The sequence below is a fragment of the Tetrao urogallus genome (assembly GCF_951394365.1).
Source record: "Tetrao urogallus genome assembly, chromosome: 3".
NCBI lineage: Eukaryota > Metazoa > Chordata > Aves > Galliformes > Phasianidae > Tetrao > Tetrao urogallus.
In genome coordinates, this window is record NC_136815.1 from 21,924,758 (window position 1) to 21,996,846 (window position 72,089).

The following is a 72,089-nucleotide window of genomic DNA, read 5'->3' on the forward strand; positions in this document are numbered from 1 at the left end:
AAGAAATGCGGATAACATTCTTGGATTTACTACAGAAACGCATTTTTTTAAGCAAGTCCCATGATAATTTTGTGGTTACAGCATGGGAACCAAGGATCTGGAATCTTACTCTAGTCTTTGTCTTCAGCTTCCTGAGGAAATGTAGACAAGGCACTTACCCTTTGTCCTCATTTCTAATCTCTAGCACAAACTTGCTGACCACCCCATCAACGTTGCCACGTTCTATGCACCGTTTGAAAGAAAATGCTTCGATTTTGAAGTGGTGCAAGAAGAAAAGCATGAACTATCATCACTGCCAATCATGCTATCATCACTGCAAAATGCAATGGGCCTGAATGAATGACAAGTGCTGCCTAAACCTGAAGCCAACAAGTGAAACACTTCAGTCTGAGAGATATTCTGGGCTGCTTAGAGAATGGCACCAGGAAACTGCAGTTCAGCTCTACGTAATGCATCTGGCTTCTCCTCCCTGTTCTCAGACCTGATATTTCAACTGCAGTCACAATGTGGGCAACACCTCAGTGCTGTTAGCAGTCAAGGTAACTGGTACAAGCCAGGTGCCCCCTGCTGAGGTTTGGGACTGAAAGGCTTTTCTAAACCTAAATAAATAAATAAATGTTGATTGACAATAGGCTTTTATAGGAAGAAGGAGAATTATTTGCATATGGTATCAAGTTCTGAACACCTACTGAGCCATTCTGAACTCTGAGCCACATAAAGAGACAAAGCACTTGTAATCTGCACCTAGTGGGTTCCCCTTCCCAAAGCGCACGGATGAGGGATAGGCTCATCTGATCAGGCAGATGAGCTCGTGGCTGCACTGCAATGGGCTAAAGTGCAGGCGAGTATGCAGCACTGGAGCCTGTGGGCCTGGAGCAGCACTGCTCCTGGGAGTAAGGACTAAACAGCGGTCACCCTGTCCTGATCCACAGCCCTGCACAAGAGGTAGAGGGCATAGGAAGAGAGCCAGAGGAACCCTGCCCAGAGCTTCAGCCCAGAGACCTTTCTGGAGGAGCAAGCACAGCCTTCAAACAGGAAAGGCACAAATTGGTAGCCTGTGCGTTTGGTAGCGACCGAAATAGAAGTCTTTCTCTTCCTTATTCTCTGAAGACTACAGCTATCATTTCATGTTTTAATTAAAAGCCTCTTCAAAACTACTCATTTGACTTGATTTTGCTTTGGTTGTCCAGCGGCAAGTTCGACAACATGGGCACTTTGCAGGCCCGTGTGTACGGCACACATAATTAAAGTTAACAGAAGTTACAAAGGCTTTAAAAGTGAGCCAGGCTGGCTAAAGTTAGTGGCCCCAAATTAGAAGCAACATCTGAAAACGCAGATGCATTTGTGCATTTGTGTTACAGCATCACCTAGAGGCTGCGATGCAGATTGACGCTCGTCGTACACACGGTTCAGATGGTCTCGTGTGTGCAGACACACAGTGAGAACCCACTGCCACAACGACCAGGCTCGGAGTATTTTGGTGGGATGTCTCTACCAAATGAACTCTACATATATTGCGTACTCACAAGCATATAATGCATTTGGTTTTTTTTAAGCAAGAACCGCCAATGAACTGAATAAGAGGGTACAATAACTGCAGAACATATTTTGGATCACATCCATTGGAATGCTACCGCTATAAATTTCCCTACGTGAAAAATAAATAAAAAATAAATTAAACTATCCAGTTATTCCATGATCATCTGCAAGCTGAGAGCCACAGAAACGATGAAAATTAAACCCATGTGTATGCTCAGTATAGTCTGGCACTTACATCGTTGCTGATTATAGGAATTCAATGTTTACGTTTTACATTCTTTCCCAGACTTTTTTTTTCTTCCCTGAATTGAAGTAAAAGCTCACTTGGCCTTACCATAAAACAAATCAGACCACTGAGAACAGCAGGACTGCATCTTTGTGAGAGAGGCAGAGTCCAAACATGAGACAGCAATTCCGGCCTGGCAGATGATAGAATCAAATGAAGATATAATCCAAATGAGATAAGTAGGAAGGAGCTGGAAATAAAATTTGATACCAAACATTTTGAAAGCCTTTCAAAATAACCATGCAATAAACCTGAAAGCTTATTATCTTCACACTTTCACTAGTAAGTCCTGTTGGACCCAGATGGGCTGAGAAGCATGAAAGGCATACCAGTAACTCCAAAAGGAACTGGGAGCAGGCAGACCTGGTGCCAAGTAAAACCTGACCTGGTTATTGTCCCACCCTGACTCTGCCTAGAGATTGTGCAGATGGTTCACAGCAGGTATACTGCACCTACTGCTGCTGTGCCAGGATAGTCATAGAATCACAGAATGGCCTGGGTTGAAAAGGACCACAATTATCATCCAGTTTCAACCCCCTGCTATGTTCAGAGTCACCAACCACCAGACCAGGCTGCCCAGAGCCACATCCAGCCTGGCCTTGAATGCCTCCAGGGATGGGGCATCCACAGCCTCCTTGGGCAACCTGTTTTGGTGTGTCACCATTCTCTGAGTGAAAAACTTCCTCCTAATATCTAACCTAAACCTCCCCATCTCAGTTTAAAACCATTCCCCCTTGTCCTATCACTATCCACCCCTGTAAACAGTTGTAACAGTCCTAGTCCTCAGTAGGTATTCCTACTCAGATCTTCCTCCACACAAACACAGCTTACACTTCAGAACATCAGCTGGTTTGAGAGACACAGAACTCCGGAACAGGCTGCCCACAGGGACTGTGGAGTCTCTCTGGAGACATTCAAAGCCTGGACACTTTCCTGTGCGATCCACTGTAGGGAACCTGCTTTAGAAGGGGAGACTGGCCTATGTGGCTCTACCAGTGATCCCTTCCAACTCCTATGATTCTGTGATTCTTGAGCCCATTTTGCAACCCAGTTCTCCCATCCAACAGTAAAACAAATTCCTAAAGAGTAACTAAATTTAAGACAAGACTCATCCTGTAAAATACAGAAGCTTCAGAAGACATTCAACCATTCACACTATCAGATCTGCCGTGTGGAAATAATAAATCACAGTAAAACCTTAGTGTCTGCAATAGGCTGCCGAGGAACTGCTTCAGCTGTCAGCAGGAAATTGCATACAATAGTGTAGTAACTTCTGAAGGCAGTATGTAATTTTTTCCTATGCTTTACAGGTACAGACAAGCACACACACAGGGTGACACGGGTTGATTTACTGAGTTATTGCAAAATACAATACTTTGCAATCAATACAGAGCAATTCTATTCAAAACTATTAAATACATGGTAACACTTGTGTCCTCTTGTGATAACATGGTAAAAAATATTAAAAGTTTTAACAGCTGGAACATCAAATTATCATCTTCACAGAAGAGTAACAGAAGCACTGGTCAAAATCACACTCCAAAAAGTTAATTAGGTGCTGTATATAATCTACACAGCAACTTTAGCACTTGAATCAAGTACTCCAGGCTAGCAATGGTTCATTTCATGCCTGCATCTTAAAACTCTTCATTTTCATTTAGTCCACCACATAAAGTTCATGCCACAACCCTCTGCTTATGCCGTGCTGCCCCAAATTAGCCTCCCTTCAATGGCTGACAGCATCAATGGACAGCCTCCAGAAGGCCAATTCAGATCTCTCATTAGCAGCAGGGGAGATCACCAGAGGACAGAGAAAGAAAAACATCAGAAGCGAGAAAGTAAGAATGAGAAAGTGAGACAGAACGAGTAGTTGAAAACAGAGCAGTGCATCTGTGACTATTTCAAAATACTGTTCAAGCAGCAGAATTCATACACGGATGCTTGTTGCTAAACAGTTCAGTGACTTGCCATTGTAGGTATCACACACCCCAAATTCAGCAATAGCATACTAAATGATACAATCACTTTAAGTTTACAACGGTGACCAAAAGCACCTTTCCAACATGAGCTAGCACAAAGCTCATGCCCAAAGATGATGGGGCTGAAAATACAGTTGTCAGTCAGCAGAGGACTTGTGAGAACACGTGTGAATTCCAGCCAGAACTGTTGACAGAGGACAGGAAATGTCATTTTTCAAGCAGTGTTTGAAGAGCTGACTTCAGTTTATGCTCACCGTAGCCTTCCCTCTTTTGAGGAGCAAAGAAAACTCAGCCAACCAAACAGAAAAATCACAGGAAATATTTATAAGGTGTTGTTACACAACATTTCTTCTATGCCAGTGCTGTTGTAACAGCATACAGAATCAGCTTCCACCAGGACAACACTATTTGCCTTTTCAATATTTTTTAGGGTGCAGTTCAGCAATGCAAGCACCAGGTCTGCATTTACAAAATGTGTGCTCATCCCCACAGGCAACTAGATAGTGTACGTAAGCATCTGTGTGCACGTGCAAGGCCTTGTACACACAGTTGCAAGTATAAAACAGGCTCTCACCTTTCAAAACCACACTACTTATCGCATCCAAGCCATCAGACTTCCAACCTCTTGCTTTGGTATTGAATTGACAGAAAATTTACAATGCCACTCTTCAGCCTTACACAGACTGACTTATTAATCAAAACAATAAAAAAGAAACAAGAAGATCCAAAGAAATCTACAAATACATTCATCAATATGCAGCACACCACAATAAAGACAATACATGGAAGTGAATGACAACCAAGTACTTTCAGGAAAGCTTTAAAGTCTTCCTATCATTTTTCTCATGTAACATTTAATGTTACCGTGTCAATGATTAAATAGCAGCTTCTAAGTTACCTCTGAAGTTGTACGCTTGCTTTGATTGAAAAAGGGAGGGGAACAAAGGGCCTCTGAGGAATTCAGCAGCAACACAGTTAAGTGCATTGAAAACGTCGATTTGTGGCACATAGGAATTCATGGCTTACACAGGATGCTTTTTTCCTATTTACAGTATCATACACTTGTATAAAGCCTTTGCTGCGTTTTCTTCAGTATTTATTCTGTGGCAAATCACAGTAACTTAATCATGCAACAAGAAAACCTCAGTCTCTTTTGCAGATTAATGACTAATGGGTATTAGCTTACTTAAGCTACATACTTCTATGAAGTCCGTGAGTCCCAAAATCTAATTGGCACAAAACCATTTTGATAATTTAATACAGGAACAGATTGTTCTTGATTGTTTACCTCTTGACTTAATGTCTGTTCACACATGATGCATTATCCACTTTGCCAGACATCAGAATTAATGTTTCAAAACAACAACAAAAAACCCAGCACCTGCACGAAAGAGTCCTTTGCTGTTGGGTATCTGACTGCAAGACAGAAAACACCAAATCAACTGTGGTATATCACAGTAACATCATGCTACCTCTCAGATGTCAAAGACTACAGAGTCTTTGCAAATAACTGTTTATGGTAGTAGTAAGCAACTTAACTTCAGCAGAAAAACTGCCTTATCATCAGGCCTGGTACATCAGAGCCTTCAAAGCAGTTTCTGCTTTCAGTCTGAAGAAGCTGGGATTTCTTGGTTCCAGCTGAGGCAGAGGCAAATTAAAGGAGATTGGAAAGAAACACAACACAAGATGACACAGCTAAAAGAATGACTTGAAAATGCAAAAATAAGTACTGCAGTAAAAACAACTAAATGACATAACTGAGTGTAAGAGGCATGGCCCTCCCTCTCTACTTTGCAATAGGTTTTATCTAAGTATTTAACAGAGCTTGAAGAAATAAGAGTATGTAACAGTCAAGCAAATGGACAACACAGAACTAAAAAGTCATATTTAAAGGGCAATTTCACATCCTTTACAAGAAATCTGGACCCATTTCTTAGTTGGTAAAGCACTGTCCCCAAGTGTGGAGAGCCTTTAAATAAAAGCAAGCAGCTGGATATGAGTACAGAACTGTAAAATATTTAAGGAATCCCTTCTAGAAAAGTTCTGAGACTGAGAAAGACTGGCAGTTGCTTTTAGTCAAAAGGATTGCATATTCTTTTAGATAACAACAAAAACACAGTGAAATAAAACAATCCCATCGACCATGCAAACTGATTATCAGCTTACTATCCTTTGTGTTTATGTCCTCAACTAAGATATTAAAAACTTGCAACACCTCAACACAAAACAGGGCGTACCTGCTATGACAAGATTATGTTCTTTCCAGCATACTCGCCATTAGCTTTTGTTGCCACATGCTGAAGAAACTAGATTTATATCAGTGAATGGCAAGTATCAACAGGCAATGATTTGCACAACACTGGTGGCTCCGTCATGACCATCCTTAACAACAACTTTTTTTAAATTTAAAATCAATCTTCCATTTGGAAACTCAGAGCTAAATCTGAATTTCTTTGTCATCTCGTGGTAGAGTATCTTCAGACATCATTCTTACTTCTTGCCAATTCCATTTGTTACTTTTGATCTGGAGTGTCGATTCCTCCTTCGAGACGAATGGCTTTCACTATTGACTGGATGTTTTGGTGGGCTGTTGTCAGCACCTGCTGAGAAATACACACTTTTTGACTATCTGACATCAGTAAGTTCTTGTCCAAAAGACAATAAAGTTTTCTAGAGCTGGTGAGGAATAATAAGGAATAACTCAAGCTAATACAAAGTGGCTGGTACTTGTACTCCATCTAGTGGCCTACTAAAAAAACTTAAAGATTTCTGTAAAATTCCTCATCCTACAAGAAATTTTAGAACTTTTCTATAACAAAATATAGCAGGCCAACATCATCTATTTTAAATGACATCAAAGTACAGATCTCCACACTGTTATTGCTGGCAGGCATTGCTATTAGAAATTATGAGCTACAAAGTCACAGATCCTTTGAGAGAACATTTCCTGTTTCCAGTCTTTCATATGACAGCCCATATGTGACTCTGAAAAAGCAAAGGGAAACAGGGACTGGAACATGAAAGAGGCTGAAGCTTGCAGTTAATGAAGAAACAAAGTTAGAAAATATATGTAATTGCTTGGCTAGATTTGTTCAGCAATGTGAGAGAGACTTTTTGACTGCAAATAATTTAACTCCATATAAAAATCCATAAATTCACAAAGCTGTGAATAAGTTAATATTAGCATCTAGAAAAGTTGCATAATAGCACATATAAAAAGAAGCTCTGATGTGGGTGCTTTTCAATTTATGATACACATGATGCATAGGTATTTTAATGTCACAAGTACAACTGGAACATAAGCTTTGATAAGTAATTTTCAGATATGAAGTTTGATTTTTTTTTTTTTTTTTCCCAATATGCAAGCCCACAGTAACAAGTAAAACAAGGAGTTAAGTAACTTAACTGGGCTGTAGGGTAGGGAAAAGATGTCAGACAAATGGGTTGTCTTTGCTTAGTACAGAGGAAGCTATTTATGACAAGATCATAAGCTCCAGGCCAAGTTCTTGACTGATTTAAAAAGCAAAAATAACAGCATAATCCACATTCACATGTTTAAAATCAAACATGCAATGTTCAAGTAGAAAACTCATTCCGAACAGTTCTTAAATACATAATGTTCTAAAACTACAAGAACGATGTATAATAGCAGCACAAAAATGTAACTACTTCATGAAAAAATAAATACAATTGCAAGAGTTGGAAGAAAAAAGGCCGTAAAGCCAAATAGCTTTGCAGAAGATTTATCTGTATAGCTCCTGCAGGCTCGTTAAGGAAGTCCAGTTGTCTCCAAGTTTCTCAAGTTTCACTTCCTAATGCTAAGCATTAATGCTACCACTTTGAGAATATACATGCAAGAGTGCCAATACCTTTACTGAATTTAGAATGAAGCCAGGAAGCATCTGGACTGTACGGGCTGTCTTCACTTTCTGATAAGGTCTGTGAAAAACAAGAGGGAGATGTGTCATTAGGATGCTGGTTCTGGAAATCACTGCTTCTCCACTTCACAGTCAGACTCACAAATTTACACCATGCAGATGTCCTGACAAATCCTGATACAGCCTGTACTTAGGACCTTTCCCTTCCTAGTTAGGAGACACAACATAGATGATACAATAACAATTCACTACTTGCCACGTAATCTGTTGTGAAATCAAGTGTTCTTGCTATTCTCCTTGCATACCACCTGTACAGTGGGAATGTTAATGAACTACTCATCTCTGAATTCTATGACAAAATCACAGCTTAAATTTGAGAGCCTAAGAGCATTCTTTAGAAACCACAGTATAATCTGGCATCTGTTCAAGGCTCACTGAATTCAGAGCTCTTTCTATTGACTTCAGTTAGACTCTGGACTGTCCTCCTCTCTCCCATATATGCCAGCTCTGGTAAAGAATTCTAACATCTAATTAGGTATAAAACAAAAACAGGCTTTCCAGTAAAATACCTTTTCTCGGTGGCCATAGTATTCTGCGTACCAAACCATGCCATATAAACACAGGAAAGTTGTAAAGGCCTAAAAAAACAAGGAAGGAGAAAAAAAAAAAGTTTTTTTTTTTTTTGCCCAAACTCTTTGCTAGTTCAAGATCTTAAAGTGTGTTTAAAAACTGTTTTGGACATTGTGCTCAGGACATGATTTAGCAGAGGGTTGTTAGAGTTAGGGTAGTATGGTTAGGTTGTGGTTGGACTCCATGATTTAGGTCTTTTCCAGCCTGAGCGATTCTATAATGTTTGAGCTCCTGGACATTCCACAGCTGGAGACTTTCATGACCATGAGACCATAAGAATACATACATAGAGATAACTTGCATACATGACCTGGTACAAACACCATAATCAGGCAGTTGACAGACAGTCGTAGGTATGGACCAGAGCAATCAGTCTAGGAGAAAAGAATTCCCCTTTTCCTTGCTCCGTACTTCATGCTGCCTTTCACATTTGGTTTTGTGGTGTTGATATGGGCAGCAATTTAGTACTTCTCCTCTGAAGTCTTTGGAACAAAATCATCATGCTAAATAATAGAAAATAAATTCCAGTTCACTACCACCTGTTTAAAGCTGCATTCCCATTTAGAAGGAAGAAGTGTTTATTGGTTTTTCAGTGACAATAATATGTTTGACATAGGATTTACAAGACCGGCATGGCCAGCACACATTACAAAATGGGCATTTCGTGCTGCATTTGCACTAATCACAATGAAATACAGAAGGCAGAGTTTGCCTGATAAGGCAGGGTTTATGCAGTTGTAAGACTTCAGTGTGAGACACGCGTTACTCATCAGTGTTAGTCATTAACTCCCGCTCCTCTCCAAAGGGCACCACTGGAAGCATCTCCAAAATTATCTCCAATTGAACTGCCATTTTCTCTCATGAAGACAAGCTCTCAAACTAGAGTTGGTCTCATTGTTAAGTACCAGTACGGTGGCTACATTATGTTCTGTTGAGAACTGTGAGAAAAAGGTTATTCTAGCCCCTCCATAATGTGTTCTAAAGGACTTTGAATTTGCTTTTCCTAGGATGTGCACCATAGCATTTCCCCACAGTGACCCCCTGCTGCCAAGTTAGGTACTTTTGATGCTTTCACCATGCCTTACATTTCACAAAAGAATTCTCACTTACCACACAGAGAAGCCAAAACACGACATACAGTATTTGTGTTTTGGAGAAAAGATCCTGTCCAAATTTTATGCACACAATAGCTTCAAGGAAAGCAATAACCCTGTGGGTAAAGGAAAGAGAGAGGGGGGGGATTATAAAAAAAATAATTAATAATAATAATAAAAATATTTCACTCGTTCACAACCCAGACTCAGGACTGACAGCTCTAAACAACAGCTACATTCTGGTTAGCACACAGCTCCCCTATGACAACATGAAATGGAAGACTCAGAAATCTATTTTTTATTCTTTACTTTTCTTCGGCATAAACAGCCTACAAAAAGTGACCATCTAGCAGTACAGAATTCCATAACTCTCTGCTTGCACAAGGAGCAAGCAGGAGTGCATGCCAAGAGCAGAGAATTTCTGTTTATACCAACCACTGCGCCTCATCCCTTACCAGATAAAAAAGTCTTTCCCATGCTGAACAACCAATAGGTTCCCTGTTTGTGAAGTAAAACTGTTTCAGATATTTCTTGACAGGACACAAATTTGCTACAGTTCTAATTAGACTCCTTTGCTCACTTCAGATGGATTTTAATGAGAAAAATAACATGGGCGAGTATTAGATGTTCTCTGAGAACCTGCATATTTATTCTGGTTTCTGTGTAAAGCCAGGTCCACACTAAGTACCAGAGGATTTATGAAGAAAACTGCAATACTTACTTCCCTATCTGGCATTATAAGAATCAAAACAAGTGTCTCCAGGTCTCTCTCATCACTAGAAATTTACATTTTTGAGGCTCAGAGCTATGGAGTCCTGTATACCATGTGGTATGGAATGAGGGGGCTATGGATGCAGGCCAAGCAGATGCCAAGAACAGCCAGTAGACCCCAGATCTTCCATGAAAGAGGAGGAAAATTACACCAGCTGCACAAAAGCTACAAGTTGCCGAGGTGCATATTGGTAAAAACCAGAGAATTGTATTACTTTGTTTAGTCACCAGCTTTTTTTCTTTCTTAGTTTTATACTGCTCTTACTGACACAGCCACAGTAGTGGGAAAAGAAAGAGCACCACCAGGACACAGACACAGAAGGGTATGACATACTTGAAGGCATAAACAAATTGGAGGCTATGTTCAAGGACTCAAAAAATGATACAGCTGTTTCTGTTGTATTTATATATTATTTCCTTGATTCTTACTAAGAACACTTGGCCTAAATGCATTATACAACTGGTCAATTATGTACAATATCAATACAAGAAATAGGAGATTAGAACACAGAAGAATGCTAACAGAGGAAGGTGTAGCACTCCTCTGAAGGCTGATGACAATACTCACATCACTGATTCCTGGGCTGAAGAACTGAATATCTAAGTTTGTATTCAATAGAAACAATCTTTCAACATCCAAAAATATACTGTATTTTTAAAGGATTTACCTTAATGAAAATGATGCCATTTCCAGTAGACACACTGCACTGGAATTGTTCGTGCCTTGCATTACTTACTGTCCATCTGCCAGCAAGTGATGCTGTATAGTATTGTTAAGCTACGGAGCACTTTTTAACATGAATGCAAAGCACTGCTCTTCATTAATTAGGCATGTGAAAATTCAATCTGTGACTTTGGAACCATCTCTTGACTATCACAGGTACAAAATATTCTATGCGTGTACTGTTAATCATTTCAAAAATGATACTCAGCGTAGTTAAACTACTAGATGAGTGCTGTTTTCCCTGCAAGCATCTTGATGTCGCTCTTTTTGCTAACAGACTACAGCAACAAGCAGTATGAAGAGTACTTGCTTCGTGCACACTTTGCACAATTAGATCAGACTGTCAACAAATATTTAATAACAGTTCCTACGATGCAATATTTGACTCTGTTTGCTGACAAATTACACTAATTTGCTCAGGGAGAGCTTTAAGCCAAGGCTTATACTCCTTAATGATTTTCCAGAGAGAAAGTAAACATTCAGAATCTTGTTTCCCTTTATCTTACAAAGGATTAACTTCACATCTATTCATATTTTTCTTAATAGCACAGAACTTTTAAACTCTTCTTTCCAAATTAATAAATAGTTTAAACCTGTAGTTTACCACCTGTAGTTGAGAACTGACATGTTTATACGTACTGAAATGATTTGTTCCATATTTCAGAAAAATGTCTGTGTTCAAATTCAAATATCTGAAATGCTAGTTCAGCTGCTCTTTAACTACTAAGATGCTTATGCACAAACAGAGCAAGTTTATTTGGTTCTAATTGTAAAATTAAGTAGTCATATTAACCGTATGATTGATGAGTTATCTTCAGTGCTAAAGCACCATACATACAAGAACCAGGACAGGTTACACTGCAATGATCAGCACAAAAAATGCTACTGGGGATTATGTATGTTACAATCCCTCTTTATCAATCATAACGCATGTTCCAAGGAGGATCCTCTGCAGGTAAGTAGAGGCATACAGAAAATATTACAAACTCCTATAGAGCAATAAAGCTAAACAAGACCAGAACATGACTACCTTGTGGAAATACAGTGGAAGTTATGACCATGAGCTGAACACAGTAATGGATCCATCGAGGAAGATGGTAATTCAGTGAAAGAAATCAGAATTTAGGTTCATCCAAACTCAAGGAGACACGTGTCACATTCTCCATTGTACATTTAAAACAAGATTAGAAATCCCTTTATCTGAACTTCAGCACGTTCTGCTCTCATCTCAATTAACTGTTGCAAAAGGGGTACTGCTTATGATGGTGCATCTGAAAACCAACCTGCTGACTCAACACTTTCTGAAACACTGAGACTAACAGCAAAGGTGAGAAAGTTTGCCAAAGCACTGTCTCTACATAAGATCTGAACATTTTATGGATCACTGAAGTGCTATTCTAATTTAAAACAGCTACAGCTTCTATAAAGCACAAAAATGACAACTGAAGACACAGTAATCTTGATGATAAAACAGCTGTTTTAATTTACAATCACTGCATTCAGAAAAGAGTTTCTTGACTAGTTTTTTTTAAAATATATATTTCTTTTACAAGACTTGATTTAAGATTCCTTATGCTTGCCAATTTGTAGGTTTACAAATCAGAGACCAAACCAGACACTACTATGTTGCTTATTTACTAGAAGCAACCAGAAGTTACGGTGCAACAACAGCATACACTTCTGGTTTCAAGAAGGGTCTGCTCTTGTCAAGCCATCTAGAGAAGGAAATTCTCACCAAAAGCAATCTTGCCAACTCTTCATTTAAAGATCTCCAAGAGATGGCAAAAGAAATCACAGACAGGGTAACCAATGTCCAGATTATCCTTCTTTCCCCTCTTTGAGAACAGCACAGGCATTTTTGACAACTGTGGCTTTTTTGACCATCTTTTATTGCAATTACTTGAACAATGTATTGAAGCAATGTCCACCTTGGCAGCCAAGAAAGTGTTACTCTAATGACAGGAAGGCAGTAGGTGCAAAAGCTTTATCCTTCTCATCTATCTAAGAATATGGACAGCAAGGCCAATGCTACTCTGAAAGAGGTTTGCCTTATCCAGCAGTTTCCAGTTTTTCCTTCTGTTTTTCTCCTTACTCTTTCCATCCCTTCCCATTTCAGTATCTCTAAATCGAGAATTTTCTTTTCCTCTGAACTAGCATGAAGAAAATCTCTCTGTATTCTTTTTAAACTACAAAGAATAGACATTGGCTTTACCAAAAACCTGTTTCTGTGCTGGAATCATGCTTAACACCTGTCCAAATTTAAAGTTAGATTGCAGCAAGAACACTTACCCAAACACCCAGCATTGAGTTCCCACCCTCTTGCACTGTGTATCTGTGAGGTAGGCATAGTATTGCCTGGGAAGGAAAACATAAGAAAATTCTTCAGTAATGTTAAAAGTTCCCAGAACATTTACATTTAGAAAAGTAGTTTATATTACAAGTCAATTTGTACTGAAAATGAAGTGCTGATACTTGAATTCACATGCAATCAATCTGGATATCTACCAGATGGCTTCAATTCCAGCAGCAGAGATTATCATACAGATCAAATAGCTTGAAACAACACAGAGAACAATTCTGAGAGCAAGGACTGGGAAATTACCTGAACTAGGTGAGTAAAGCTACAAATCTGTCTCCTGCCTCTCCATTGAATCTCCAGTTCCTTTGGGCAACATACAATAAATAGTCTCAGAAGAATTAGCAAATCCCTTACTTTTTTCACAGTTTCTTTTTAATTGCATTTTCTTGACAGTTGTGTGTTTGAATCTTGTAAGTAACTGAACGTGGCTATGCCACATCCTGGGCAAGTGCTCTAAGCATGTTTCCCTCTCAAGAACAGATTAGAATTTCTCACTATTTTTGAAAACAGCCTGCAGACCATTCTGCTCTGCTTCCTTTAAGCTCCTAAATTTTAAGAAGAATTCAGCGGCGAATGCCCCCCAAAATAAGAACCAGGTTCCTTTTCTCAGTCTCTGTTTTCCACTGACAGGTAGGGAAGCCAAGCATTATTAACCCAACAATTTTAGGATTGTTTAAGAAAAAAAGACTTCTACAGACTGTGAAGTACATTAAAATACCTCAAAAAATCAATATGCAGGAGCTTATAGGACATCTGACATGATTTAATTAGCAGTGCAAAATCCCTGCATACAACTTCTGAGATTACCAGCTATAAAAACCACTGCATTTTATGAATAAAGCAATGCATGTCTGCTATGTAATTGTCAAAAGGTAACAACACTTTACTCATGAATATAAAATTGTTTGACCCTATCTTCAAAACTGGGTGAATTTTATCTTCAGCTATGTCATAGGAAAAAAATTATGAAGACAAAATGAATGCATGACTAAAAGGAGGTTCATGTTTCTACACTTGTTAACAGTGCATATATGCTGTTATGTCATTCAGAGTAAGGTAACGTTCTACCTCTTCCTCTCACATGCTAACACTTCCCGTAGACAAGCAAAACAAGGAGCTCAGTTAGAAAAATCAACAGCTCTATTTTCCCTCATCTGCAGTTTTGTGAGCATTTGACTCAACAACTCAGCTACTTTTGCACAGGGTCCTTAAGGATAACATATGCAGATTCTATACAAATGAAAGATGGAACAGAGAGATTCTGCATCCTCATGGAAACACACGTGTACCTCAATAGCTTACTGGGCAGAAAAGACACTTCAATGAGAAGTGATGGCTACTTTGCTTTTCACGGTAGCGAAAGCATGTACTTTTTTGAAATGTAATGTTGTTATTCACAAATTACACATAGTTCTTAGGGCCTATAGGTTAAGCTACTCTTAAGGTAAGAAGAAATACCATGGGCAACAAAATTACCTTACAGTGGGTGCTGTAATGATTCCTATGAAGAGAATTCTCCCCCAGCTTAAAGGGTGACTTGCTTGGAACACAAAGATATGTTTCAAAAAGAACGTGTTCAACTCAGTCAGCTAAAACAAAAACAAAAAGTCAGACAACAGTTTTCAACCTGCTTAACTTCTAATGATTTACCACCAAAAAAACTGCATAGATTAATATGTTAACTAAAATAGGGAAGAAAAACTGTTTATGCTTCACTGTAAGCATGCTTGTTAGGCTGAGAATTTACAGAGCCTAGGACAAATAAGGAATGTGCAAATAAAACACAGAATTCTCCTCTAGACACCTCTAAGAAAGTATTTGGTCTCTTTCCTGAAACCTGTTAAGGGATCAGACACTAAAGTGCACTGCAGGTGTCTTCTGGAACCTTTCATATTCTAAATCAGATAAGAATGATTAAGACTAATTTGTAAGAGAGACAGAACAGATCATAAATATATATATATATATATATATATATATATACATATATATTTAAAATACACTAAACCCTTCTTACCCCATTTCAAAAACTAAACGTGACAAATTAAAAAAGTGGTTTTAGTGAGATCTGTTAGCATTTGCATGACTACATGCTCAAGCACCTGGGTCATATTATAGAGTCTTGCTGGATCACAGCCAGAGTTTTGGGTACCACGGAGCCATCTAATAGTCAACGTGGAAGAAAAAAAAAATGAAAAAACCCACAAAAATGGCAGTTTTAAAAACTGTATCAGTTGCAAAGAGAAATCTGATACCCAGTACAACAATCTATAACTTTTTTTTCCTGGAGATTCTGTAATTACACTCCTGAACTATCATGTAACTCTCGTGAACAATGCCCTGACCCGTTCTGTATGATCAATTCATTTAATTGTGTGTTTCAATGATGGACATACACTGCTTTAGAATATCTTCTAGCCAAACTCAGCCAATAAGTAACTGAGCTGATGGCAGCTTTGATTTCACAGAACTCATTTCTTACCTGCCAAATGATCATGAAAAGATAGATTCCAGCCACTCTTTGAAATGAAGACTTCGGGTCAAACCAGCGGACATAGGTCCAGCTGGCTGGGGTGAACTGTAATACAGCCCTTTTGATTTTCCCTGTGGTCGTGTGAATATCCCTAGAAAAAGAGAATGGCTGGAGTTAAAACAAGGAAGATGCAAGGAAGAGAAATAAAAAAAAAAGCAATAGCCATTCTACTATGAAAGGCTGCCCTTCTCAAACTTGAGTCTAAAAGTAAAATTCATCCATCATTCTCTCTGCGAGGGAAAGAGAAACAATCATGATGGTTCTAAAAATGCCCTGGAAAATCTAGAGTATATTTATCCTTATAGTGTACTCCTCCACCCAATGCTTCTTTTTTTCCCACAGCTCACAGGTATCTGTCCTTCAAAGAGATCAGATTTGTTATTTGTTATGCATATAAGAGGCTGGCTCCACAGGTTTGGACATAGTGCACTTACAGCACACACAGCCCTTCCCTTCCTGGTCTCATATTTGAAGCATGAGAATCTTTTGGAAAGAAGTGCAATAGCACTGTTACAAGCTAGCAGATGTTTAGATTCCTTTTTGAAAGGGGATGTAAATGGAGGTTCATCTGACAGATGTTATGGTTTTTGCTTTTGATAACATCAATTCACTTAAGTAACAGCACCAAAAGAACAGGAAATTTTAAGAAAAAAATAGTTCTGCCAAAGATATTCTACTGTTTTAATTCTCAGTGAACTCTAAACTCATTATTCTTTCCAAATGTGGGAAAACTGAATTGAGACTAAAGACTGGATGGCTCTCAGAACAATGTACATATTTGTGAGGGAAGAAAGCAGGACAGAAGTCCTTACAGGGAAAGAAATTGGAAGTCAGGGCTCGAGCTCCTTTTCCTTCTTCAATATCAACTCAAGACACTGACCTTTGGCAAACTATTTCATTTAAACTAGTTTCATCTGTGCTATTGGTAACGTACAGATAACCGTGCTTGACACTTACTGGCAGGGAAGGGGAAGGAAGGGCAAAAACTATGGAAGAAAGCAAACCTGGGAGAGATAAGAATTGAAACTTACTGGGCCAGGAGCTGCCACATGCAAAATATCTTAATTTTGCAATCTGATTTATTTTAGAAGGTTAATAGCAGGGTAAGGCAATTCACAGCATATGTACAATCAGCCTGATCTCTCTTCTGCATGGATAACTAATGCTGCCAGACCAATGTCTCATCAAGATGAGCACCAGTGTAGTGTTCATTATAAACACTGTATAAGGAGAAAACAATTTCAACCACCTTTGTTCACTGTCTTCTTCAAAGTTTTATTGGTATAAACAATAAACTGAATATGTAAATAACTTTTTTAAACTCAGGATTAATGTCAGTAACTTAGACTGCAAAGGAAAATTATATATATATAATCATATTTAAAGAATATATGCTTTATAGCAACATTAATTAGATAGATTTTTAACGCTTAAATTTACAGCACTGTTAGCACAAGCAGATTGCGTGTTATTTCTATACTACATGCATACATAAAGACAGTTTGCTTTCCAAAGAACTGAATTTAATATTAAACTAACAGTGTTTAATCAAGCTTTAATTTAGACCTACTTGAAGCTGGCCCAGTGATAGGTCCTCATCTCCAAGAAACGACAAACTACCATTCCCAACCAGATGCCACCCCCGTTACAAAGCAGGATGTCCAAAATGACTTGATCCCACCAGCATTCAGCAAAGTTAGGCAGAAGATGCATGAAGAAGAGCTACAGAATACAGCAAAAAGATTTTGGGTGAGGAACAGCATAGAAGTCATATAAATTCATTCTGAAGAACACATTAAAAACGATCAGCTTTTTCATATTTGTCATACCTCAAGGACACAAGCCACAACCACTGCAAATTGATGAGAACCCTTCCATTGATTCTAAAAGGCCTTGAGTAAGTCCACATAAGACCACAGAGTTCCTTCTCCCCATTCCCTGTTGGGGCTATGCTGTATACAAGACTGTGTCAGATATAAGGATAGTGTTCAGCTTTCAGCCTCAATGAGGATACACAGAATATTCACAGAAATGAAATGAAGCAAGCAAAATTACTATTTGGTGTTGTTTTCCAGAATAAAGCGGCTGTTTCCTGCTTTAAAAAACAACATTTTTCTTTCCTGCTATTTGAAGTAGTATATTTCTAAACAAGCAGTAAGTTGCAGTAAGTAGAATGGCCCTGTTTTTAAATAACTGTCAACAATAGGGCATTTTGGAATTTAAGACTTAAAACTTGTTCTAACTTCAAAATTCTTTCTTTCACTTATTATTTTTAGGAAATTTAATGACCATAAGAAGATTTAGAGTTTGCCAATAACTCAGACACTACAAGATTTGCTGTAATACTTGATCCAGAACAGCTCAAGCCAATTGAGAGGATATTTAACTTCCTCTTCCTAGTTAGTCTCTGATATGCACCAACTGTGAAGATAACTATTAAGATACAGGAAAGTAGGGCAGAAACAAGCCAACATCACACTAAAAAGCTGCTGGGATATATCAAAACATACTTAGGCTTCCCCTACAAAGCATATGAATGATTTACTGCTTTAGCAATTGACTTCCCTCTGAATTTAATCTACGGCTTAACTGAAGACCACACTGAGGCACCAGTAAGGCAATTAAAAGTATTTGCAGATACATTTGGTAACTTTAAGCTTTTGGTAGTGTGAAGGAGAACTGGCTAGACAGCCAGTTAAGGCAAGACGTAAGCACAATGTACTGCGAGCTAGCAATGGATTCACCTCTACCCATTCTCATTCGAAAGAAAGTAATTGAATTATTTAGTCCACAAGGAAAAAAAAAAAAAAAAAATCACAGCAAACCAAAAATTAGAGACTGAAAATATTAGTTGAGGACTGAAAACCAAGACATCCATATGTCAAGCAGTTCCCCTTGGTATACACACAGAAATGCTTAACAAAGCACATAAACTAAATAACTCGTTAACTGACAAAACTTGTGCCATGTTTATGGGAGAGTTAACAAATACACACGATCCATGCATCTGTGGAAGATTATTGGTATGATTTTGTAATAGAGTATCTTTGGTTGATAAGTGTAGAAATAAGATATCCCCTCCAAGAAATCAGATGTGTGAAAAAGAACATGAAGAATGTTCTCCGTACACAGCAAGAATGAATAGAGGTCAATTTATAAAAATTACAGTGACCAGTGTTGAGTTACCCTTCCTTTGAAAACCCTTGTGAAGTGTATCAAAGTAGCTTGGTCTTCTTTGTCAAAGCTACATGAATTTCAACCTGTAGAAAAGAAATTTGTAGCTTTCCTGTAGGAACCAAGCTATACAAGATTGCTTGTTATCTTGCTACAAACAGCTTCCCTTTCATGTTTCAAGCAGATTTAACACCAAAGGGGCACTAGCCTATGAATCTCCATGTGCAATAAACAAGCCAAAGACACCAGAAGTTACAGATAGTGAGGCAGTGAAAAACAGACCACAGGTGTTAGCCAGCCAGTTTCTGAAGTGCTTACTGTTTTCCCAGCACAAGAGATCAAGGACTGCCTGAATCCCAACTTTAATCTGATAGACAGTAGCATGAGCCAAGTGTATCATTTCAGGATGGGGAGCCAGCTGAAAACCATTAAAGCTAATAGGAGATGCATGGCTAAATCCCCATGTAACTGCCCTGATAACTTCTGCAGGTTTCTAGTGACTCTTTTGAATTAACTAATTCATTAAAAATCCATTTGGGTGGCGATAACCCTTCCATATGTTGAACCTTATCCAGCATATTGTCTGATCCAATGATCTGCTTTTCAACAACAAGGAATACTAGACAACCCATGTGGTGTCAAATTGAAGACAACGGTTGTGTGCCTGAACAATAAGAGTGTGTGAAACAACCCCAAATTTAAACTTATTTTCCAGAGGAAAAAATAAGTAAAATAACTAGCTAAACTATTCCTTGTGGCTGGGTACTTGTGAAATTCTGATCTTAAACAGCTTCAAAATGACTTGAAAAACATCATCAAATGCCATGGAACAAAAACATTTCCAAACCTGAAGTTTAATCTTAGACAACCAGATCCTTATCTGCATCTCTGAATTATAAATGACCTCTATAGAAAAAAAGATTTTAAAGATTAAATTTAGGTGTTTACATCTGTATTTAGCGCTTTAAGTGTGACATTTTAAACTACATTGTCTCCAAATCTGATTAAAACTAGGCTTTCCTATTTTTGCTCTGAATTGTCTAGTCAAAGAACATAACGAAACAAAACTCACTTTCTATAGGAACACATCCCTACATTTTAGATGATGCATTCCACCAATCAACCTCTAGGTTACATGCAAATTAGATAATACTTGAAGAAACAAGAAACAATCAATTTGAATTCTCAAAACAAATTCAACAATAAGGACCAGCAATCCAAGCAACAGTCTAGTGATTGACTCAAGTATCAGAATGCTTTTACACCAAAATAGGATTTAAAAGTGTCAAAAGCCAACCACCTTAACTATATACTTGGGAGAACTGCTGTAAAGCTGGATAACAAACAAACAAAATAGTATGTGGTACCCCAAACTATGGCACATGGTTCTATAATAGGTGCAAACTAGTTTAGATCCTGGTTAGAATAACTACATTTTTATGCAAGTGAATATGAATAATCAAGGCTTTGGAGTGTGATGAAAGAAAACAAGTGTGGCTCATGTGCGTGGCTCTCAGGCCACACAATAGAAAATATCTCACTGCATTATGTCCTGCCATTCTGTACAGACTTCTCCTCATGGGTCTCTCACTTTCCTTGCAACTCCTTTTTGCTGTACAGTACTACAACCTTACAAAATGTTCAAATATTGTTATATTTGGAGCAAGGGGATCAAGACAGTAGATACTGCAAGGTGAAAAGGGTAATACATGATCAAAATCAGAGCATACAAACCAGCACCTGAATTCACAAGGGCGTTGGCTCCTACAGCAGCAGAAAAAGAAAGAGTAGATGGCACCAATATACTGGCTGAGATTTCCCCCCTTTCAGATAAGAGTAAGCCTCCTTTTAGGTAACAGAAAGCCATCACTTACCTAAAGCCCAGATGCAACTGCACTAATTGCTTGGCATCTAGTTGATAAGGCTTAAAATATAAATTTATACTGAAATTAGTATGCCAGCATTCTAGTAACAGTCACGTTTTCCCCCAGAACAACTGAAGAAACACACATTTCCTTATACTTGAGATAAATGAGTGACCTACCTCAGTGAGCTCCCAGGTGATGCTAATAGTCCAACACAGGCCATAGCTGCGGATCAGTAAAGCCTTCATTGCCCAGCCCCAGAAGTGCCCAAAAGCAAATATATCAAAGTGGCTGAGGATTCTCTCCCAGGTGATAACATGGCAGTTCACAGCATACTCCTGTTAAAGACAGAATATAAAAACAAAAAAAAAACCTTCAGTGAATAGACAAATGCAGAAATGCTAGAATGAAGTAACTACTTTCTATCCAGTGCAACAAGCCTGACATTGTAAAAATATTATTCCCCTTTTTTCTCCTAAACTCTGTGGGAAAGCTTGCAGTGTTAAGACTCAGTGTTACCACACAGTTCCAATTTGAAGAGAGAGAACAGACCATGCTTGGAGGAGCATATATTTCTTATGTAACAAAGGAACAGCAGGAACAATAAAATCAATAATAATAAATAATGAAGCAGGAATAATGAAATCAATAATAAAAGCAGCAGTACTTGAAAAAACAGATTCTTTGCTTTTCTTTGGGAGTTCTGATTTGCAATAACCACCTTTCCCTGTTGTCACGCTGTCTGGTAGTCAGAAATCGGTGGCTAATTCTCACCAGTTTGAGACGCTAAGATATTAATCTCAATATTCACTTGGCTATCTTTTTGTCTTACTTTCCTTACTCAATTTGCAAGAACATATTCATACTGCGAAGGTTCAGTCATAGGACTGAAGGGAAAAAAAACAACAATCAAAGTGAACTTACAACTGTCCTGTCACAGATGAGCTCACACAAAAGAAACCTCTTCTTTCCAACCCTCCTAAAATACACATTGCCATCTGCAGGTGACAAAACAGCACTGCTCAGTGCTGCTGAATTAAAGGATTCAGCTTCAGGCCCAAACCATGATCAAGTTGAAAAAGAACTGATAGATACATAATTAAATCCTGGTCTCCGTGAGGACAAGAACACAATTTCACACAAATACATTGCCCATCTCTTACGCTCCCTGTCAAGAGGCAGCTAGGTCCACTATGAAACCATAAATGCTCCTTGCTGGTGGTGCTCCCTGATGTTAGGGAATGACACTGGTTCTTGCAGATGCCAGTGCTGTTCATCATTCAGAGAAAGGTGTGCCACCTGTCCTAAAGATGGCAAAGCTGTAGCTTTATCACAGATACTCAGAGATTTGAAACTTATTTGCTGCATTCCGAGTACAACTGGGAACACCCTGGCATAGAGCTGGACAAATCCACACGTAGATAGCAGCTCTGGTACATTTCTTTTTCTTTATACTCATACACATACAGAGAAAAATATCCAGGTTCAAATCCCAGGAAACTCTGAGTTGACATGTGCGTATCTTGGTCTACGTATACACACAGCACTTACGGCCATAAAAGTAATTTCAGAAAAAAACCTTATTCTTCATGCCCTGGTATACAGATTACACAAGAAAACTTTTCTGCTTTTATTTTTACGCTGTCCCATATCTTTTCAACTGCACCTCTGCTAGTCATACAGTGAAATGTGTTTAACTTCCTTTTATTCTCAAGTACAGCATGTGTTCTTCCTTTTATTCTGCCAGTACAGCAGAAGAGACCAAACTGCAGCCTTTGTTATTGTTGCAAATTTACTCCAACTTTCTTTAAGTGATCATATCAGGATCAATAGCAGAGTCAAGTTTTTGCCACTACAGTCAGGACACCTGCTGTACGGTAATTTGGCAACAGCACTACTACTAGTCCTCCTCTGACCTGAATTATTTCTAGCTCAAGTGACAGGAGTGCCGGGTGAGCCTGGCTTATGAACAGGCTCTACATATCAGCTCCCTTTTGTTGCTCAGCAACGTCACAAACCCCCATGCACATGCTGCATTTAGGAATGTGCCCTCCCAGCACCCTAGCAGCAAGCTGTCCATGCCTCACCACCACCACATATCCTGCAAACCAAAATCACAGTCAGTCTCTGGATCTTACAGCTGCACAGTATACTGCAGTAATACTGCAGATTAACTGAGGTGCAACATCTGAAGCATTCAGTTTTCCACAGAAGGAGCTCATATGCAGCTCTCACTATCAATCAACTAACATAAGGTAAGTGCACTGTAAGGATTTCCATTTTTTCTTACATGCTACAGGGCAGAGTTTTGCAGCTGCTACTAACCAGGTACCGTGTGGTAATTGTCATTGGCAAACAGAAACTTACTACATAAGACAATCAGTTTACTTGCTTACTCTTGGGGCAAGAACAGATGACAGCAGATGACCATGGTGCAGAAAAACACAAAACACAGAGCAAAGAGATGCTACTCAGTTGAAGTAACTCGATGTGACAGTAAAGGGTAAACCAACAACTCTTACTTCTACCTAAAATAACTCTCTTCTTGTACTCAATCATTCACACCCTCTTTTGCAATGCAGGTTTGTGCCTGTCACGTCAGCGAATTAAGATGCATTCCTTCCCACTCAGGTAAAACACACTTAAGTAGCCAAAGTGTCCAATAAAATGCCAAGGATACATACCATAATGTCTGCTTCCCTTGTGGCATACCGAAGATTAGGATCCAGCCAGTACATGACTGCTTTTACCTGCTCAAAGTTAAGGAAGAGCACGAACACCAGGAACAGAAAATACAGCACACTGAGACCTGCAAAAAGACTTTGCTTTAGAATCACACACATAAAACTCCTTGTGCCACAGAGTCCAAAAAACTGCCTTACAACTGATACTCAATGCGTGCCTGGTTTGCACAAATGAGTTTTCTACATACAGCAGTTACACACCCAAAAACCCACTGGACAAGTCAGGTGGTAATCTTTGAGCATTCAGCCTTTCTTCCATATCACCTCCTGTTTCACATTCTATAATATACACTCAACTGTATAAACCCTGACAAAAAAAAAAATCAGACTAGATAGCTTCACACAAGTAGCACAAGCCTGTGATCAGATAGCTCGGCAGTAAATGGTAGATTAGGATCACAGGATTGTTTTTTTTTCCAACACAAAGACCAATTTATTAATTCCACCTGGCAATTCTGAGCTGTGCTTACAACGCAGAGTAGCTACAAACATAAACCAGCATACTGGCATGATCAGTTAGTTCTGCCAGTTGGAAAATTTACTGTTTCAATCTTCTCAATATAAAGATAATGATACGTTTTTACACCATTATACACTATGAAACGCTACCGCATTTGGGATCACCTCCTCTTTCTTCCCAATGCCAAAATACAGCCTTATTAAAAGAAGGAAAACTTGTAAGAACTTAAACAGAGTCCTGCATAGACCTGTGGGTAGACAAAGCTGCTCATGGCAATACATCTTTACATTGTTCACAAGTTCACAGACCTCTAAGACTACATGAACACTAACACTAGTTCTATAGTCTAATACTCAAACTTACTTGTGTCCTGCAATGTCATGGAAGGCAGAAAAATTAACATGAGTAAACTTAATATCTTCCATCTAAAATAAATTATAGCAATTCCTCAGCAAAAAAAAAAAAAAAAGTAACTAGAGATTAACTGCCAGAGTACGGAAGAGAAGTTCCATTCAAACGCACATGCACGTACAGGAAGCACATACTGCTCTCTGCAGCACGTCCTGAAAACACAACAGGTACACAGATGCCCAACTACTGGAATGAGCACAGCCTGCAGGTGGGATGAATCCCAAAACACTAAGGTGCTACTCCTGCCTTTCACATACTGCACAGGTGTAAGACCTCAGGCCAGAAGAAGCAAAATTACAGAGGGGAAAATGTTGCTCCTGAATGTTTGCAGTTTTTCCACCAGAAGTACAGAGGCTCTGAGAATGTTCTTTATGTTTGCTCAGAAGGGAGCAGTAGGACCTGTGTTTCCCCCACCACCATCAGGATTCATTAAGTCCTATCTAATCAGCAGTACCCCCTCAATGTCAGCAGATGAGTAATCAACTAATTTTGGAAGCTACTTATTTTTAGCTACATAAGGTGGCCTGAGAGAGAAGTATTCATAATCCCTTAAAAAAAAAAAAAAAAAAAAAAAAAAAAAAAGAGGGGTCAGCTTTTATACCAAATGTGCCTAATTCTCTGTAAGCAAGCTTAACAGCTAGCCTATGCTCTGTGAACACTGAATTATGTACAAATACAATTTCTTATGCTTTTGCCATGTAATTCACGTGTTTAAGGATCAGGATTTCACTATGATTCCTGTAATTAATGGAAATATTTTTCCCCAACTATAAATGCAATTAATATTTACACTAATTTTAAGAAAGGAAAAGCTAAAAAGTAAAAAACAAAACAAAACAAAAAACCCAAAAAACAAACAAAAATCCAAACGCATCAGGAATACAAATGCATGTTGAGCTGCACAACTCTGCCTTGTAAGAAATGAAGGAATAGCACATTTTGTAGATAATGAAAAGAAATGCCCTGTTGAACTGGATTTAGTCAGAAGTCAACTAGCTCATACAATAGTTACAAAAACTTTTTAGAGTGGGAAGAAATGGTGTTAGAGAGGGAACAGAATTCTTTGTTGTAATCCTATTGCGTCCTGATTAGAAGGAATGCTCCTTTTCTGACAATTTAATTTACACCATCTTGACACAGAAACTCCACTGACATTTCCCAACATAATTAAGAACAGATTATCAGTAATTGCTCAGAAGTGGGAAGGAAGAGTTATTCACAGAAGTATAATGCACAATTATATTTCATGACAAACCTATTCATCTCATCTGGGGGGAAGCGTGGGGACTATCAGTCCCACAGAAGCACCACATGAATTAGGAAGACAAACTTACCAAAAACCATTCGCCATATTGCAGGGTGGGGGCGTGTAAAAGGCCCTGTGGATAGTAAACAAAAAGCCTATTACAAGACAGTCCATCATAAGTGCCACACAATCTGTTTCTGAGTTCTCATACGAATATTTGGCACAAACATTGAGAAATTCTCCATCAAGGTGTGTAACATACCATGAAGTTTGGGGATCCTTGCTGTATATTAAAAAAAAAAAAAATGGCAGCAGCAGAACTGAGAGGGACAAGACACTGCCTATTAATAGGACAGACAAAGTGTTCAATTATTTTAATGGGAGCTGCTTCCAAAACAGTAATATACTATTTGCTTAGCAGATACTTTATTGCAGCTAAAAATCCCCCAATCTGGATTCCAGACCACAGCTAACACGTGGCTTGAAACCATCAAATACAATTTCTTGTGCATTAGCAAAGAAAAATGGTGCTCAGCTTCTAATGACTACAAAATGTTAACAGGCATATAAAAAGAACTTGCAGACTAAATACTAGACATCTAATAGGATTTAAAGCACCTGTGTTCTTTACCAGGATCACTATTATATACTTTAGAACCAATGATTACACTGTCTTTATTAGATCAAAAACCTCTGAGCCCAAAAAGCAGAAGAGGTAAGTCTGGTTTAGACATTTCCACTTTGACACAAATTACACATCTAGGTCACAAGAAGTGGCTGAATTTTCAGTGCACGCTGAGGATCACTCTTTCACAGTTATAAGCGTGAAATTCATTTTTCTCTGACATTCAGTTTTTCAGGGATTACTTTTTGAAAGCCATCAATTAATGAGGTTCAAACAAGAAAAATACATTCCAACCCTGAACTACAAAGCAGTCATGCACACAATCACTGTTCACTTGTTTCAGGATGTTGCCACTCCTGAGATTCTTTGGAGTTGACACAACAATTATTCTCTTGCAGACAGCAACAAGCAAAAATTAGAAATAAATCAGGAAAGATGCCATTTCTTCCACTGGATTGTCACCCAAATGATTTACCCCTTTTGCACTTTCTGCTGCCCACACAATTACCAGAACTTTCATCTGCCTTTAATTTCTACCAAACAACTGTGGTTTTACATTGTAATATGATTTACGTGGCTTTTAACTATCACTAGGTGATTTATGTACTGTGCTACATCTTTAAGAATTTGTAGAATGACACTGCTAAAAGAAAAGGTAAATTCATTTAATGTATTTCTTAAGGAGCTGGCAGCATTATTAGCAACTGTGAGCTGCGACTGTGCACCTGCAAATATGGACCCTGATTTTGAAAACCTGACTTCCTTGTTAGATAAAGACAAGCTATAAATAACTTATCTCCCCTCAGAGTGACTGCAACCCATTTTTAGACTGTTCTGTAATACAAAGGAATTCAGAAGTTAAAAAAAATACATTTCAAAGAGGTACTTCAATCAAAATAAATATAGAGGTAATAAAGAGAAATTTATGTGTTGCAAAAAGTGATGTATGAACCTTACTCACCATTGGGAAAAGCTAGAACACTGATGATTAGAAAGAAGAAAATCACAGAGAGGATACCCCTCCAAATATTTTCCTCTGGGACAGAATCATCCCTGAAGAGACAGAGAGCATCAAAGTGTTAAAGTGTCATTTTAAGGTTGAAATTGAAAGACACTGAGTATATAATTATTTAAATGAAGATTACATAGAAAAAAGTACAAGAAATAATCATGCTGGTTAAGTACCAAGTCAAGATAAGAATTGCACTGAGTGACTTTCACTGCACTTCTGGCTATCCCTGTTTTCGTGGTCTCTGCAATCCCCTTTGTTCCCATGGCCTGTTCCCAATGACAAATACCCGGTGCAAGTGCCAGGACAGGGCAATTAATTATTATAATCAGCATTTAATATTCTAATGCCCCAGGTTCCTGTACCCTAGTCACAGCCCAGACAGTCCTTCTGCTGGGGCTGGGGGAAGCCCACAGAATAGTTTCTAGGCTGTGTGAGGCAAGGTACTGCATTTAACAGTGACACAATTGAACTTAAAAGAACCAGAGGAAAATATTAACCTGCTTTGTGATCTATTAAGCCATAAATCTGAATGAAATACAAGGTAACATTTGTGCTATTGTCATATTACAGCCAGAAGAGAGATCTAAGAATTCAGTTTGGAATAACAAGGCACACTTGACTGAGCTCCTCTTTCTTCTCAAGCTGTTAGAAAATAAAAAGATACAGAGCAGCGAGATGACCTAAAAAACATATCCAAGTCTCATCAGCAGTCAGCTTCTAGCAGACTTCAGTAATAGGCATGGAAAAACTTCCAACTATAATTATAAGCACATTATTAGTAATATATAAAGTAATATTTAACAATGCATCAGCTAGTACTACTCTGAGTTTTACTATCGTGGTACTTTCATGTACTTGTGGTCAGTTTATCTATTTAAATAATTCCTTTATTTATTCCCAGTACATGATATAAATAAAGAAAAATCCCAATCAATGTTAGAGGGACTACAGTCATAAAATATTTCTCACTTTGCCAAATTATTTTCCTTTCCCTCAAAATTGCACCTCAACAGTTCCATAGCAGACCCTCATCATCATGAGGCGCTTAAGCACTGCATTAGTTCATCTGTATGGCAGGAAAAAGCACATTAAATGTGAATGGTTCCTCTGCAGGCCTTTGGGATTCCGTACAGCATTTCTCTCAAACCAGCTGACTCCAGATAGATACACAAGCAGATACACCACCAGTCATTCTCCTGCAGTCATGCTGCACAGGCTGAATGCTGAGCTCCTGGCCCTAACTCTGGCTTCCTTGGCAACCCCAAAAGCCTGGTGTTATCCACAGCACTTCCAAACAGAGCCCCAGATTCCAACAGCTCAGACGAAGCCATATTCCTGCTTTAACATACACAAATAACACACACTCACACGCTGTCACTGGTGTCATCGAGTACGGGGATTCCTTATTATTTTCTGAAGAGATAAGAAGTTCCTGAAGTCGTATCAGCACACAGTTCAGTGCAGCCAGATAAGAACTGAAGGGCACTGTGATCACATCAATTGATTCTCACTCCAAGGCCCTCACCTTTGCTTATCAGCATTGAGGGTATCACTCAGTCTCAGGAAAGCTGTTCTAATCTTATTGGTTTAGGGGAAAAAGAGTGCCAGAGAGATACTGCATGAAGCGTTAAACCGCTTCTCGTTCCAAGCGAGTGGTAGAAGCATTTCATTTTGGTCGGAGTTACCTTTGAGAAGGCATAGGTACTCCATCTCCTTGCCAGAAGCAGGTAAAGGCAGGCAGCAGCAGGAGATAGTTAGGATAAGAATTACAGCGCTTTCCTGAAGAGTTATTTTGGGGAACACCAAAAGAAACAGAGAAGCAAAATAACTGTCAGAGGAAAGAGGCAATCACGACAAGCTGCAATCAGGAAAATGTGCTAAATCATCTCTTCACTTCGCCTTAGGAACTTTGATGCTGACTTTGAAATATAAGCACTCACGCAGCACAAATGAGGCTTGTGTGGGAGGACAGAAGAAAATTCTTACAGCTTAAACCCACTTCACAAATGTATTTTTCAAGTCTGGGGCTTTCTGCAGAAATAATAAAAAACACAAAGTGTATCCTATCTGCACGATCTTTTCCTCTCTCTTGATCTTCTCCCCATTCCAGAGCACTGTAATAAACTAACACATTACAAAAACATAAAATGTTATCACATAAGAAAAAAAAAAAAATTAGGACACTGAACTGGAATAAAAATAGTTAGAGCACTAAATTTAGAGCATGTGGGAGGAAAAAGAGAGTCTTCCAAAAATGCACCTGAATCCATAATAATCCACTTTGAACAAAGGGATGTAAAAAACTATAGATCAACACCCTCACAGGTCTTGTTCCTGCTCCTATAAAACCATGCACATCACACTAGAAGCTGCCAGTCTGCCACCTCCCTCAGTCCTTCCTCCAGCAGCCCTCCTGCAGGGCCACCATTTCCTTTCTCAAGGGAGGGAAAGAACAAGGAGAGCTAGAGCCACTCCACTCCTCTGCTCTGGGGTGCAGCCTGGAAGCAGAGGAGCCGCTGTCTGGCTCATTCAACAGGAAACAAGCAAGGCAGCTGCAGCCATTGTCAGAGGCACTAGAAGGATGTGCTTTAAAAACAGATAACCCACTACTCCACACTTTAAAATGGAGAAGCTAAAAACACTCTTCTTTCTCTGGATTATGATTAATACGAGAACGTTACTGCTATCTGAAGCAGAGTTTCATCATCAACTGTCAGCTCAAAGTCAGTATCATCTTACTCTCATTGATCCCAAGGGAGCCTCCACATTATGGCTTGCTGCATCCAAGGGAAAAGTATTTTCTAATTTGATCTGAACCCTCTTGTATTCCTGACACTGAACAATTACAGAAGAGGCAAGAGAGACTTCAAAGGAAGCAGAATTTCCTCTGCCTGCACTGCAGTTCCTGAAAACAAAAATAATTTACTGAAGATGAATGTATTGTGGAAAATCCCTTGCTTAATATAATTGATCAGGGGCGCTATGGAACAACTGACAGCAGAAAGGAAGCAAAGAAGAAGAATCTGTCACATCTTAACTGTGCACAGTCCTTAGAGCCCTTGAGATAGAAATCCAAATGCAGCCACTGCAGATTCACACAGTAAGCTGGTGGGAGTAGGAAGATGAGAGCTGGGAACACACACTGATAGCATGTTGGGTACTATTCCCTCTCCATCTCAGCTTCTCAAAGAGAACATATGGTTTGGGTAGTGTTCCAAATAAGGCAACAGAGGCAGCATATTGGTATCATCCCCATTTAAAAAACTCCTGGGACAGCTGGAGATAGCAGAAAAGGAGGAAAAAAATTAACACAAAAGAAAGCAAACAAAGAAAAAAGTAACTCTCACAACCCGTGAAGAGAATAAGAGAAGAGTTAAAGAGAAGCTGATAGTACTTAAGCACAGGAAGTGAGGCAGAGAAGAAAGGCAGACAGGGAGAAGAAAATGAAACGGAAGTCAGTTAGAAAGCTACCAAGACAAATGGAAATAAAAGCTAGCAATCCTCTTGGGGACCAAGTAACCACCACGATATTAAAGAAATATTCCAAGGGCCATGAAGACTCTGTAGTTCTGAGCTTGCTGGATGACTCATCCTCTACTTGGAAGAATTAAAGGTAAAAGTCCTTTCTTCTCCCAAAGGTGAGTGATCAATTCCATTAATCCTTCAGAATGATATTTGGATGAGAATTCCCTAATAACTCATAAATTTGACTTAAATTAGATCAATTTGACCTAAATCAGCCCTACAACAGGATGAGTTACCAGATGGAGAAATAGGGCCCTCGTAGGAAAGATTCCTAATTCAACATCATACCAAAGCATAGAAACATACCTCTAATTTAAGAATTAAAGAGAGATCTCTCAGACAGTCACCCTCAGCTAAAATCTTGCCACCTGAGTAGAACAAGTGTTTATCAAGAACACCTTCACTGGGGCCATATATAGAAAATACAAAAAGAAAACACACACTCAGGGCCATGTGCTGCTACACTCTTTTACACTTCCTCTTGCTATTTTCTCAGCCCAGCCCAGGCACGATCGTTACTTCTGAGGCTGATAGAACCTACCCATTTGAATCTTTAATACAGATGACACACCAAATTGTATCACAACCCTAGGGATAAATAATGATGTTCCACTGTCAAAGGCAGAGTATAATCAACGAGGCTACTGCAATCTGAGATTAAATACATACTACAGCACTAAAGCATCAATGAGTCCAAAACTCAATGCATTAGTTTAGTTAGAACCTCACAGGAATCACTTTTAATCTTTCCCAGCCTCAACGATTCTGTGATATTGAGCAACGTGGTTTTAGTGGGTATGGTGGAAGTGGGTTGATGGTTAGACTGGTTGGAGATGATCTTAGTGGCCTTTCCAAACCTTAATGATTCCATAATTCTATCAGAGGCTGCATGACATCGCTTTGGGGAGGATTGTAATGCCATCACATCCCCAGACCCACTCAATAGGAGGAACAAAATGTATGGGCAACCTGGAAAAGCAGTGCAACATACCCCAGGGAGGGCACTGCTACACACTTCGTTTACAAACGGGGCTCCTGGAGTTACCTGTGCCCACTCTCAGCTTTATCACCATAAATGAGTGCAGCAGTGAAACCCACAGAGCTTTTCCTGTGGTGGGGAAAGGACGTGGCCGGGCTTACCAGAACAGGGGCCTAAGTCCACGTGTGATTACCCTCAGAAGTTACATGAAAATGACAGCACAAAGCAGCCACTTCTGCCCACTGCACACTTGGTAATTTATTACTTGGGTGATGTCATCGCTGAGCTCCTCGATAGCCCAAGGAGAGCCATTTTTGGCTACTGCTCAAAGCACACGCTCGTTTTTTTTTTTTTCCGTAAAGGAAGCCACAAAACGGCGGACAAGCCCGAGGAGGGGCAGCGGCAGAGGACGGCCCCTCAGAGGAGGCTCTCCCCGCAGGGCTCCCTCAGAGCACGGCGCACACGGCCCGCTACTGCATGCACAGCTCCCGCTCTCGCCCCGCGCGCCCCCCTTCTCCTTCCCCCTCACCCAGGGACGCGGCGCGGGGACGGAGCGGGGAGGGGCACCCACACCTGGTGAAGGCGAAGGCCATGAGGCTGAGGATAGTGAAGCTGAGGAGGGTTATGGTGTGCGGCCGGTAGAAAAACTCCAGCGTGATGTCCTCCACCTGCTGCTCGTTGATCATGCGGAAGTGCAGGCGGTAGTTCACGTCGTCCTTGCTCAGGGTCCGGCTCCCCACGCACGCCGCCATCTCGACCCCTTCCCCTCGGCTCGGCCCGGCCCGGCCCGCCCCACCCGAGCCCGGCGACACCGCCGCCGAGGGGAAAGCCGCCGCGCCCGCCGCGCCGAGGGGCGGACCCAGCTCTGCCGTTCACCCACGCGACGGGAGAAGGCGGGGGGTGGGCGGAGCGAAGCCGAGCCACCTCCTGGTGGAAGCGGTGGGACGACCCTTTCTCCTCTGCCGCCCCTCTCCCCGCTCCCGAGTGGTCTCGCCCGAGCGCCAATTCTCCTCCTTCCCCCCGCCCCGCGCAGGGGTTGCTGGGCTGGGAGGCCGATGGGGGTTGTGAATGGGGCTGTGAGGTTGCCCCGTTGGTGAGGTGAGCGTGCTTCGCTCCCTTCCTCCGCCTCTTGTGCACCGCGGAGCACCGCGTGGAGGCGGTGGATGGCCGTGTGGGCTCGGCTCGCCGCCCGCTGCGGCTGGCTGAGGGCCGCCGGCTTGCTGGGCCTGAGGAGCCACGGCGGCGCCGCGCGGGCGTGCTGTGGGGCGGCCCCGCTGCCTGCGCTGCTCTCTGGGCGCAGGCTTCCTCCGTGGAGGCTGCATGTATCTGTAGGAGACTATGCCCGGCCCTCCCGTGCCAAGGGCGAGGCCTGTGCTCCCAGAAGCAGCCTGCCTGTAGCAGTAAAGCAGGAGCAGGCGGCACCAGAGACGGTCTCTGACCTGAGCGCAGCCAAACTGTATGAAGGTAAGAGACCTCAGGGAGTCCTGCGTTCAGTATTGCTGTTGGCGCTCTTTTTTATTCTGTTCTTTCTTTTCTGACCTGTTTAACTGAAGTACACAAGTTGTTTTGAAAGTAACGCCTCCTATTTATTTCCATGCAAACTACAATAGGTACGAAGAGTGCAATAACTATTTGATAGGGCAAATTCTCAGCTACAAAACACTGTTTTCCAACATAGTCACCACTGTTAGCTATGCATTTTTGGCAGTGATGAAGAAGAGCCTACATGTAGATGTAAACATCTACACCAGTGGAGTTGATCTGCTGTTGCCACCACTGAAATGCAGCACCCTCTGCCTCACTGTGCTCCTGTCCACTATCTGTTCAGCATCAGCATTCAGTAAGCATCAATGAACATCAATGGATGCCATTTTTTCTCACGTGGAGGAATTCAATGACGGGCCTTTGCTTTCTCACTTCTGCTGATGCTATTCTATCAGACTGCCTCTCTGCTGCCATCTGTCACACAGCAACAAAATGTACCAAAATATCGGTGGGAAGGTGCAACATCTCCTGCCATATCACCAATATCCACCTCTGACACTGCAAGCCAACAAAATAAAATAGGAGGCATTACTTTCAGAGCAGCTCTTACATTTATCTGCTTTCCTGACTTTCATTTGGTTTTACTCCCATAGTTAACGTAGAATTCCTGCTGCAGCTCCATAGCATATAAATCCAAAATCCAAAAATTGAGCTAATCCAAAATAAAGTTGTAATGTGGTGGGTTGGAGCAGATCCTTGAAGGCATTTTGTTTTCATAACTATCTGCAGCAGCTGAGCAGGGGTGGGGGAAAGCAGTCCAAAGCAATTCACGCAACACTTGAGAGTTGGTCCAGAGTAGGCAACAGGAGGCAACACAGTGTGAAGCACTGCCATAATGAGAAGTGCTTGTCAAATTCTTTCCTGAGGGAGATAGATCTTCGTGTTGTCTGCCTCACTTTTCTCTACTAAATATTTTCAGAGTGGCCTTTTTTTATATTCATGTCTGAGAAGAGTAAAAATGTAAAAATACTGTAAATAATGTAAAAACAAACAATACTGTTATCTGGAAATAATGTCAGTATGCTGAGGAAATGTGATCTGGAGTAATAAGGCAGTCTTATATATTCAGATTCAGCTTTGAGCCCAGACAGCTTGGATCTTACAGAGCTTATTTTTGGGGTGGCTCAGAGCTGCAACTGAGACCTGTGTATTTGTGCAGCTGGTTCTGGAAACAGTGCAGCACCAGATCTGACAGGTCAGCCAGCTTATATGTCTCTGCACCTGCAGCACAGTTTGTTTACATGCCAGATTTGATCTGCAGGCACATTTACTGTTGTGCAAGTATGTGGAGCAGTTTGCCCAGTTGGCAGTATGTAATAGGAGAGACATAGCTTATTTTTTTTTTATTTATGATTTATTAATTTGAGATCTATTTTATGATAGGAAGTTTAAAGAACTTTGAGTGGGGGGAAAAAAAGTGCATCTGTGATATGAGAATGAATTGTAGTCTATATTGATTTGTTCCTCAATGGAAATGCATCATATCCATATAGACTCCTGGAGTGCTCTTATTACTGTTTAAGATGTAAGTGTTGCTAAAAATGTTTTATTGGGCTTTTTTTGCCGAGGCTTTGAAGTGGCAAGAGCTGCAACAATTGAATTAGTCTATGCAACACTTCCTAGAACAATAGCATCTTCCTGCTTATTTTGAAACCTGTCTTTGTAGTTCAGGTTTGTGTTTTTTGCCACTTAAGAGTCTCACCCAAGTGTGTAGGAAGTCATTGTGCTAACTAAGGTACAGGACTCAAAAAACCCCATCCAGGGGAGTTTATAATTAGTGCTGCTGATCAGTAGTCAGTTGAACAATTGAGGTGAATGCTGATGGGCAGCCTTCAAAATAACAATTCTGATTTGCCAGTTGCAAGGTTCCTGTCACTTGAGAAATAGATGAGTTGAGAGGAAATATTTTCAAAAAAGACAGCAAATTCTGTGACTGAACAGGTGAGTGGGAGCAAACACAATCGTGCTTATTTGGGAATGTTAATAAGTAGGAATGGAGCTCGAATTTTTTAGCTGTCAGAGGTGGTGGCAGTCAGCCATTCTCTAGTGGTTGAGATATGATAGCTGAATTGAAGGTGTCTGTGAAATACCTTGACAGTTAAAAACAACTGCAGTTCAAGCACTGTATTTAAAAGAGGTGCAAGACAGTGGACCTACCAGGTAATTAAAAATAATTTTTCCAGTAGCTTTTGGTCTGGATTTGATCAGGCAAAAATGTATTTGGGAAGACAGGAAAGAAGTATTTTTCAATAAAGTGATGTGATCTGTTGTCTGCAGTGATGAAGCTGGAGGCTGAAGGCAGGGTTGTTGGGCATTTGGCTCAGATTTAGCATTATGAGCAAGAGTTGATGGACAGTGAGAAGGAAATGTCACAGAGGCAAAAACTGGGAGCAGAATCTTTTTGCATGTCCTTTCAAATAACAATAGATTTGCTATTCATTTCTTGCAAAAAATGTTCTTGCTTTTTGAGATGGATTTGAGGAGATCTCCATAGCCTTTGAGGGGAGCAGCTTTGTCATTCACAAAATGCACCTTAATCTTCTGTATTTATTTCTTAGACTGGGATGATGTTCCACCTTCATCTGCTTTGGAGGAGATTTCCGAGGAAGAAGCTGTGAAGATCATTGCAGATCCACTTCTTCCTCCTCAGTCTTCCACACTTCGAGATTATGTTGATCACTCAGAAACCCTGACCAAGCTTGTCCACCTAGGTGTGTGTGATTTTGTTTACGTGTTTTCTGTGTGTCTGAAGCTTTGAAAGTTCTGCAGTTTGTGTTTTGATCTTATTGGTGGTTTTGTAAACTTGAAAATTTCAGGCTGTGGAAACGATGACCAGTAAGAAGGGCAGCAGAATATTATGCAGGGTGAACGGAAAAAGCTGTGCATGAGTCACACACCAAGGATACTTCACTGAAATTGTCCCCTTCCCTTATGTAATGGAGTTAGGAGTTCCTTGTACATATTTCTGTGCAACAAGACAGGTCTCTGCATGCGGTACATACTAGCGTGCTCAATTTCTCACATTCAGGATTCACTGAAGATATCTCTCTTCAGAAAACAAATTTAGCAACAGAGTCTGAAAACAGTCTGTTTGTTTTATCTGGAACATTTCCATAATATACAACCTTCGTGTGTTCAGCAAGGTATGTTAAATAAGAGGAAAATTTTATATATATATATGTGTGTGTGTGTATATATATGTAAAAATATATACGCACATACTACTCCTTAGAAACTTCAGCATGACTTTCTGAAACATTTATAGGAAATCAGGTCTGTGTTTAATTAAAACAGTCTCTCATTTTATTTGTTTCTAGGAGTTGATTTATCTCAAGTGGAGAAACGTCAAAAGGCAGGTCAACTCTTACTGACCTTGGACTTTGAAAAAGATGTAACTAAAATACTTCTGTTTCTGAAGGATGTGGGTATAGAAGACAGTCAACTGGGACCGTTCCTAACCAAAAATCCATACATCCTTGGTGAAGATCTGGAAGCTCTAGAAACCAGGTATGCCCATAAAATATCAACATGGTGCTAAGGCCTTAGGGTTGAAGTTTCCCAATTGGCTTAAGCTTGTCTGAACGTGTGTTGCTGCCACATATATTCAGCTCCTGGCTCCACGTTCCTTTTCCCATCAGTCGCCATTAACACGTGGTGGTGTCATAAGTCAAATCAGTGCTCCGATGCATTTGAAAACTAACCATCATATCAAAATTTACTGCTCAAGTTTTCAGTCTGACTTAACAAGATGCAAAGCCGTACCTCCATAAAAAGATGAGACACATACTTCAGAAAGGAGAATAAACAGAAAAGAGTGTCTCTTTTAGTAGCAACTTGGAACTGACTTAACAAGGAGACTGCCCCTTGATTACATATGCTTCAGAAGACACTTTGTTCTGAATATATTAGCTACTTGTCTGAAAGTAAGCACTGAAGAAATAAGAAAAATGTATGTATATACACCTGTTTCTCCAGCAGCATGACTTGTAAAATGATGGAATTTGTGTTGGAAGTTGTCAGTGTGTCTACCAGTTTTGTTGGTTTTAGGTTTTTGGGTTGGTTAGTTGTCTGAATCAAGCTGTTTAATAGTATTACCTGTTCTCTGCCAACAGTGGAACATCTTCTTTAACAGTAATTATTTCATTAACAATTCTTTGTCTGGTCATTTCTAGAGATATAATGACATAATGGTGGTAACTGTGAATATACCTTCACAGAAGTCTGTCCTGAGTATTTTTAGATTGTTAACTTTGGAGTATTATTTCTAGAACTTTAAAGATGAAATTTGTATCTGTGACAGGAAACCCTTCACTTTTAAACAAAATCCTTCCTAAAGTTAAATATCCCAAATTAAAAATACTAAAGATATTAATATGTATTATCTTAAATATATTTTTTTTCCTCAAAAAAAGAGCTTTTAGTTCTTCATTTAGCCAAAGTAATTGAATGTAGGTTTGGAGCATGTATTTTTGTGTGAATGTTCCTTGCCACAGTGCTGATGTGATGACTTGTAACTGTGTTCCAGTCTTTCTCCTTGTTGGTTTATGGATAGAAACAGTTTCTCCTTATTCTCATGTTTTACTGCTTCCTTCCAAATGTTTACAGGTGGGACACCATTAAGTTATGAAATACTCAAGGTACCAGCACCAAACTGTACTGATTTATCTTGTAGCCATAGAGATTCTAGGTTTCTTTATTCATCTGTATTTGCCTGTTGCCTATCTTTAGTAAGGGTTAGATTCTGAAATGGAGTGATTGAATTCTTCTGATGTATATTTTCATTAGATGTGTTGATTATAGACCAGAAAAATTGCAGGAGATGGACACAATGTCAAAAGTACGTCAAGGAGGCTTGCATTAATCGAACACTTTTTTTTGTTTTCAGAACAACTCATGTACATACACACATGCTTTGCAAAGAACTCAAAATATCCTACTATTTAGAAATTGGAAGAAAAAACCCCTCTGTCTGGTTGGGTTATGTGTGTAATAACTTTCCAAGACTGAGCTGTGAAAGTACATCTTTATGGAAGCGGGTATGTTAACATACTCACGTCAAACACAGACTTGACTTTTTTTCCTCATTTTTCTTCTGCTCTTCCATCTGCTTATTCACTAAGTGGCCTTTTAGAAACGGTAGGCAAAACTAACCTAGCTGATTTTTCAGCAGTAGTGTTTGAGTTGAGATTGTGTGAGTTACTTAAGTTTTCCAGAAGAGAGTAGGTTTTGCTACAATAAGTTTTGTAACTCACCTGTGAAGTTAGATCCGTTCTTCAGCGACTGTTCTGTGGCAGTCTGTGAGACTGGGGCTGAATGAGGCAATCCAGTTTCTTATTCGTATTCCACAGCCTGATTTTTTTTTTTCAGTAAGTTTATCCCAGATTGGCATTGATGAATGCCTTTCCACTAACTTTAAGGTAAGCGTTCCTCAGAGGCTAAACATGTCTCAAATAGCTGTCTTTTGAAAGCTGAGTATCACCTTTATATAAACACTCCATCACAGATGGACATGGTATCGGTTACATCACGCTGGAATGTTTTATTGCTATGGATTCCACATTGCCAGGAAACAAAACACAAATTTTCATAGATTTGGCATTTGACTTCGGATAAACACTGTAAAAGTCAAAACATTCCATAATTCATAATAATTTGACAGTTGCAAATCAGTGTCTGTACTGCAGCTGCACCAGATGCTTTGTTTTTACGGAGTTATTAATGATGACTTAAAACTCTTAACATGCTACATAGAACTGCTGACCCCTGCAGTAAGAATGAGAGCTAACCTTAGTGCCAATACTCACAAAGTTATCTCTAGCCTTGGTCAGATTGAATGACTGTTCTCTAATGTACTATCTTCTAGAGTCAGCTGATTACAATCTTGCTATCCCCCTTTTAAAAGCCTTTCCAGATTGCCCAGAAGTGCTTCAAGGGTGAATCTTAATGACTTGTTAATAGAAAACAAAAGGAAAAGAGTCAAAACAACTGAAAGTTTTTGGTTTTTTGACTGCTCATTTAGCTGTGTTTTTAAGATGCTTGACAGGTAAAGCCTTGAAAAACAGAAGAAATACAGCACAGCCAACCTGCAGCATTCAAAAAAATGAGATAAACTATGAAGGAATAATTATTTTTGAGTCCTGTATTTTTCTCCCTTGTCATCTCTCTGTCTCTGAAGCTACTGTAGCCAGTGTTAGTATTGCCTGGAGACTAGGCTGCTACTCTTTGAGTTGAGATGCCTTCTTAGTTAAGAATTGGTCCTCTGGAGCTTATTCTTGAGTCTGTTCTGTAGAGTTTTTTGGCACATGGTGATCTAATTTCTGAGACTTTGTAGAAAAGGATATAGTGACTGGAAGGTATTTTTACTTCTTCACTCAAAAAGGTATAATTTAATACAGCCTCTTTTTTTCCTACTCTAGGAGTAAGCATCATTTGCAGAATATCTGCTTCTGCAGAACATTCTGCAGTCTAGACGGTATCTCAATTGCTGTCAAATCAGTTCTTATTCTTTCATCTAACAACAATTGCTTGTGTTTCTGAATGTCTGTATTCAAAGCAAACCTTTTCAAATGGTAGGACAGTTCTTAGTAAATGGTGATGTAAGGACAGGCAATAGCAGATATAGCTGCTTTAAACCGGTTTTGGATCACCCAAGAAAGGTCACAGTCTAGTAATAAAGAAGAAATCTTGTATCGCTCTCAAAGGATTAGGGCTCACACAACACTCCAAAGGTGACAGTCTCCAAGTAGGGATGTTTCCTTCGCAGTTGCCAGCCCTTAAATGTGATTATGGAGGGATAGGCACAGGGTCCCCCCTTCTGGGCAAACAGGTGAATTGCTTCCACCTGTGCTCCTAGGGCTGGCTATGTCCCTTCACCAGGTGCTCAATCACTGGTTCAGGCTGTAACCTAACATTTCCCATACAGGTGGCACATAGGTTAATCATGTCTCTTTCGTACCCTGTACTTTCCCATCTCAGCATTTTTTGAACACCTTCAGGGATGGTGACTCCACCATCTCCCTGGGCATCGCAGTCCAGTGGCTGACTGTTGTTTCAGAGAAGGAACTTTTCCTAACATCCAACTTAAATCTCCTCTGGCACAACTTGAGGCCGTGCCCTCTAGTTTTATTGCTAGTTATGCAGGAGAGGAGGTTGACCCCCACCTCACCATAACCTCCTTTCAGGCAGTTGTAGAGAGAAATAAGGTCTCCCCTGAGCCTTCTTTTCTCCAGACTGAACAATCCCAGTTTCTTCAGCTGCTCTTCATAAAACTTTTGCTCTAGGCCCCTCAGTAATATTGCAGTAGTGCTTGAAACAGGATTTCATTTTCACTGAATTCACAGGATCACAGAATTTCAGGGGTTGGGAGGGATCTTTAAAGATCATTGAGTTTAACCCCCCCTGCTAAAGCAGGTGCCTTATAGTAGGTTACACAGGTGGTCTTGAATATCTCTGTAGAAGGAGACTCCACACCCTGTCTGGGCAATGTGTTCCAGTACTCTGTCACCCTTACCATAAAGTTCTTCCACATGTTTTTATGGAAATTCTGTTTTCAAGTTTTAGACCATTACTCCTTGTCCTATTGCTACACACGTCCAAGAAGAGCCTGGCCTCATCTATTTGCCTCCCCACCCTCCTTTAGATATTTATAAACATTAATAAGATCCCTTCTCAGTCTTCTTTTCCCTAGACTGAACAAACCCAGGTTACTCAGCCTTTCTTCTTACAGGAGATGCTCCGGGCCCTTTATCATCTTTGTGTCCCTCTGCTGAACTCCTTGGAGATCCCTGTATTTTTTTTAACTGAGGAGCCAGGAACTGGACACAGTATTCTAAATGTGACCTCATCAGGGCAGAACAGAGGGGGAGGATCACCTCCCTTGATCTCTGGCCACGCTCTTTTTAATGCATTCCAGGATACCATTGCCCTTGGGCACAAGGGTGCACTGCTGGCTCCTGGCCAACCTGTTGTTCACCAGAACATCCAGGTCATTCTCTGCAGAGCTCCTCTCCAGCAGGTCAGCCCATTAGCTGTACTGGTGCATGCGGTTATTCTTCCCCAGGAATAATATTCTGTACTTGCTCTTCTTAAGCCTCATTGTATTCCTCCCTGCACAGCTCACTAGTTTGTCCAGATCTTGTTGAATGGCAGCACAGCCATCTGGTGTGTCAGCCACTCCTCCCAGCTTTGTATCATCAGCAAACTTGCTGTGGATGGACTCTATCCCTTCATCCATGTCACTGATGAAGATGTTGAACAAGACCAGACCCAGTACTGACCCTTGGGGATCACGGCTAGTTACAGGCCTCCAAGCATACTCTGCACATCAAACTCAATGAAGTTAGGGGAAAAAAATAATCTGAGCTGGAAAGAAAGATAGTTTTGTTAAATATAAAAACATCAGTCAGCCCCTTCACCTTTCTGACAAGCAGATGTTTTGTAACTAAAATCCTTGGACTAGTGACTGAAAGTAGGGACCTCTTGTAACAGAACAGCTGATTTAGGAATGTCTTTGGACAATGTCTTTACAGGTGGCATTGTTGTGTGATATTTCTTCTCCAGTGTTATTGGCAAAACAGAGATGTATGAGGTATATTACTCTGTTCTTTCAGCAGTAGAAATGGAATTCATTAAAATAGCAACAGGCTGTGTATATCTTCTTGTCCGTATCCTATGATGATCTATTAATGTGTTTGTAATCTAGGAGACAGGCTGGTAGTTAAATGTAGGTTAACATAGTTATCTGCTAAAGTACAGCTGGAAGGAATTAAAATCTGTCTTCAGTATTGACATTCTGCTCTGAGGTTTATTTAACTTCTAATTAATTGGGAGGGATGGTATTTTGCTTTTATGATAACTGCAGATTTCCTTCTAATTATTTTTGGCAGAGTTGCATGTTAATGATAGAACATCTGTCCGTTTATAAGATATCACTGAGGAATTTAAACAAGTACTGAATAAATGAAGGCAGTAAAATTTTCATCACTGGATTTTATTTTGTTTTTGTTCTGTTTCTAGAGTGGCTTACCTAAAATCAAAAAAATTCGGTAATGCAGAAATTACTCAGATGGTCTCAAGAGCTCCATATTTGCTGTTGTTTTCAGTGGAAAGATTGGATAACAGACTGGGTTTCTTAAAAAATGAACTTGGCCTCAGCGTAAAAAAGGTAAAAACTGTACTCTGAAGTCTTTAAGTACCTTGTCAGCAACATCTCAACTGCCTTAGAATATGAATACTTATGTTTGTCATCACAAACCTTAGTGACACTGCCCATGTAATGCGGAGAATTACAGGACTATTAACGTGATTTTAACCTTCTAAAAATGTAATAGGGTGTCTAATATTCCAAAAATCTTGAATCATACAGTGCTTGAAGATGATCTGCTGTAGGATACTGTCAAACAAGCACGTGTGTACCCAGTTTTATTACTCCTGGTGATTCATGGGACTGAATGCATTGCTGAGAACTGCATGCATCTTTTTAACTTTGAGCAGATTCTCTGTTTTTGTTTCTTCAAGATACTGTAACTTAACTTACTGTATCTTAACTCATCAGCGAAAAATAGTCTATTCTCCAAATGCAAATCAAACTAAACACTGTCATGTGCTCAGTTCACTGAGAGTAATCTTTGAGACCACTTCTCAGAGCGCTACCACGTTAGGTGCTTAGAAGGTTTAGCACCATGCTTTGACATTTTGACAAGAACTAGTATTTTAAGCTTCCTAGAATGAGTAGGCAGCATTAGTTGTTTCCTGCAATGGCTGGTGAATTGCAATAAATGTCAGCTTTCAAGTGGAATCTTGTGTTTTTCTGTTGGCTTCTTTAGCTAAACAGTCATAGCTGACACAGTGCCTGTTCTCGGTCTTTCCAGGCTCCAGGTACGAGGTCCCTGCCTTGTACCTGGGGGGGATTCCAAGTGATCCCATGAGTCAGGAAACATGGAGTAATTTCTTTTATTTCCATAGTACTATGGTGTTAGTAGGTCCTGAAGGGGACAGATAAAGTACTGCAATTGAAAAATTCTTTTATAGCCTCTATCAGGTAGTTTTGTTTTGCTTATTTCTTTTTAAAGAGATGAAGAGAAACAACTCAAGCACTGAGAAAGAGAAAGGGCTCATCAGTATGCTTTCTTCTTCTGGGGAATGCTTTTACTCTTGTCTTCCAATCTGTTTTGTAGTGGCTACAGTCATGTTCATTTGGATAACAAAAAAATACATTTGATTTTGCATGAAGATTTAATGAAGATGCAAAGAATTTACTCATTTTTGTATTAGAGTTCTAATGAAATGCAAGTGAAAGTTCGTTCCTTTTCTGATTGCAAAATAAAGTTTTTCCCCTCATGGATAAGTTTGTAGGCATGCTGTCAATAATAATCTTTCTTCTGTCTGTGGGTTCTCCCTAATTGCAGACAAAGGATCTGGTAATTCGTTTTCCTAGGCTGCTGACTGGCAAATTAGAGCCCGTAAAAGAGAATCTTCAGGTAAGCTTATTAGTAGATGTTGAAAGTATATTCCCTATCCACATAGTTTAAGAGTTGACTGAAAATAAAATTCCCTAGAGGAGAATCCTGTAAAAAAAAAAAAAAAAAAAAAAAAAAAAAAAAAAAAAAGTAGTCAGGAAATAATTTTGGGGAAGACAGATGGGGAGCACAGAAAATAATTGAGCATTCTGTCAAACAGCTTCTTTTCCTCTATGGTTTGCAAGCATACAGCATACTTGGAACAATGACTTGTTCTGTCTTCTGTTCTGATGTAGGTTAGAATCTTCATCTGACTCCCTTCCTGCCAAAAGTTGCTATCCGATGACACAAATTGTTACCCGTTCCTTTACAATGAGTGAAAAATGGAGCTTGTTCCTTGGGCTCTTTTGGTCTTCGGTTGTGGTTTTTTTTTTTATTTTTTTCTTCTTAATTACTATGGGGTTTTGCTAACTTAGTTTGTTTATGAAGATTTAGGAGCAAGAAATGTGGTTTTTATTATTTTCCTCTTGGCAGGTAGCTAGTGTGCCAAAATGTCCATTTGACACCTATTGTCTGATAGCAGATGGTCATTATTAACAACTGTTGGGTAAATAACTTTAAACCCACAGGGACTCCTTTCCTCTTTGAAAATGTCACTGTGTATTGGTTTAATTATTGTGCTGTAAAGCTGCTAGGCCAAACAGCATGATGTAGTCTAACAATTTGAGAAATCCCATTATCCTATAAAGCATAACTATGAATTAAAATATGTAATTTTTCAGACGGACTCACCACTCTGAAGCCATTAAGCACTGGGAGTCTTGCAATCTGAAATGTGTGTGTGGTAAGGGAGGAGACTGGAAAGTAGCAGACTGTTCCAATTAATAGTGCTTTCTTTTTAACGAACATTGTTTCCACAGGCTAGGGAGTCAGTATATTACAATGAATGCACTTTCTGAGACTTTCAGTTCTTGGTAACTATCTTTTGTCTGCCTACATGGAAGTGTAAAGTATTGTTGTTATTGTAGCCTTCCTACTTTTAACACAGAGAGAGAAGAGGAGGAATTCTAGGTCCTTGATGTTGGAATCTACTGATACTTAGAAGCACCATCTTTTCAGGAGGTTGGATGAATCCAACTCAGAATCTGATTTCTGACCTGTGTATCCTTACCTCTGGTGGGCAAGCAGCGTTCACAAAGTGTAACCATTTAACAGCATTTGCAAGTGATCTGGTGCTATCCCTCACTGCTGCTTAGAAACAAGTGCTACAATCGACACTGGTTGTCAGGACATGCTAACATGGATTAAGCAATCTCAGGGGTAGATTATTCAATCCTCTAAAGTTCTCATCAAGCACAATTTGAGATCCATTGAGAGAATAAAACAGGAAAGTTTGCATTACCAGGATGTGTTGGGGGAATCACATAGAGTGTGTTGGTAACAGCTAGGACTTGCACAGTAAGGAAATTAACATGTGGCGTAGAGAATTACTGACTATTAAGTGTATTTAACTGAACACTTAAAGCAATTTACAATTGAGCTCCCTATTTATGTCCAGAAAACTGTTGCTCAGTTTCATAGCGCAGAAAGGACGAGGTGGAGAGACTTGCCAGAACTAACTGCAGTAGAGCCAGCCATATATCTCCACTGATTTAAGACCAGGCCGTACTTTCAGTTGTAGTTCTTAATGCAATAAGCTACCCCTGCCAACTCAGATCTGTGGAAAGCACCTCTGTAGTGCAAACACATACCTTCATACGTGACTGCTGTCTTGGTTAGTATTTCCACGATAAGGAAATATTTATAAAGCAGATAAAAAAGAATCAGGAGTTGGCAGACCTGATTACAGTCATCTTTGAAAGCAATTGCCAAAGGTATCTTGAAAGGTGTATTCAAAACCCAGATTCCAGACCCTTTGCTTTGCATTTGCCAGGAAATCCTGGAAAGGAGCTTTGGTGTTGTCACATCAAACTGGACAAACAAAAAGCATCATCCTTTTTGCCAGCTGTGAAGAAGTACCTGAGTTGGATTTCAAAGTCTGCTTTATGTTGACTGGCAAGCATACCCACTACATGATTGAAAGCAAGCTCCTTGTAAATGTCACATTCGGATAGAAGAAATGGCTGAATTATGAGATGCTCTTGGATGCTAAATTCCTTGATCAACAACTCTGAACTGCTTGCTGCCTGCACATTGGGAGGAGTTCTCACAATTTTATTGAAAAAATGTGTTTTATTTTCCTTTTGAGGAATATAATTAAAGTCAAGGCAGGCTTTGAAAAAGACATCTTACTTTAGATGTGAACCAACTGTAAAATGAAATGAAGAGCTGTTTTGCACAGCTCTTTCAGTAGAGTTCAGGATTGAAATTATAGTCCCTAGTATAGAAAATATGACTTGAATACATTAGCAAAAGAAATAACATATAAACAAAAGTAGTCACTTTGATTACTGTGTTTTACTGGGCTCAACAGCTCCACAACTAAAATGTCAGTCTCTTTTGGAAGTCTGGTATTGGAAGTGATGAAGAGCTCTTGGGGGAGAATTTTTATGCTTGTAACTGCCGTGCATACCAAGATACAGGAGTTTTTTTGGTTCATATCTCAGACAAACTGTAAAATAGGTAGCATTCACACAAGTAATCTAAATTTCAAGAATGTTCTATAAACAAATTATACTTCAATCCAGGGGTGATGAACAGTTCATGCTCCCTGACTTCAAAAGATTAGATTATTACGGATTGCATTCGTATTACTGTGTAATAAAAGAGTGATTTTACATTAGCTTATTTCACTGGCATGTTAAAACAAGCTAACTTTGTTGTATCTGACTTTTGAATATTGTTCTCTTTTTCAGGTTTGTCAAGTTGAATTTGGTTTTCAACGTAACGAAGTTCAGCAGATTGCGTTTAAAACCCCCAAGATTTTAACTGCAAGTAAAAAGAGACTCAGGCAGACATTTGACTACCTGCACAACATAATGGGCATTCCCCACAACATGCTTACTCGCTTTCCTCAGGTGAGCTGTTAATCTAAATTGGAGGTGCTATTTGCACAGTCTAATTCATTTCATCATCATTTGCACCCTTTGATGGTCTCCAATTCTTTTTGTGACAAATATCTTCAAAGGCAGATGTTGCTGTGCAAGAGAAGACAAGTAGGCTTTCTGAACTACTGGTTTGGTGAAAGTGGAGGCTCACTGTATACAGGACATACAATTCTTCTATTTTTATGTGACTTGTACTCTATTTGAGATAACTTTTTATTGGCAACTCAACAACTGTTGAGGATTGACTAAAAAGCAAAAATTGTGTGGGGGAAATGTGACTTCTCTTTTGGATTTTTATTACTTATCTTGTTACGTACTACATGTACCATTACCTGATACTGATGGTTGCTATATCTCCAGTTTGTATCTCACTTCTGTTTTACTTGACCTGTAAGTGATCACAAGTCTTGTTCACTACATTCTCAGTTACGTTGTTGTGGCTTTGTCGTGCTTCACCTTGTTATTTTTGTTGCTTTTGTTTGGAAGAGAAAGTGGGGAGTTTCTTCATTCCATGTTTTTTGTGTAGCCAAAACTGCAGCCATCTCTTCTGTCCCATCCTCAAAAGTGAGGGGTTTCAGGACAGGATTAGGGCAATTCAGTTTCTGTGTATTCTGGCTTGGCCATGTCCCTTTGACTCCCACATTGTCCACACATAATACATCTGCATCCTGCCATTTTCCCCACTTTTTTTCTTTCATATGTGTTCCTCTAATTCATTCCACCATTATTTTCACCCTCTGATAGTCTGCAGTTCTTTTTGAGACAAATATCTTCAAAGGTAGACATTGTTATGCAAAAGAAAACAAACAGATTTTCTGAACTACTGCACTGTGCCTTTTGATTGTGTTATAGAAGAAGATGCAGCTATTCACCTCTTCTGCTGCCACTGTTCTTGGTTGTTAGCTCTTCATTTCTTCCCCATAACAATGCTAATCTAAATCTAAGCATTCCTGATAATAGAGGAAAAGTGTTTCAGTAATCTTTTTCTTTATTTCCAAATCTCTTCTTCACTTCTTTGGCTGTGATTCCATGAATTATAGCATGTAGTTATCTTATGTAAATGTACTAAGTATCATGCTCAAGAGAGTTGTGTTGCTCCCTGATTTTCCTGGTGTATGCATCTCAGCATGTTATATTGAAACATTCACCTAGAATTTCAATAATTTTATATATAAATACGAACTACTGGATGGTTGACAAAAATGAGGAGCAAAGATGTAAATTATCTGTTTTTGTGCTCCAGTTTGTCTGAAGAATGTTTTATTTTAGATTCATTAGAGTCTGAAATTTAGACTACCTAAAAGATTCTCTTTTATGATTTTAGGATTCTTTCTTTCTGCTTTCTTAGGTTTTCAACTCAAAGCTATTACGAATCAAAGAGAGACATATGTTTCTTATATTCTTGGGAAGAGCCCAGTATGACCCAACTCAACCCGGCTACATCTCCCTGGACCAGCTTGCGTCCTTACCTGATGAGGTGTTTTGTACAGAGATTGCCAAAGCCTCCATGCGGGACTTTGAAAAATTCTTAAAAACAATTTAATTATTAACACATGTAGAAAGGAATAAAGTTATGAAATAAACATTTTTAAAAACTGCTTCTTTCAAGGTCTCAACTTCCTTATTGTTTAAGAATTAATTACGTCCTACAAGTGTTTCATAAGTAAAGGCTTACAGCAATGTTTACGGTGACTTAAAAGTATATTTAAAAAGAGTTAGGTGAGTATATGTTGACTGATATTGATGTAATCCTTGAAATTAATTGCTATCTTTTAATTCAGCATGAATGATGAAGCACACTAACAGAAAAGTAAATTGAAGTGGATTTTTTTGTTTTGTTTTACTTTCAATAATTTGGAGTTTGGGGAGATGGAAAGACTGGTTAGTGATTTCTTCCCAGTCTCTCCTCCTGTCTTCTCCCTCACCTTACTAAGAAACTAGCAAGTTAATGTAGTTACCAAGCTAATGTAGTAGCAGAGAAGTGGCACAATTACATGTTCTCATCTTAGAAGCTAGTAATGTTATTTGCTCTTTTATATGTCAGAGAGGAATACACTATTGCGTATGTAAAGTTCCTCATAGAAAAGGGCATTTTTTAACAGGTTAAAAAGAAAAACCTTTGTGAAACAGGCTTCTGAAGTTCATATCCTAAAAGCTGTACTGTGAAACTTTGCTTGAAATACAACAACAAAACACCCACAGCAAATTGAATCTAGGCAAATCACAATAAGAAAAACAAAAAAGGCTCCTTCTAAAATTTTAGGGATGTGTCTAGTTTTGTTTTAAATCACTTTTGTCTTTGCCTTGTTGACAGGAGAAGCAGTTTGGCTTCACCCTGATGTGATTTGTACGTCTTTAGTATAGAAGTAACCACACAAAAAGAGGCTGTAGTATGTCATTAATTGGCTCAATTATAACTGAAGTAAAATGGGAACTGTGGGGAATAGTGAAGGTATTTTATACTATCAATGAATGAACTACGTTAATACAGAATTACCAAATGCAAGCTGATTGTCCAAATGCAAGCTAACACTTTATTGTTTAGAAGCTTCTATTCTTCCTGTTAAAGTAGGTCAGGAAATTAAAATCCAGATGTTTTCATTTGGATTTACGTTTATTTAATGAAAACGTCTCCATTTGTTAAAAGCTTGGTGTTGGAACATTAAGTGCCCCTTTGTGTTGCAGAAGTAAGGCTGAAAAAGGCTTTGTATGCAGATATGAGAGGGTTTTTTTTGTGAATTTGCTCCGCTGTGCTCAGCACCTAACTGGTTTGTGACAAACCATTGTACTGTAGAGCACGTACCACATTTTGGATGGCTTAAAATTTGAACTTCCATCTTTCTGAATGTATTTAAAAAACAAAACAAAAAAAACCCACTGCAGCCAGAGCTAACGCGGCTTCTTTGAAATGCTGAATGCTTGTGCCAGATATACTTCCCAGAAACACCGCGAAGAAAGGCAATAACCGACTTTATGCAAGTGCTGAAACAAGGCAGGATTGAGGACAGCAGAGCTGCCTCGCGCCAAGAGCTTTTCTGCTTGAGGATGGAAAAGCCTGCAGAAGAAACGTTTGGCCTGCAGTCACCGGCCATCCTCCGGCCTGCTGCTCGGCTGGGAGCGCTGTAGCGGTATAAGTAGTGTAATTAGTTATTAGCTTTGGGGTTAATCAATTATTTATGTATTTGCCACTCTTTAAAACCGCAGCACTTCGCTCCCGATAAACCGCGCTCTGCCCCCATCACCGCCCCCTCCCAGCGGGCCCTGCCCACACCGGCCCTTCTGCCCACGCGCATGCGCCCGCGCTGCGCCGCCATTGGCGGCGGCCTCTCCTCTCCCTGCGGCGCCGCGGCGTCCCCAGCAGGCCGCTCCCAACAGGCAGTGCGCCGCTCCGAGGTCAAGATGGCGGCGAGGGCAACGGGTAAGGAGGAGGAGGGATCGCGATTGGGGCGGCTTCGGCGCGGGGCTTGTCCCATCGAACTTGTCTTCGTCCTGCCGTCCTTCCTACTGCTCTGGGGGGCTGCGGGCCGGGGCGGGGGAGTTGGGGTCGCGTTGGGCACCCTGTGTCCTTAGCCCTTCGGTGACCTCTGTCCCAGCCCTGTCCTTCAGCTCCGGCCTCTGTCGGGCTTCGAGCGCTGGGGCGGAGGGGCTCGGAAGCGATAGGAAGGAGTTTGGGAGCCGCCGCCTTTCTGAGAGGCCTCGGGCTCCGGTGACCTGCTCGAATGCTGGCATTGCTCTGTCCCTTAGCGATGTTTCCTCTCAGGTCCTAAAGCTTAAGAGTACGAGGTTAGAAAAGCGTGGTGGTAGAACACTGCTTTTAGCTCGTGTAAGAGTGATGGAGCTTGAAACTGTTGCTGCTGTCTTTGGTAGTGAGTGGTTAGTAGTGACGTTAGTCTTAAAGTAGTCTGATATTTAAATTGTGTGGAACAGATCAAAACACTGTAAGCAACAAGCACTCATTCCATGTGTTCAGTGTCCCTTTCTCAATACTGTAACGCAGACAGGCCTAGGTCTATAAGTTCAAGTGGTGTCACACTGCTGCTGTGAAAGAGATTGGCAAGTATTTGCATGCTGTCATAGTGTTGTGGAACGCTGAATTTTATGCTGCTCTCCAACTGATGACAGTCGTTTGTAGTTTCAGGAGGTGGTCGCCTGATGGACAGAATTCGAAAGTGGTATTATAATGCAGCTGGGTTCAACAAATATGGTAAGTACTTCATTGGGCCTTAAAGCTTTTCAAGTGTAACAGTCCTCAATCTGGTTATGATTGGTAACTGGTCAGTGTAAGCATTTTGAAATGTCTATCTAATTGTTTTATTGATATTAGCTGCTATGTTTATTGTGGAAAAAAGTTAGAAAAAAGTGACTTCTGTTCTGTATTTCTTCTCCTTTTCTGTGAAATACCTTTTAACAGTTAAAGTCAGGCTGAAGCTCTTGAAGACACTTCTGGAAAGCAGTCCTGAAAGCTTGATTCTTTCTTTTTTTTCCACCAAGTCAATTGTACCCATTGCTATTTGCTAGCCTTATTACCTTCCCAAATGCTGTCCCTGAAAATAGGGAGATTGATGCTAATAGCAGTCTGGATTATAATAGCAGTCTATCTGGAACATTTGTGCAAAGTGTTCAATTTCCATAAAAAGGATTTATTCTCTAGCCTTTAGTGATTTAGTGATCAAGTAACTGTAAAAGTGGTGTTTCTTTAAGTAAAGGAGATTACCTTGATGGTATCATACTTAATTTGTCCATTGTTATTACTGAGCTTGTTTCAGCAGTACAGATTGCAGGACTGTTTTTGAAAGACAAGAGAATCTGAACATGCAGACTGCTACTACTGACTGCAGTTTGAGTTAATTGTTTAAAGGCAGTTCACACGCTTTCCCCAGGAACATGAGGAAAAAAAAATTTGAATGACCAATGTTCATTCCTCTGCCACTGTCTTACTAATAGAGGTGCAGTCTTGTCTGCTTCCTGAAATTCTTGAAGACTTTAATGCTTTTTGCTGCTTTTCTGAAATCTAGTAATTAAAGGAGTTACTGTGCTTCTTGTGCCTTTAGCAAGAAACTGCAAAACTGAGTTCAAGAACATGCTGCTTAAAAGATGCCAACGGTTTACGGGCTGGTTCGACCCGGTTCTGTGACGAGTGGGGCAGAGGGATCCGCAGATCTGTGCCTCCGGAAAAAAAGGAAACAGGAGACCCCAAAATAATTAAAAACAGCAGCAACGATCTGAGGAGAAACAAACTGATTTACTAAATATAGTATTGGAATGCAAGATAACACACTATAATACAATATGATCAGAATTGAAGCTAATAAATCAAATGTAATGAAAGAGAGAATGTCCGAAAGGTGGATAGGCCTCACCACAACGCTGAGGTGAGATGCGCAGTCCAGTTGAGCAGCAGGGAGACGGGAGCAGCGCCCACGACAAAGGGCAGGCAAGAAAGAGCACATCAGGTGACCTTGCCAGGAGTTAAACCTCCTCTCCCTGACTGCAAGGTCCCCTGGGGAATGTAGTTCTTCTTCTCTTCTGGGCAGGTACCCAGGACTTGAGCATTGACAGTTAAACTCCCAGTGCCCCACATGATGTTATGATGTGGAATACCAAAAACCAAAAATCACAAAACCATGACAAAAGAAATTCTATTTTATTGGGATACTACTTCCAATTCAAGTCTGTGAGATCAAAACCTTACACCTCAAGTCAGTAGCTGTTCTCGTATGATCTGCATCAATCTTGGAATGATACAGAAGTAATGCTTTGTTCTTTGTTGTTAATACTGAAATTGTAAGCAGTTGGTTGAATTTCAGGAATTCTTCATTCAAAAAAAAAAAAGTGGTGGTTTTGGTTTTCAGAGGACTAGATGGTCCTACTTGAATTAAATCCCAGTTGGAGGGAAGAAGTAGAAACTCGGGCACAAACAACTTGAGTGGTTTCATGTTTCCACTGCTTGTTATAGTCAATGGGCACCAAGGCTTTTTTAGCAGTGAAATTTAAAAGATTTGTTCTTAAATACTCAAGTAGTCACATCTGTGATCAACTGACTGCAATAGAATCAGTTCTTAAATCTCTTACGTAGATTGCCATCTGAAATATAAGGATATAAAATAGAGCAGAAATCAACAATCAGATCTCAATATCTCATGAAACACATTGAATCAAATATCCATTTTCCATATTCTTTCTTGAGAAAAGGAATGAAAGTATGTGGAAGTCAATATTCACAGTTTTAATCTCTTTGAGGAAGTAGTGTTTATCTTCTCCTACATGTGTCTGTTTTCTTTTCTTTCTAACTTTGCATTTGAAGTGTTACGCCCAAGTTTAGAAACGTATTTGTTGGGTCTTGAGTCTTATTTGGGAATATCTATTCAGTGATATTGTAAAAATATTTTTGGCACAGGATTAATGCGAGATGATACATTGTATGAAGATGATGATGTAAAAGAAGCACTGAAGAGACTTCCAGAGCATCTTTACAATGAAAGAATGTTTCGCATAAAGAGAGCACTTGATTTAAGCTTGAAGCATCGGATCCTTCCAAAAGAACAGTGGGTAAAATATGAAGAGGTAAGTGCAGAGTGTTCTTTGGGACTTTGAATCTCTGTGAAGAGGTGCACGTTGCATGTTACTTAAAATGAGTAAATCAGTGTATATCTTATACCTTTGAATAACATTGCTTTGGAATTCTGTTTAAAAGTCTGGATTTTAACAATGGAAATTCAGATGCTTTGTTCAAGATGACAAAAGCTTAAACCACAGCTCAAAACTATAGAACTCTTGTCTTCGGATGAAATATTCTAAGCTATCAGATAAGGAAATACTTTCTAGTGACCATGGAAATTCTTCTGATGAGTTTCTTAATAAAAGCTTTGGCTCAAGATTTTCTACACAATTAATGAAAATGTGAAGGAAGAATAATTTAAAGGAAAACTGAGTATTAGAATAAGTGTCTTTCTGTAATATGAGAGCCAAATCAAACAAAATCTGCCTTTTTAGTTGTAGTTAGAATGTTTCTTTGCAGTGGAGTAACTCACACATTTGTATTTCTGTCCATTTCATCTTTCTCCAAAGATAAGGCAGAGAGGAATCTTGCCACTAAACTTTGTACTGGAAGATAACACAAGAGCTTTAATTTCCTTCTAGAAGCAGAAGCTGTTTCTTGTGTTATTGGTCATATTTTGGTAAATGCTGCATTGACTGTCTGTTTGCATATGTTGATTGAGCAGCAGTTTGATTAGCAACTGATCACAGTCAGGTGTTCTGCTGAATCTTTGCGGTGCTGTTTAGAAGTTAAGTTGAAAATAAGTTTCTTTCATGCAAATGGTATTTTACGTGAACCTGATGTAATGGAAGTAGATTTTGCTCATTTGGATACTTGTCAAAAAGCAGAACAAGAAAAAAAAAAAAAAAAAAAAAAAATAACCCAGTGTCATTTCTGAGGGTGAAGCTGAAAGCATCATTTGATTTGATACTGCCAGTGAGGCATTAGGAATTCAAAGTGGTTACATTAGGGAATTTGTCTTTGCAGACTTGGCAGATAGCAAGTCTGTCTTTTCAGAATGAGTAATGTGATTCTTTTTCTTTCTTTTTTAACCCCCCTTCTCTTCCACTCAGTAGATTGCTTTGTAGTCAAATCTGAGAAAGAATGAGAGAGAGGTGATCTGCAGGAATGGTTTGAGTCGTTTCTGGACCTCCCTTTTAAATATAATCATGTTTTAATGTATTCTTTTCTTTTCTTCAGGATAAGCCTTATCTTGAACCATACCTAAAAGAAGTAATTCGTGAACGACTTGAAAGAGAAGCATGGAACAAGAAATAACTATTGAACTACTTCATGCCGCTTCTTTCTGATATTTCTGAAGTTTGGTTCACGTCTTCAGGGAAGCACATGTAAGGCTGAAGGAATACTTGTTTCAGCTTGTTCATTGAGTCTGTTCGTCCAACTAAAATAAATATGTTGAAGTATAAAATCTCCTGGGAAGACTTCTTTATAAATGTTAGCAAGCTAATGTTCAGATCTTTCCTATGAGCATATACATTACACATTAGCTTAATGGGATGTAGTCTTCATTCCAGCTTCTTGATTCTTACTTCTTTCATAGTACAGCTGTTTTCTGTACTTGCAGAGTTAGGCAGGAAACACCCAGAATTGCTGGTGAAGTTGTTAACTTAAAAAGGAGGTGCTACTTCCTTCATCTTTTCTCCCTGGAGGTGAGAATACAGTGCTTCATGTTGTGTTGGTGTCATGAGACAGCAGAAGTAACAGTCTATGGATGTAAGCATGTACATATTACAGTAATGACAAATGGCAGTGGTTCCTTAACCATAAAGTCAGGGAATGTTTCTCTAGCTATTTATACTATATGCGTTGTTCAAGCATAAAAAGATAATGTTCATATAAATCTTAAGGTCTCATTTCAGCTTATGATATTTTTGTAAAGGATAAAAGTGCTATGCTGATGTGCTTTTTGCACCATAATTAACTTCCCATTTCTTTTTTTTTCTTGGCCTAGAGGATGTTTACAGTAAGTGGCATCAAATATTTGAAACAATTGTGCTAACAGGCTTAACATTAGAGATGTGTATAATTCAGGCTCTACATAAATGCAGAAGTGATTCATGTGTATCTGGAAATACTAGCCCTTGCTGGCTGAAGGCCTTGAGTTTAATGGTAGTGTTAATTTGGTGCCTGTTTTGTGTTATTACACACAAATGAGGTACGCTATCTTGTGTGATTGTGTGATAGTAACAAGATATCTTTTTTGCTATATGTGCTTGTCTGACCCATGCTTTTGTTGCTTGCATCTCTAAAATTACAGAATCACAGAACTGTGGGGGTTGGAAGGCACCTCTAGGTATCATTGAGTCCAACCCCCCTGCAATAGCAGATTCCCTACAGCAGATCACGCAAGGTAGGTGTCCAGATGGGCCTCAGATATCTCCAGAGAAGGAGACTCCGCAACACAATCTCCTAAGTGAATACAGCTATTCCTGGGTGAAATACTTATCCCAATATTTCACACCTGACGTGGTAAAAACAAAATGGTGTGAAAATATCTGTATCGCCAATATTCCTTAAAAATTTTTGCAAATGGATTACATTAAGAACGTGAGGTTTCTTTCATCTCCTATCTTAAAACCTTATCACTGAAACATACATCATTTGATGATGCATTTTTGAGAACTTACTAATAAAGTTAGTATCTGTTTGATCCTCGTTTTGAACTAAGGTTAATGTGATTCATAAGCTTTTTAAAAAAAATGGGGTGGAAAAAAGGGTGTTGATGACATGAGGCATTTGAAAATAGAGCGTTGAACAGAGTGCAAAGCATCCATGTGCCAGTTGGCATAACAGGTAAAATCACTGACTTCTTAACATTCATATTTAGCATATTGAGAGTCAGAGTCAAATAAAAGCAGTGTCATATTGGAGTACCTTATTATCTTATTGGTGACAAGCTGGAGGGTCAATGTGATTCCTGTTTTTGAATCCTTAACTTCATTAAAGATGTTTGGGTGGGGAAGAATGAACTTGTAAAGTTTAGAGACATGATTATAATATCTATAACCTCCTTGTAACACTTCCTACCTGTCTCAGCAGCTTTCTGTGGGATCCTGCACATCTCTTGTGTAGGCTGTGTGCTGTTCTGTGAATGATCTAGGATTGTGCAGCCATGGGCTGCAGTAAAGTGAGATAGATTAACAAGGGTGAAAAACAGTCTGATGGTGAAGGAAACAGCATTAAGTTTTGGAGAACTAGGTTTTCTTGTACTGTCATGAAGTTCTTTTGTAACACTGTACAAGGCGCTTTTTGTTCTTCAGTGTTCTGATTCCTATCTGCAGAAATGCAAAGAGGTTATATCTGTATCAGTTCAATAGACCTGTTCTGAAGAATATTAGATAAAGGTGTTGCTATTCATCTGGTCACACAACAGATGGTACTGGTGGCATTGCCAGGGGCAAATCTTGCAAAGGTTTGTTAGATTTGAAAAAGACCTCACAGTCCTTATTCCTATGATGTAAAGAATAGAAATACTTGCACAGAAGCTGATACTTCAGTGTCCTGCACAGTGTGCAGTAAGCAAGATGGAGAAGTGCTCCAAACAAGCCTGAAAAGAATTCCTAAATAAGAGGGATTCCCACTGGGGAGGGAGAAGAAGGGAAAAACAAAACAAAACAAAAAAAAGGAACCTGTAAGTTTAAGCCATATCTTAATATAATAGGCAGCAGCACCTTGATTGGCAGCATCCAAACTTGATTGTGAAACCTGGAACTTCATTGATATAGTTTTCTGGATATGAAGTCTATATGGATTCCATAAACGGAAATATTTTTCTTAGTTTAATTCACATTTTTAGGCGTATCTAAATATCAAATTGAGAGAATCTGAGTTAATACTGTTAATCCTGTAGCTTGGTGATGGTTGTAGCTTAAATTCATTTAATTGTTTTTCAGTGAACCTTTACTTCATTTAAGTTCCTTTATTAAATACACAGTGAAATATAAGAATACATTTGGATTTGTGGAGATCATGTTTGTTATGGCAGACAGATTTCTTTAAATTTTCAGTCAACCAAGAAACAATGGATGTTTTTTGCAGCTCTGTAACAAGAAACATATGCTTGTTTTACATCCAACTTCCATCCAAAGGAGAGCTACAGCAGATATAAATCTCATAAGAATTTTGATGAAACATCACGCTTGTCATTATAATGGAACTGTTTTAGGATTAATATGGTAAACGCATTCCTACTTGAAGCGTTTTCTCTCTCTAGACAGCAGAAGTCAAAGATTATCTTTAAGATTTCACCACGATGCTGTTGCACCTTTGTAGTTGGCTTTCATGGACCGGAGCTCCAGCTGTGGGAAGGGCTGCCTGTGCAATCCACAGAAGGCAAATGCAACCTGCACCACTGCTGCTCTGGGGGGAGGCCAGAGATGAACTGGGAGGCCCTCTGGGTATGCAGCTGACTTAAGTGCCCTGAGTGACTTCACTTCTTAGCCTCTTTTTTTCCAGCCAGTCTAAGCCCCAAAGGACAGATCTGGAAAGTACTTAGGCGACTATCTCTGTGGTAAACAAACAGTTTGGGTCAGTATCTATGTGCCCTTGGAGAACTAGGCCTGATCCCAAAGCTCACTTTCCCAAATTCTATTGCAAGTCATGGCAGAGGTGCAGATTTCCACCAGTGCGGTTTTGTACATGCTTCAGTGTCAAGCAGCTCTTGGCTCACCCAAGACTTCAGTGCTGGACCAGGTGAGAGGCTGATCGAACAGCATGGCATGCCAGAGATCACATACTCTTCTGTTTACCTGGCAGTGTTGGTGTTCTCAGAACCACATCAATAGCTTCTGTTCATTAGCGATTCAAAGCTAATTTATGCTGGCAGGCAGTGGGCTCAATTCCTTTTCTTCATGAAAAGCTTTGTGCTGCTAGAGAGGGTGCAGCTGTGTGTCTTAGTTTTGCCCCCTTCCAGTTCATGGTGCTCACCAAGGTTTCAGTCTTCTCTGAAAATACATGAGTATCTTTCAATGAACTGAGTTGAGAGAGGGGCCCAAGCTGTCCTTGTCCTGTTGCCAGAATGCCCAGGCATAACCAAAGCATCCATTTCCCCTGGCCCAACCTCGTCTGCTTCTTCCCATGAAAAGCAGAAGGGTTTTAAGAGGACATCCCAATGGTCAGCCTGGGGCTGGGAGTGGATATTCACATCTCTGCAGTGTAAGAGGAGACCTGGATCTTTCTCTTCCAAGTCCTAAGCAAGTGTTATAATTGCCGTTGCTGTTTTATGAGCTTGTGCTGCTTCAGTTCCTACTCTGGGAAGGGATCTGGGGTTTGAAACCTGATCAGAAAGAGGTACCTCAGCACAGCTGGGCTATGCTCTCTTCAGCGTTTCCTAAAGTGGTTCCCTGCTGGCTTGTGCGGATCTGGTTCTTTGTGTCTTAAGTCTTCTGGATTGCGTGGGGAGGCTGGATAGCGAGACACCCAGTGAAATGCTGCTGCGTTCAGTGTTACAACACCTAAGTCCTCTCATGAAGCCTCATACTCCCGCTGTGGCCTGGCAGATTGAAGCGATTGTTTATAAGCAGCAAAGTTCAGAGCCCAGAGCTCAGATCTCTTCAAGGCACTTCAGAGGGCTTTTGTCAGCGAGTTGTGCTCCCCAGTGGAGTATTAGCTTAAAAAGATACTGTTCTGAAAGTCATAAAAGCAGCTAGGTATGTTTGGTTTACCTCAATTAGCTAAAAATTCTCCAGATCATGAAAGATTCTCAGCTGCACTCTCACACTGAAGATTAGGGAAGGAAACTCCCTTAATTTTCCATCAGTGCTAAGGCAGGGTTGTGCTGATGTTTGGAGCCCAGCTTGCCTATTAGAGCTAATGAGACTGTTGTGGGAGTGTGAAAGTGGCTCTGATAAAAAGTAAAATGTATTCTGCTGCCAGGTGAGGTTTGGCTCAGCCCTGCTCTGTGCATTGCAGAACCTGAGTTACCAGAGAGTGAGATCAGTATTTTGGAGCTTTATTATGGCATTCATCCCTGCCTAAGGCTACTCAGGCTGTAGAAGGGCAAAATCAGAACCTGAGTCTGCACTGACAGCAGTGATAGGTGGGTTTTTTTTTTTTAGCTTTCTTTTTTTCCTGCAAAATACAGAATAAAAAATTCTGGGGGAAATCTAACAAAGCATATCGCATTCAGAAGTACAGCTGTCTTAAGGAATGGCTGTTACTCCCATTATAGGACTGGTCATACAGTTATGACAGATGTTTCCTATCTGTAGTTTAAAGCCTGTACGTAGCAGCCCAGGTTCACCTGGCTTGCTCCAGAGAGCACCATTACCTGCCCATCTGCTGTCCATGCCCTGAGGGCAGCTTCTGCTGGAGCAGCAGCTCCTGCTGGAGAGCCTGAAAGTCTGCGACTGCTCCCTAGGGCTGGATTCAGTGCAGATTTGGGGTATGGAGCACCTGGCTTTGCATAGCCTCATTCTTAACTGGTTGCAAACTTTGTGGAAAGGAGGGGAGTAGCCCCTCTCCATTCCTAGAGCTTTGGGGGATTTCTTTGATTCATTTTTATGCTTAGCTTTTAATCCATGTATATAACCCCACGGATCTGCTGTGAGCCTGGACACCTCCAAAACAGTCGTTAAAGCCTCTCTGCTTTGCAGTGATCCAACAAACTGTTTCGAGAAGAACAAGAGAAGGTATGCTTTGAACGGGGACTTCTCTCCCAGCTGCTTCCACCCAGCCCTTTAACAACACATAAGACACAATATAGCACGTGTTGACATAAGTGATCTTCAAAAAAACCATTGGATTATTTTGAAGGAGTATAAACACACGTGGGGAGAGTTATCATCCTTCCCCAGCAAAACAATTACATCAGTGCTGCTTGGACTGGGATCGGCCTTAAGATCTCCCAGATGTTGCAGACAGCACAATTGCTGACCGGTTGCTCGTTGTAATTATAAGCTGTTAAAAGGAGGAGGAAAATGGGCACAGAAGGCCTTGCAGCAAGGCACCAGACTTATGGGCTGTGTTCAGGCCGTAGAAGGACAGCGTAAGGCACTCGTGGCTTGGGCAGCCCTTGGGACTCAGTAGGCCAAGTGTTAGTAAGTGCCCCTCAGTGAAAAGGAGGGGATAGGAGGCCTCAGCAGTGCTCTTTCTGTGGGTAACATATTTGGTGACCAGGTTCTCTGAGGTCTTTGCCAAATGCCCCAGCATCGCCCACGGCTCACGAAGGCTTCTTCGCCCCAACAGCAGGTGGGGCTGTTCCACAACAGTACGAGCACCGCCAAAGCATCCTGGCATTGTCTTCTTTCCTTTTTTAATTTCATTTTTCAGGATGACAACACTTTAGAGGTTTATGACCAACAGGAGAATTTACTACTAAGTCATATACTGATGTAATGAAATCTAATATATGCTGTGTAATGAGTTATGAGATGTTATTTAGTTTCAGGGTTTTATTACTTCAATCAGTTATGACCATATTTCCTTTTATATGATTGCTCACTCTTTAAACATACCAGATGACTGTATAAAGAACACCTAATAAAGTCTGGAGATGTTAAAATATAAATGTTTTAATTTTTGCCATAAATTTGTTCGAATTCTACCAATAGTGGCCTTTGCACTGGAAGTGATGCAGCCATTGTCAGGGATGCAGAGCTTGTTTATATTGTCCTGGGCCCACTGTGAGCATTATCAGGGTGACCCTGCTTGATTACAGACTACAGTTGGTCAACACTGCTAGTGCTTGATACACAGAAGTGGAAAGATCGAAAATATCCATCTTTGAGATGAGACTTTGTCTTAATTTTCTCTCCTTTTCACCATCACAGCTGTGACGTAACTCACTCCTGGTTTAGAAACCACCCTTTGAGAGAGGAGAATAAGGTGTCATCAAAACATCAAAATCAAATACACAAATGATCTCCCCAGGCACTTTCTGGCAATCCTCCTAATTTTTTTCTCATTCATTTGTTGTGTTTAAAAGTCCTTTGGGATAACTTCATAGCAGCAGAATTATATAGCTGTGAAGTAAGATCGTAATGAAGTCTTTAATAAATCCATGTTTAAGCGAGTGAGAGACTTCCACTACTGAACAATTGCAAGAACCAAAGCGTGTAGATTCTCATTCTTGATATATTCTTAGAGAAAAATATTGTAGGGGACATTTTGTGATGGCTTATGAGCCTTCAGGAAGACTTTGTGTCCATGGTAGAATCATCAAGATTAGAAAAGACCTCTAAGAGCATCTCGTCTAACTACCAACCTATCCTCATCATGCCCAAAAAAGAAATTTATCCTAATATCCAACCTGAAAGTCCCCGGCGCAGCCTGTGATCATTACCACTTGAACAGGTACTGCCCTTCTATCCACTACTTGTAATGATTGCAGCTACTGTAGAGCTCCAGTGCACTGCTGTACCTAGCATGCCAAATGCCTGGGCGAACAGAGGTCTGCAGTGCGTGGCTCTGAGCTGCCCTGCTGCACCCAGCAGAAACCTTTGCTGACTCTTTTGCCAGGCATTTCTGCCCAGGTCTTGGTCCTAGCTGAAGATGAAACAAACAGAAGTATTTTCAGCATGTTTGGGCTGTTGTAGCTGTAACTGCCACCTGCATCATGGCCCGAGAATGATTTGGTCCCTGCTGCTCCTTAGGCAGTCAATGCCAAGCCCAAGCTCTCCAGCAGTCCCCTCTATCCCCAGTCCCACTGCATGTCCCAAGCACTCTCTCCAAGACTTGGGTTAGCTGTGCTTGGTAATGCTGCAGTCTGAGTCTCCTGATTCCACAAGGTCATCTCTGGAGAGTTCTTCCATGCTGTTTTTTCTTCGGTATTTTTTCTTTGGAACTGTACATACGTCAAAAGGCTGAATTTACGTGTTTATTTGGTTACTGATAGAGACACTAATGGAAGGAAAAAGCATCTAATAGTTCTAGTGGATCTAAATGATACATCTTGCTTCTTCTTTTATTAATACCTCTATCACTAATTGGATAAATTCAAGGTGAAGAATTTTGGTGAGTAATGAAATAAAAACTTTACAGTTCACAAATCCAGGGTAATAGTTGACCTAAAGAGAATCCTACTTGAAATAAATGGCCAAGCACACTTAAAACATGTCTTTCTACAGTAACAAGGCACAACTTAATCCCATTAAGAAAATGTTGGCAGTGGCTCAGCGCTGGAGAACATGCCGCTGAATTGTCCTGCTCTAACCCGGGATGTAGGAAACGTTGAGACAAAGCAGCATACTGAACTTGACAGATCTCTGCCCTTTAGGTCCTTAATCATGCAATGAATTACTGATGTGTTTAACATTGTTTAGATGCAGAAATTGTCTCATATGCAGAAGCCGAGCAGTATTGTGCTTACTGAATGTGCCCTATATGCTTGTTCATATGTGGGATTTATTTGCATAGTCATGAAGCACAGACCTCTGAACCAAATCAAAGGAGCAAGCCCACATATTATTTTAATTGACAAGAATCAGTCTGTATTCCGTATCAGTTAGTAGATAAAAAGACAGGTGAGTTTCTCTCCAACCAAAAATATAGCAGAAACATGATGGTTTTTTCCCCTGGTTTATTTTTTTACTTTGTCCCCAGCATTGTCAGTGGGACCCAGAGTGCTTTTCTCCAGGAATTTCGTATGTGGCACATATGTGCCAAAATAATTGGCTTCTCTTATTTCTAATTAAGAACAACTGAATTTGTGCTATCAAAAAGATAATATGGCTGGGTGAATTTCTCACAGCCACATCTTGTATCCTTAGTGTTTTAGCTAAAGAGCACGGAAATGGTACTGTGCATAAAGCTCAAAGTGACAGATTTTCAGGACGAGTGCTGGCTCAGCACAGGAGCAGCCATGGTTCTCAGCACACCATGCTGCTCTGACACAAGTGCTGCCCAGATCTATGGCCCCATGGGGCTTTGGCACGGCATTTCCCAAACGTGGCTTTTGGGTTTGGGTCACAGGCAGCTCTCTAATTCCTGATAACTTAGAAGGAGAGTGCGTGTTTGGACTGTTACTGCAATATGCAAAAATCAGGAGTGAAAAATATTAACGTTCAGTACTGACCGCTATGTTTTTATAAAGGTCTTGCCCTTAAAATATCATCTGTGGGGTTTTCCCCCTCTGGTATTTGCAATGTCATTCTGTTGAGCTGAGTGCATCACTCGACAGAGCTTTGTGTCTTTTTACTGTAACAACTTCCATAAAGATTCGCACTGACAGCTCCTGCAGGAAGGCATGAGGAAACATATTTGAACAGAGCATGTGTTTTATAGTGTGAGATCAGACAGTGTGCACACGTGTCAGGGTGCAGCGGGGAATAAGAGGTAACTATAGATATGTGCACAACACACAAACACAAGTGATTATCTTTTAGCTCTTGATCCATACTCAACATCCACTGCCAAGTCAACAAAAAGAAAGAAACAAACAAAAAAAGATGTTCCCACTCTGCGATCACAGAACAAAACTTTGTTCTACAGAATAAGGTTTGGAAACCACTGAATGACCATGGGATGGCCTTGATTTTCTGACGTGGGTCAGAGAAATGGGGCTTTTAATAGGGGCTGTACTGGGCCAACAGCCACACCAGTGGGATGGTGGCCCTTTGTCACATACATGGGCTTCTGGAGGGGATCAGAGGGGCTCAAAGGGATGACACATGCTAGGTGGGCTCAGCATCACATCAGCTCTCTGCCTCTCTGCTCCAAGGGCAGCTTGCTGACAACAGAAGCAATGTGACACAAAGTTCCTCGTTGAGAGGGATTAAAAAATACAGAGTCGTGTAGAATTTGTTAAGCTCAATTACATGAGTCAGGAACCAGTGAAGGGTTCAAGGAGCTGGAAATAATTTCAATCTGTCATATCAGGAGTCTCTTTCTCAGAAACAGGCTGTGGGAGTGGCAGCAAACAGCCATATGGAGAGCAGATGTCTCCAGGGAGCTGAAAAGAAGATACTTTGCTAGTACTAAAAATACTCGATATGAGGAGGTGATAACAAGTGCTTCTAAAATTTATCATGGAGGAGACAATTTTTACTGTTTCCTAGAACACAGCCCTATATGCTTGAATAATCCAGGACTGTCATAGAGAAAAGGCATTGATTCATGGCTCAGGGAAGGATCTGTAATAGCAAGCAGATTGCACTTATTATTTAAGTATGCGCTTTTCTAATCGCATTTTATCACAGGCTGTCTCACAATAGAGAAGTAGAAAGACAAAGAGTTGTTCTGTTGTACTGATGTACAAAGTAGTTATCTTTGCCATTTGAAGCTTTGGTATTGTATTTTTTGGCACTTTATGTAGGAACAGCGTTGTGGAGACTGACTCATGCCCACAGGTGTTCAATGGCTTAATGTCTGTATGGAGATCAGTGAAGGGTGGTGTTCCCCAGTGGTCAGTATCAAGATCGATGCTCTTTAATATCTTCCTCAATTACATCAATAGTAGGATCAAGTGCACCTTCAGCAAGTCTATGAATGACAGCAAGCTGTGTAGTGCTGCTGACACACCGGAGGGATGGGATGCCATCCAGACAGTCCCAGACAGATTCTATAATTTTATGATTCTATAATTCTACTACAGAGTAGGCTGGCTCCAGAGAGCCTCCTCCAGGCACTAAACCTGCTTGTACTCTTCAGGAGTGAGGCATCAGAGCAGAACTTCATCTCAGCCCTCAAGTACCCAGGAAGTATTTTAAGCACCCCATTGAGCAAGGAAACCAAAGGGCAGATGGCAGTTAAATGAGTGCTTGCTCTGCAAGCAAAGGCATTCAGCTGTGGATAAGGTGCATGCAGTACCAGCACCATGTGTTCAGACTGCTCATGCCCCGGTGTTTGTGTTCTCCTCCTGCCACATTTTCCTGCATTCCCAATACCACATCCACAGCTCCCTCCTGCAAAACTCCAGAAAATGGCTGTGGGGAAAACAAAGCAATCCCAGCAAAGCAGGATGAGTTGGCTTGATCCCTGGTGTGAGATGGGCTGTCACAGACCATTTCCAACAGACCTTTGCCTCATCTGTTCTTATAAAGGTGTAATGGCTGTGCTCCCCCAGCCCACATAGGCTGCCTGCTTCCAAGCTTATCTTCGATTACAGCTGAAAAGTTTGTCCTCATGTCTAATTTATATCTCCCTTGCTTCCAGTTAAAACTACTATTCCTTGTCACACTCTCGGGCAACTCATCTTCTTCCTCTTTATGGTTATTTCTGAACGCCATCATCCCGCTCCCTTCTGCCCCCTCCATCCTCTCTAGATAAACAACCCCAAGTTCTTTCAGCCTCTCGTCACAGCTCAGATTTTATAAACTCCTCTATTGGTCTCTTGGGACTATCTATATTGTTTATATCACTCCTTAAAGCTGATGCACTTTGCTCGACACAGAGATCAAGCTGCAAAATCCCTTTCATGACAAACCCCCAGCTCTCACCTTTCCCACCCCCATGAGCACACCAAGGCGTGTCATGTTGTCTCTGATCTGTGCTGGCTCCACAGCATCTCCCAGGTTCCTCTGCCATTCGGTCAGTCACCTCCATTTCAATAGGAGTCCTTTTGACCCCTTTGCTCTTTGCACGTGTCTCTATTTAGTTCCATTTGTTGATTCTGGAACACCTCTCCAATTTTTCATAGCTATTTTGAATTTTAATCCTGGGCCTCAATACGCTCACAATCCTCCTGGCTTAGTGTGATGGGCAGATTTTATAAGCATACTTTATTCCATTATCCGAGTTACCATGAAAATATCAAATAGAAACAGGCCCTGGACAGATCCTGGGTGACCCCATTAAAAAAGAATTTCCAGTTCGATGGTGAACTGTGATAAGTTCAGCATGTTTTTTGATCACTTGTGCACCCACTGACTAATGACTTCATCTGGCCTGCATTTCCTTAGCTGTCCTTACAGGAACATGACGGGACAGATTCAATGCTCTGCTATGGTCAAGGTGTGTACCACTGCCTGCTTTGTCCTCCCCAACACAATCTACTTTGGCTCCACTATGGGAAGTGCTGCCCAGCGTGTTCCAAGGCATAAGTTTGGGTATTGAGATTCCTGGTGACTGCTATCTGGAAACTCTTAAAAATGCATTAATTATAGTGTTTCTTGTTGGTGTTTCTTCTTCTCTCGTGGGCACCTGGGCTCATTGACAGTCCCCTCCAAACTGAACACTAACACTTCTAGCAGCCACCAACAGGAGCATCATCACCTACAGCCCCAGAAAAGAGGAGGAATGCAAAACTGTTGCTCTGTCAAGGTAAAAATCATTCTCAATTCAAGAGAGGATTAATACAGTCCTTGCAGAGAAGAACGAAAATTGAGAGACATTGTCTTGCTGAGGCCAAGAGGGGTTGCTGTTACAAGGAAGCAAAGCTCACAGAAGCCTTCCTTGGTGGAGCACCCTAGAATCCAGATTGAGGCTGACAGGGCCCTCTGGATCCTTCTGGCCACCCCTACTTCAGCAGGAACACCGAAAGCAGGGAGCCCAGATGCCTCCTCTCCAAGGAAGAGACTCAACAGCTTCTGGACAACCTGTGCTCCAGCACCACAAAGCACAGCACTGCTGCCCGGTGCTCAGAGGGAACTCCTGTGCTCCAGTTTGTGCCCATGGCCTCTTGTCCTGGTGCTGGGTATCACAGAGAAGAAGCAAAGGCATGAGAGATGGCTGCCTGCACTCCCCAAACACAAGCCTGAAGAATTTGTTCCAGGACAACATTTTGTCATTCCTCGCAGGGTGAGGCAAACAGTTTTTGATACACGTTCTGATTGCCCTAAGCAATTCCTAACACTGGAGGGTGCTAAAGTCCAAATGCAGTCAGGCCCTGGCTGCAATGTCCTGAACACACTGCCCATTTCAGCAGTGCCACTGTTTCTGCTAGGGATGCCTCACCCTGTCCCCATGTTCTCTGCTGCCATGACCACAGCTGCCGCCAGACCCGGGGCAGAGCCATTCGTGCTGGTAGCTCTGGGCTATGTAAATTGCACCTTGATATTCAATTCCATGCTGCCTTCAGCTCACTGGCCAGCTGCCAGCACAGCTGCAGCAGGTTTGGGGAAATTTGCCATAATGTGCTTGGGAATTCTTGTGGAAAGCAAGTTTTACCTACTACAGTGGATGTGGATATGTTGGAGGGACCTGGGTTTCTTTTTGTCCTGAAATACTCATTCCCACGTAAAAACAGAAGCAAGGTGGAGCTGAACATTAAGCCTACAAGTTAATGTTGGCTCATTGTTAATGTTGGCTCTGAAATTACACTCAGCTCATGCCCCAGATTAAAACCTGTGGAAGTAAAACATAAGTTTAACCAAAGTCCAGCCCTCGCTACTAACACCCATGAAGACTCTGCTCTCAACCCAGGTTTTGGCAGATGCTTTCAAAAAACAGAGAAATGTGTCCTAACTAGTGCTGAGCCAGGATGAAGCCCTATTGTGCCACAGAGCCACAATGCCAGAAGGTTTTCAGGCCTGGAGGAAAATAGGACACAAAAGATCAGAGAAAGACACACAGCAGACATTATCTGTTTCCTATCAGTAAAAGCTCCAGCGATGTTTTTGGTTTTCAAGAATACTCTAATTCAGCATTTTGCTGCAGCGGGGTGGTCACCAGGCTTTGGAGAGTAGCCCAGCCAAACAGAACAGAGCTTTTCATCAGTTAAAGCCCAAAGAGGGAATAACAATCTCTAAGGTTTGTATTTATCATCGGATTTGGCCCACCGACCTTCCTAGAAATGGCAGTGGCTTGACACAGTTTGCACAAAGCCAAGTCCTAAAAGGCTACAGTAACAATTAATTTTATCCTTTTTTTTTTTCATTTTTCTTTTTTCTTTTTTTTTCCTTTTGAAAATACACATATTTCTGTCACATCTGGATAAACTATGCCCTCAGCCCAGTCAGCACAGCTTCCCACTCTCCCAAAGCCCGAGGCATCCCAAAGAGGTTGGGTTTGGTACCCACCAACAGAGCTGGTCTTTCTGCACTGTCCTAGCTCACTCATCTCCTGTCTCTGGCACATGCTGTGCCCACTGCTGGCTGAAGGCTTCAAGAGTAAAAAGAGCAAGGACTGCATGAGGAATGTTTTCACACAGCTGTGGGGTTTGGGTGGTGAAAGCTCAGGTGTTTTCTATTCTATGGATGTGATCATGTATGGGATAGGATCCCTGAACTTTTGTCTGTAGGGCCACAATATAGAAGACTACAGAATTTCCAGCTTGCTTCCCAATAACAAGGAAGATTTGGACATACAGGTGAGAGGCCAACAGAAAGCCACCAGGATGCTGCAGGTCCAGGAACCCCTCTCCTGGATGGACAAGAAGAGAGAGCTGGACCTGCTCGGCATAGAGAAGAGGAATCTCTGGGGAATCTCATCAGTGTCCGTAATGAAGGGATAGAAGACAGCAGATAGAGCCAGGTTCTGTTCAGTGGTGCCCAATGCCAGGACAAGAGGCAGTGGGAACAAACCTCTGAAACCAATGCCTGCCTTGGGCATGATAACAAATGTAAACAAACGCTCTACAAATTTAGCAGCAGGTGGAAATTACATCTGTGCAGTGATTCCTTACACCTTGACATCAAGACGTCTTGCTGATACAGATCCTCAGTAAATGACTAATTGTTTTAGGCTTTGTTATACTCGTTAGGATCACATCTTAGATTGATTGTAAGCTTTGTTAGTTTCGCTAACAAATCTTACGTTGTTATCTTCACTAACAATCTTATGTTGACTGTGCACATACAATCCCATAGACACAATCCACTGATTAGGTCTGGGAATATGAGTCGTCCAGCTGCACCCAGGCTCCTTACCTCTGTGCTTCAAGGTGTTCAGGAAGCAAGAGGATCTGCTCTGAACTTTGTGACTCAATGGGAGAGTTTCCTGAATGTACGTTTTTAACCCTATCCTCTATGCGATAAATAAACCGGTGTGTCCAGACATCACACATCTTGCTCAGTTCACTGCCTTAGTTACAATTAAACTTTGTTAATTCACTGTACTGCATCCATATTGTATCAATAAATGTTCTAGCTTCTCTCCTATGAGTGCAGTACAGTGTGGTTGTTTTCCACATGCAACAGAAGAGGAGAGAACTGAAATCACTGCAGGAGGTGACACACATTCCTGCTGTGCTGGCTGTCTCAGCAGAGCGGTGATGACTGAATGGATGGGGCTCCGTGGATCAGGCAGAGAAGGTCTCTTTGCTGCTCGCTGGTAAATCCAGCTCAGCATTCATTCACTTTCATCTGAACTCACCTACGGTTCTGACAGCAAAGGAAAACACATGCTTAGAGACAAATGAGATACATATTGGATTTTATTCCGCCTCCCCATAACATGCATGATTACTGGAAATTCTTTCTTTCCCATGCAGCCTTTCTTTCTGTTTATCTGTCCCAACTTTGAGCTAACAGCTGTTTTTACCTAGGAGGACCAACTCACCGAGGCACTTTGGGATATAAAGCACATTTATGGCGAGACACCTGATAAATCCCTTTATGTTCTGCATCTTTCCTGTGAAGCTGGGTGGGAGTGTGGGGGAGGAAGAAGGACCTGCTTTGGGATGATGTCAGCACTGCTGGGCACATCTGCCACAGATTAAATCACCATATAATGGGCTTATTTCACAAACATATTTCTTTCGGGCTTGGAAGGAGACATAAAGCAGTGTATCCCTTCAGTTTGCATTTGGGGAGCCTCTGAAAATCTGGGCTCACCCTTCACAGTATGCCAGCAAGATTTACTAGTGCCGAGTCTCCCAGGTGATGATGCTGTACAAGCCGCATGAAAAATGAATCTTTCTCCTTCCTTGATTAAGTTGTGACTCATCATAAATCCTGTGGAGAAATCAAGCCCGTCTCACTAAAAGCATGAGGGACCTTTGCAAAGCCTTTAAGAAGGTGTGAGAAAGGGATCTCACCTGGAAGGAGAAAGCTCACAAAAATGAACCTGTTTCAATTATAAAATATCCATTCTTGGTATTTCACAGATAAATATACCACGCATACCAGAAGGTGAAATGAAAAATGAGAAAGCCATCGAAATAAACAATAGCATTCCACCATGCTGAGGATAAAACACAAATAGAGCGCTTTGGTCACAAGAATGCTAAATAAAGTTATAGGAAAATGAAGGAAGAGGAAAAAATACTGGAAAGCTGCATATATACACACATATATTATATGTACACGTATGTATTAATATGTTTCATAGAAACATGGAATCATGGAATCATTCAGGTTGGAAAAGACCTTAAAGATCGTCAAGTCCACCCACAATCTGACCATACTACCCTACCTCTAACAACCCTCCACTAAATCATGTCCCTGAGCACCACATCCAAATGGTTTTTAAACACATCCAGGGATGGTGACTCAAACATCTCCCTGGGGGTAACTCCCTGGGTTTGATGCAATCTTTCCCTAAGAAGACAGACTTCACACTCCAGGTGATGAAGAAGAGGCAGCCTAGAGGAGCAGAGAGATCACACTCCATCCTCTGGCTGGTCACTGGAGCAAAGTGTGGGTGATCCCAACGTGCCTCTCGTGGCCACGGCAGGCAGCATGTGCCAACCACAGTCACACTTGTTTTGCCATCTTAGAGAGAAAGGAAATCCATGAGCCCATTATTTGTCCATGGAAGTTACTTCAAAATGGGACAAAATTGTCTAAAAATGCCTCATTCCGAGCACCGGGAAACAAATAGCACAGGAATTCCACCTCTTATAGAAACCATGTCCCCACTTCTCTGCTAATGCACACCAGTCTGGTTGGTGGGACCCTGCTGAGTTTTCACCTTATTCAGCCATATTTTCACCTGCTCCATGATGAAGATTCATACACTAATTCCATGCAAAGCACTACCATGGAGAAATAAACTGAAAAGAGTCTCCTTGCTTGTTCCACAAGTCCTGTTTCACAAATGAGTTATCTCAGCTCTGCTGGGTCGGATCTCATGGAGCGGACAATACATTTGGTGCTGTCATGTAAATCATTTCCTTTTGAATACTTAGGTCTAATCAACTTCAGACCTTGTTTTGGACACATTGTACGTTTCATAATCTGGAGAACTCTCTCTGATGAAATCCTTGCCTCCTGACCCCAAACTACATCTGAACAAAATTGTCCCATCAGGAGTTCAGATAATTGCTTGGCCTTTCCTGTCAGTCATAAAACAGACCAATCCAACTTTTTTGGACACTTCCCCACACTTTAATGTGCTTTTCAAACACATTCCGAACAGCATAACAGAATAGGAATGGTGCTTTTATAAATGTGTGGTACTTTATATGCTTAAGCAAAGAAATCAGAGACTCTCTTTGCTGGTGCCATATGTATTATTGTGCGATAAAAATTTACCAGCATGTAGCTCTGCAATTATTGTTCTTACAGCTCCATTAGTCTTAAATCTTATTTATGTACTGTGGGCTTTTTTCCTTGATTGGAACTCCCAGGCCCTGCCTTGCCTCTCACCAAAGCTGAGGAAGCACTGAGGGCTCCAGGCACCATTTCAGGACTGTCTCAAGTGCAGAGTGAGCGTGTTGAAGGCAAACACCTTCCTGCAGATTGCTCCAGAGGGGACAGCAGCACGGCTCCCTGGGGCTCATGGGGATGCCCACCATCAATATCCTCCTGGGGTCGTGGGTCATGGGATAGGGGGGGCAGCGAGGACTCCTGGAGGGGTCCTGGAGCTGTTCTGCTGGAGAATGGCAAGTT

At 40.6% G+C, this 72,089-nt stretch overlaps 3 protein-coding genes across 3 annotated transcripts; 2 read left to right on the top strand and 1 right to left on the bottom strand.

The window, feature by feature from the left end:
- Positions 1-6,294: 6,294 nt before the first annotated feature.
- PTDSS1 (phosphatidylserine synthase 1) lies at positions 6,295-32,586 on the bottom strand (the record flags this gene model as incomplete). The annotated part of the gene is made up of 13 exons (XM_079533321.1): positions 6,295-6,404; positions 7,674-7,743; positions 8,252-8,320; positions 9,423-9,522; positions 13,191-13,256; positions 14,737-14,849; positions 15,743-15,884; positions 17,364-17,515; positions 21,012-21,170; positions 23,517-23,641; positions 25,782-25,826; positions 27,280-27,371; positions 32,408-32,586. The coding sequence occupies 13 exons, from the start codon at positions 32,584-32,586 to the stop codon at positions 6,295-6,297; spliced, it is 1,422 nt and encodes a 473-aa protein (XP_079389447.1).
- A 411-nt stretch (positions 32,587-32,997) lies between these two features.
- MTERF3 (mitochondrial transcription termination factor 3) lies at positions 32,998-48,426 on the top strand (the record flags this gene model as incomplete). The annotated part of the gene is made up of 7 exons (XM_079533038.1): positions 32,998-33,298; positions 35,938-36,090; positions 36,697-36,886; positions 42,395-42,542; positions 43,786-43,857; positions 46,692-46,853; positions 48,232-48,426. 7 exons carry the CDS (start codon positions 32,998-33,000, stop codon positions 48,424-48,426), a joined length of 1,221 nt encoding a protein of 406 aa, XP_079389164.1.
- Positions 48,427-50,282: 1,856 nt separating this feature from the next.
- Positions 50,283-54,850, top strand: UQCRB (ubiquinol-cytochrome c reductase binding protein; the record flags this gene model as incomplete). Its single annotated transcript, XM_079533597.1, has 4 exons — positions 50,283-50,301; positions 51,016-51,087; positions 53,281-53,447; positions 54,622-54,850. 4 exons carry the CDS (start codon positions 50,283-50,285, stop codon positions 54,697-54,699), a joined length of 336 nt encoding a protein of 111 aa, XP_079389723.1. The 3' UTR covers positions 54,700-54,850.
- Between the last annotated feature and the right edge of the window lie 17,239 nt (positions 54,851-72,089).